The sequence below is a fragment of the Quercus suber genome, unplaced genomic scaffold, assembly GCF_002906115.3.
Source record: "Quercus suber isolate HL8 unplaced genomic scaffold, Cork oak 2.0 scaffold_464, whole genome shotgun sequence".
Taxonomy (NCBI): domain Eukaryota; kingdom Viridiplantae; phylum Streptophyta; class Magnoliopsida; order Fagales; family Fagaceae; genus Quercus; species Quercus suber.
Window position 1 is genome coordinate 554046 of NW_027069915.1, and position 72089 is coordinate 626134.

The 72089-nt window shown below is 36.3% G+C and overlaps 5 protein-coding genes across 6 annotated transcripts; 3 read left to right on the top strand and 2 right to left on the bottom strand.

The window, feature by feature from the left end:
- Positions 1-11650: 11650 nt before the first annotated feature.
- LOC111983216 (disease resistance RPP13-like protein 4) lies at positions 11651-12361 on the top strand. The gene has a single exon (XM_024014885.2). The coding sequence runs from the start codon at positions 11651-11653 to the stop codon at positions 12359-12361; it is 711 nt and encodes a 236-aa protein (XP_023870653.2).
- A 5449-nt stretch (positions 12362-17810) lies between these two features.
- LOC111983210 (putative disease resistance protein At4g19050) lies at positions 17811-25519 on the top strand. Its single transcript, XM_024014879.2, has 2 exons — positions 17811-17919; positions 19378-25519. Exon 2 carries the CDS (start codon positions 19380-19382, stop codon positions 25158-25160), a length of 5781 nt encoding a protein of 1926 aa, XP_023870647.2. The 5' UTR covers positions 17811-17919; positions 19378-19379; the 3' UTR covers positions 25161-25519.
- Positions 25520-27031: 1512 nt separating this feature from the next.
- LOC136062887 (putative disease resistance protein At4g19050) lies at positions 27032-29013 on the top strand. Its single transcript, XM_065762575.1, has one exon. It carries the CDS (start codon positions 27121-27123, stop codon positions 28639-28641), a length of 1521 nt encoding a protein of 506 aa, XP_065618647.1. The 5' UTR covers positions 27032-27120; the 3' UTR covers positions 28642-29013.
- A 1321-nt stretch (positions 29014-30334) lies between these two features.
- Positions 30335-32753, bottom strand: LOC111983221 (RING-H2 finger protein ATL22). Its single transcript, XM_024014890.2, is given in 4 exon segments — positions 30335-30814; positions 31835-32107; positions 32110-32224; positions 32226-32753. Coding segments are annotated over 4 exon segments (807 nt in total). The 5' UTR covers positions 32484-32753; the 3' UTR covers positions 30335-30653.
- Positions 32754-34859: 2106 nt separating this feature from the next.
- LOC111983218 (deSI-like protein At4g17486) lies at positions 34860-41604 on the bottom strand. 2 transcript variants are annotated; one of them, XM_065762572.1, is made up of 5 exons: positions 41569-41604; positions 41179-41449; positions 37027-37314; positions 36581-36667; positions 34860-35360 (listed from the first exon to the last, which is right to left on the bottom strand). In XM_065762572.1, exons 2-5 carry the CDS (start codon positions 41342-41344, stop codon positions 35218-35220), a joined length of 684 nt encoding a protein of 227 aa, XP_065618644.1. In that variant the 5' UTR covers positions 41345-41449; positions 41569-41604; the 3' UTR covers positions 34860-35217. The 2 variants fall into 2 exon arrangements, with proteins under 2 accessions (XP_065618644.1, XP_065618646.1); XM_065762574.1 differs by lacking the exon at positions 41569-41604 and having other exon boundaries at positions 36581-36661; positions 41179-41527.
- Positions 41605-72089: the final 30485 nt, after the last annotated feature.

Consider the following 72089-nt stretch of genomic DNA (forward strand, 5'->3'; position numbering starts at 1 on the left):
GTCAAGAATAATTAATTCATAGTAAACTTAACTAGAGTTAACAAACTTAGTTCTGAATCCCACAAACTCCTCTAATATAGATTTGTTCTAACATGAACCTCTAGTTCACACTTTGATCTTTAATACACTTGATATCTGAAGCTTGGATCACAACTTGATTCCACTAGCACTAATGGTATAAGTGTGATTTTCAATAGATGCTTGAAAGACTAGAAAGCACAGAACCTCTCAAATCTCAAAAGAGTAGCTCTCCAAGACTTGAAAAATGTACTTTAGGGTTTTATTTATATACCTAGTGAATTTGGATAGAAACCCTAAACGTTTGATGGGGTAGCTGTTGGGCTTTATTTAAAATTTTACAGAAATGCATCTCGACCAATCAAAGCTCAGTCTCGATCAATCAAGCCTGTCAGTTTTTGTTTTCTTGAACTAGCAGCTAGTATGTTCTTGAATTCTAACTTACAGCACTTTGAGCAATATCTAATATGACCTATATGTAGATAGTATAATCTATACCTAGACAAGTTATGTTCACAGTTTGCCAATTGTTCTAAATATTTAGAACCTAACACTTCCAAATTGAAGAAAAGTGAAAGGCTTGTATTCTCTAGTACCATGTGTATATCATTACAAAAAAAGGCATACAAACTAACACAACAAATATGTGTCTCACGTTGTATGCATAATTCCAAACAGATCGAGTGAAGAACACAAACAGAAAATTATAATATATATATATATATATTTAAGTGCGTACAAAGGGACATAAAATTTTTTTTTCAAAAAATTAGGGGGTGTTTGGTATATGCACTTAAAAACTGAAAATTATTATTTGAAAACATGTGTAAAAATACGTGTAGGTGAAAAAGTGTGTAAAAATACATATAATGTTGTTTAAAAACTGAAAATTGTTGTTTGAAAACATATACCAAACACCCCCTAAGTTTTAGTTGAATGCATAATTGATAATTCCAAACCTCAACTACCAAGTAAAGAATAGAAACAAACATCTTTCCCTCGCACAAAAGAGTGATACCTTGCAAGTTTTGAAGAGAAAATAAAAGCAAGAGATTGAACTTTGCTTTCATATAAGAAAGTAATCAACTAATTACGATAAAGCCAGGGAACTCGATTTGCCAAGTAAAGAATATATGTATAGTTTTCGAGAAGCACAAAGAGACTTGCCTTGCAAATTTAAAAATAAATAAATATAAGCGAGGCATGTATGGGAAAGTCATAAATCAAGAAGATAAAGCGAGGAACGAACTCGGAACGCCATGTAACGAATACTCTACCAGCAGATAATTCACCTTCACGCTTAGAGAGTGATCTTTGTCTTATTACAAATAGAAGAAGTAATGCAGATCATTAGCTCATGCCTAATTTATAATCGAGAACCTAAAACTATGCAAGAACTCCAAATGTCAACTAAAGAGTAAAGAATACGTACATTACCAGACAGCGAACCTTTGCAAAAGAAAGACTTGTTTGCTTGCAAATTGATGAAAAGTAAAGGCGGTGGCTTATAGCTATCTAGTAGGAAAGCAATAAATTAAAGATAACAAGCCAGAAGAATACAAAGTTCTAGGAAGTATAATCGACAACTATAAATCTTTAAAATAAAATTAAAGGAATTATTTTTTAATAAAAATACCATATATATATATATATATATATTTTTTTTCTCTAATGATACTATGAGACACACACACAAAAATGTGCCTAACTTATCCTACACGCCACAATTTTTGAAGTATCTATAATACAATTTATTTGTCTCACTTTTATAACCTATTTTATATTTTATCAATCACAATTTGTCATGTATTAATAAAATAACCAAAGTTTAAAATGAAAAAAAAAAATTAAGATAAAATATTTGAGTCTTGTATTTTGGCTATCATAAGACCATAACAAACATGAATAATTTTTTTTTAAATGCCACTCTTATGTCATATTTTACCAGATGGCAAAAACTTGTTTTACACTGTGTTAAAACAACCATGTCATATATTCTTGTTTTAAAAGACAACCAATCAGAAAACATATTTAATTTTCTCTTCATTTTGAAATAGACTCGAAACACAAATTACAATACTTTGAGCATTCACATCAGTCTTCTTAAATATTTAGTCAAACTAACCCGAAAAATATTACTTTTTTTAGTTTAGCTATCTATTTGTTTCATTCATATACATCAATTTCAATACTATATCACAATTTCAATTATATATTATTTTCTTTTAATTCACAATTTTAACCTCAAAGCCCACAACCACCCGATACAACCACCACAACCACCCGATACAATCACATCACTTAGCACAACCACATTCAGTCGTCGCACATAACCAGCAAACAATAACCAGATCAAGAGTATTAAGCCAAAATAAATTTTATTTTGAGCATATCCAAATCCATCCAAAGGTTATTCTTGACAGAGCAATTGGTTTTCTGCAGGAGTATTATAGGCTAGTAGCTGCTTAGTGATTTGTTCTGTCTATTTTTTTGATGTAGAACAGATCACCATGGTCTTTTTGGACTCTCATGTGCGCCTGAAATCATCGCGCTAGGCAAAAAGACACTAATAGAAATCATGGGCCTCGAAGTCAGAATCGCATGAAATTTGGTAAGTTAAAGCGAAACGGCCTTCTAAGTAATATTCGTAGCGTTGCTAAATGTTATCCCCTGAAAATGGCAAATTCTTTCATTTAGGCCCCGAAAACTACAATTTTGCCATTTATAGTAATTTTTGTTTCCTTAATAACTTTTTGCTCAAAAGTCAAAAAACTACAATTTATCAGCTGAATTCCAGTTTTTTTCTCCTTGTGAATTTAGGGAAACCCTTCATGGATTCGAGGTTTACTACCAGAAGCTAATAGTTTAGTTTATGTTCCATCAAGAGAGCATCGTGTGTGCTTTCTTCAGGCTTCCGTGACATCATTTTGCTACAGTATTTTTCTTCTACACAATGTTTGTATTCTGTATAATGTTGTTCCTGCACAGTGTTGTTTTCTGCATATTTGGTTGTTTTTTGTATAGTGTTTCTTTTTCTGCACAATGTGTTTTTTGTACAGTGTTGTATCTGCACACTGTTTTTTTTTCTACATATTTCGTTGTTTTCTACAGAATAGGTCTAGTTTCCCCTGTATTGATGTTCCAGGGATCTTATGTAATATTTTCTCATACTTTATCTAATAAAATTTCTCTCTTCTATCTAAAAAAAAGAGACTATTGAGCCACCAACTAGCCATCGCACGCCATAAATATTAAAAAAAAAAAAAAAAAAAAAAAAAACCCCCCCCCTTAGAACTTTGATCTCCTTCAAACTAGACCAGCCACCGTCGAAAACCACCACCAACACCTGGCAAATAAAAAAAATAACACAAACCCAACAACCACAACACCCGTTGCATAAATTAAACTGAAAATCAACACAAATCTCACACTCACTACACAAATCAAACCAATCCCATCATCTACCACACCTACCACCCAAATCAGTATAAATATCAACACAAAACCTGCAAAAATTAACTTTCATGATGAAGCCAAATTTGTTAGTCGATATGTTCGTCTAGACGGAATCTGATGAGAATGAATTTGAGACCTACAACAAAATAACAATGGATGTTCCTCCCTCTAAGGTCACCAATGTGGTGCCTATCAATGAGCCTCCAATGATAAAACAAGACATTGAGAGAGAGAGAAATAATAAGAACTTAGAGTATATTTCAGTTTCTATGGATGTGAATGTGTGTATGTGTGTACCTGTCCGTACCTTTGCGTAGGTTCTGAGGTGATTTATATAGATCTCTAACTTCTCTAACTGTTGGAGGCCTTTAATGGTGGTCTTAATGCCTCTTGTAATGCATCTGATGGCTTTATAAGGTGATTAATTATCTTGCCAACAGTTATGTACACATGTGGGTCCATTGGTAACGACTCATGCATTAAATGCGTATTTATGGCGCTTTGGTCATCCAACGACGCCTACTTTGATCATCTAACTTGCTTTGGTCGACCAAAGGCTTTTCTGGACTATAGGAATTTATTGATTCATCATTTCATAAACCCAAATCCATGATTCATGATAGCTTCGACTACCACGAGATGGAGGTTAGGTGGAGAGAGAGAGAGAGAGAGAGTTTGGTGAGGGGAAGGAGAAAGGGATAGAGGTGACCATTTTGAGAATTAAAAAACATTTTGTAGGACTAGTGATGAAACTATCTCGCCACATGTGGTGATCACTACTGATTGCTACAAATTTTTAGTTAGGTTATTAAGTTTGATGCATGGACTTTAGTGGATTTTAGCTATATTTTTAACCTTAGACCACTTTGTTGAGGCTGATGTGAATGCTCTTACATTTATTCGTGTTTGCTAACCTATAACTATAAACTCAACATGCCTTCTTTATAAAGAATAAGTATTTAATTTATTCATACAAAACAATGGAGCACGTTATTTTTTATAATCTTTTATTGATAATCGAAACAATGGACCACATCATGTTATAGGTTGCTTCAGGTGCATAACATATATCTAACAAAGAGTAGAATTTACATATGATATTTCTCACGTTGTTTTGGAATATTGAACAATATCTTTTGCATTTCACTTGAAATGGAAAGAAAACATTTCACAATTAATATTTTATTTCCTAAATCCAAAAGTGTAAAAACTGTTATATTGTTTTTTGAAAAAAAAAAAAAAATAATGTGACTCTAGATACATTTAATTTGAGCCATAAAATATATCAATTTAATTGAATTTTTTTTTCCTTCATGTTTTTTGGAAAATTATTCAAGAGACAGGAATGTCGATCCTTTTTTTAAGCTGTACTCCATTAAAACTTAAAAATATAAACAGCAAAGTATATTATGCCAAAAAAAAGAAAAAGTATATTATGCAAAACAACTTACCCCTGCAAATTAAAAAAAGTAAATTCCAGACAGGTAAGAAAGTAGGAAAGTATATTTCAAATGCCAAGGATACTTCACTAGCAGATTCCTCACCTTTGAACTGGGAAATTTCAGATTTGCCGTAATGAGGTTAAAGTAAATTAAATGGAAGAAGACTTAGGGAACTTCAAATGTCAAGTAAAGAATAAATATACTATAGCTGCTCACCTTTGCAAAAAGTGATAAGCCTTAACACATATAGAAAAAGAAATAAAACAACTAGCATCAAGTACAATTAAGAAGATAAAGGCAGGCATGAACTCCAAATGCCAAGTAAAGAATACTACACCAGTTCGCCAAATAAAAAGAGTATACAAAAGTTCTCTAGCAAATGGATATTTGCCTTACACGTGTTAAGAAAAAAAAACAAAAATATGCCTTACACGTGTTAAGAAAAAAATAAATATTTGCCTTACACGTGAGTTTTGAAAGTTTGTTCTCTTCCTATATATTTTATGCTTGCAAAATTTAAAGAAGATAAAAGATCAATAACTATATCAACAATGACATATTTAAATTTTTTTGGTACAAAATCATGCATAAAAATAACTTTATTGATCGAATCAGGGACGGAACCAGGATTCATACCTAGGGGGGCCAAAGCTTAAAACCAAAAAAAATTATGAAAATAAAAACTAACATCTATTTCATATTTAACAAAACGCTACATACAAGATAAGTATTTCTTAAACATTGCATATTATAAAACACGTCAACAAAATATAACACACAAAATAAGTATTTTTTATTTTGTGCGCGATTTTTGTTTAGTCCATATTTATTTATTTATTTTGTTTTTGTAGTTAAAAGGGCATGAATTTTATTTATTTCTTTCTTTTCTTGTAGGTCAATATCTAAATATTTTAGAGGAGGAGAGACAAATATATATATATATATATATATTTAAGGGCAAATCTTAATTTTTTGTATACCAATTTTTTTTAAGCTTATATGCATATATTAGTTTTTCTTTTTTTTTTGGGGGGGAAAAAAAAAAAAATCATGTGAGAGTTGATGAATCTCAAGAGCCTTAATGGATCACTATTCGATCCAGGGACAGACCTACACTAGGGCAGAGGGGGGTCATGCCCCCCCCCCCCCCCCCAAAAAAAAAAGAAAAACTAATATATGCATATAAGCTTAAAAAAAATTGGTATACAAAAAATTAAGATTTGCCCTTAAATATATATATATATATATATATTTGTCTCTCCTCCTCTAAAATATTTAGNAATTATATAGATAAATAAAATATGCTTAAAAATATGTATTAATTAATTAATTAATTATGGTATCAACATGTTATGTCTTAAGTTTCCAAGAGAATTGTTTCTATATTAAAAAATAAAAAATAAAAAATAAAATTAATTTCCAAGAATTTATGAGTCACGTACCTTGTGTGTATATGCGTCCGTACTTCATAAAATGAAACTGGAATTTTGGTTCATGTGATGGTTTAAGGGTGGACCTTAAGGCCAAATGTAATCCACAAGAACCACAATTCACAACAAAATTTAGATTGTAGATTATTATTATTTTTGTCTAGACTCACTACTAATATTTGTTCAAATATTACTTAGTTTAAATTTTATTTTTTCTATTTTAACATAAAAATTTACATTTTTCTATTTTACATAATCATTTCTATAAAACACACCTATCAGATTATTTATTGTACACGTCTTTTTATTTAAATAATATTTTTTTATTCATTTATTATTATTATTTTAGCTTTATTTGTTCTCACATTCTCTCTCATCTCTCAGCTCTCTTCTCTCCTCACCGCCACAAAACTTCCATGGTTGGACCTCCATGGTCATGGCCGAAGCTCACATGACCACCACAAAGGCGAACCTCCATGGCTAGACCTCCATTTCCTTCATTTGTTGCTACCATTACTTCTTCTTGTGCTACTGCTGTAGCCGTTGCTTCTTCTTTTGCTACTATTGTAGCAGCTGCTTCTTCTTCTTCTTTTTCTTTGATGATTCACATAAATTTATATATGGGTTTGATGATATGGTTTTGTATATGAGTTTGATGGGTTTGAGATCTAGATTTAGGAAAACGATATGGGTTGATGAGTTTGAGGTCTAAATCTAAGATTTGCTGTATGGAGGAGGTAGAGATGGAAGAGAGTCAGGGGAGAAGAAAGGGAGAGTCTAACGGAGAAGAAAGAGAATTTAATGTGAGAGTGATGTGAGAAGTTAGAGAAAAAGTATGAAAAACATAAAATACAAAACTACAATAATTGTGTATATTTACACTGTTACTGTAGCAAAAATGAAAAGCTGCAATATTTTACACAGGAAGTTTTTGAAGGAAAATGTGTAAATTTGATAACTTTTTCTATTATACAGGATAAACTTATTGATGTGAATGCTCTTAGATTATATATTGTTGGAAAATTCCATGACAAATTTGATGTATTTTTTTATCATGTTAAAGAAAGATTGTATTGTAAAATTTGTGTGGGAACTTCTTGTGTATTGGGTAGAAGTCAAGTGGAGTTGGAAATCAAAATTGTGAGATCAAGAAATTCACTCAAGCATAAGCTGTCTAGCAAATCTATTTGGTGAATTGGATTTTTGAAAAGAAATTGCAGATTATTTCGCCAAACATCGAAAGACATTGGCTCAATCGAATTCCTCAGAACCTAAGAGAAATTTGTTACAAATTTCTCTATAGTGCCAACTCTTTTCCCACCTATGTAAGCCTCATTTCCCACAAGTTTTGACAACTAAAAATTCTCAATTGAAGTATTAGAGAGCTTAGATAAACCCTAGTTCATATACCCATTTCTCTCTACCTTCTCCCTCTCTACATAGCTAGATATCTTAATGAGGAGATTTATACCACTATTTCCTTAACTAATTCCTGAGTTGCGTGATTTAACTGGTAATTGTGATTGGAAAATCATTGGAGCACCCCACAATTAGTCTTGATGGCCTAAAGATGCAACTAGTGCTTGGTTATAAATCTGAAAGCTAAGATAGGGAAAGGACTTCGTGAAGTCAATAGCTAACTAGAACTTTGAAGGCTTAAGTACAAGTTTGTTGCAATACTTGGAGGGTTTGTGAGTCAAATTTTACTGCAATTATTTATCTTAGTTGATTGGTTCGGTGGCCTTGCCACAAAGAGGTTTTTATGTCTAGTATTCGGGTTTTTCTTTTTGATAACACATTAATGTGTTATCTTATGGTTGATTTTCTGGAGGTTGCCTACTTACTTGCTTTGTTATGGTTATATTGTTAACCATGTTATGTTTATCATCCATGCTTAATTCAATTGGCTAATCACTTATATTTGGGTGAATTGATAGCTTAGCCTAAAAATTGATTAAGTTGTAAATTTAAAATTCAAGGGTCTAAATAATTTCCTAGGATTGATTAGGTGATTCTCAACATCACTCCTTCAACGACTATTAATAGATTGTCATCTACGCTTCATTGCGAAATTGTTGTAAAAATGTTGTGTATGTAGCTTATTCATATATTATTTTTAGAGAATACATTCAATAAGAACTTGGTATAAATCCTTTATTTTACACTATCCAATAGAAACATGTCATATCAGCATTTCACGAATAAACCAAATAGACATACCACACACAATCACTTCCTCCTAATATACCCTCTCTGTTCCTCTATCTTTCTCACTGGGTCAAACCTTCATGGTTGAGCCATTAACTTTTATCACAACCACCCAACACCGCGAAGTGGCTCCTAAACCGATGCCGTCATCTCTCTTTACTCTTTATATATATATATATATAGTGGCAAAGTTAGAAACTTTTCTCAAGGAGGGCCAAGCAAAATGTATCATTGTATTCTAGTAGTTTTAACTCTCTATATAAATGCGTATTGTTAGGTTATAGATTGACCCTAGTTAATTAATTCAATTATCCAAGTTAATTAATTATGTCAAATTACATGCAACAAATCACCAAATAAACTATTTTGCAGCGAAAAATAAATAATATGGCAATTTGTTGAAGAGTGGAGAAAACCTTTCGCAAGGTAAAAACCCACAAAGTGAATTTTAAGTCACCAATCCCAAGAATCCACTAATCAAGAACAAGCAATTATAAGTATAAAGAATCTTACCTCTACCTTGGACTATCCTAAAATATCAACCTACAATTGAACCTTTGCCCCAATTCTCAATTGAACTTGATCTTGTAGAGACTTTTTTTCATTTTTGCACAAATCTCTAATTTGTGACTAACTCTTTTGCACGGATCCCAGTACGTGACTAATTCCATGGCAACCTTTTGATTATTCTAGTTGATTTGCAACAGCTTCACATAGAAACACCAATAAAATCTTCAATGTTGGTGCTAGAGACTTTAGTTGGTTACAAAACCCAACTGCGTACAAGAAATGTAGCAATATCTCTTTCTTTTGTAGGAGGATGCCAGGGTTTCAAAAAGAAAACCTTATGAAACTTTCTAGGGTTAGGGATTTTCTTTCTCCATCTCTTTATTTAAATAGGAGCTTAATGAGCCTTTTAAAAGGGCTCTCCTATTCCTATTAGGCTTACACAAATTTTGGGCTCTCCTAATCTTATTAGGATTATACAAACCCATAAACAAATAGCTTTTTAGAATAAAACGTTGTTGCTATATTTTGACATCCATTAGCTCGATAGATAAAAAAAAAAAAAAAAAAAAAAAAAAAAAAAAAAAAAAAACAACAACAACAACAACAACAACAACAACAACTATCAAAACCTTTAAATACCGTATAAAATTTTGTTTAAAAAAAAATGTCAATAAAAAAGTACAATTTTGTTTTCTCCGCTAATGGCTAAATATAACGATGAGAAGTGAAAACGTATGTGTGCAGAAGCCTGCCCAACTTAACATAGACCCGACACGCGACGATTTTTTAAGCATTCGTACTTCGAAAATTTGGCTATTTTCTTTATAATGACAGACATGAATATTTTGCAAGAGAGAATTCCCCCTTCAACCCTTTTAAAAGGACCACTCTTATGCTAATGTCATACTATATTATATGATAAACTACTCTTCTAGTCACTCACGTCCATGAGAATGGCACCACAAGCAGAGAGTTGGAAACCCACAAAATAGATAGTCAGACAAAACAAGTTGCTTGGCCACACTTTTTCATTCTCGATAATATCCTTCCAAAACTCTGTGTTTCATCTCCATCAATCCAATCATGTCTGCCTCTAATGACATGCAAAAAAATCCTGGGGAAACCTGGATCCTTTCACAAGCGAATCCCCCTGTACAACCCACACCAGAAACTAGCACCAACCCTAACACCACTAACAGCAACGGCAGAAACAATGAGGTCAGCAAGAAGAACAACGTTGATAACAGTCCACAACCTGCTGTACAAGAAAGGATGCGTTTTCAACTCAACAAGTTACAAATGAACCTCACCCAAAGTGAAAAAAACGTAGATGCTCTTGCGAAATTTCACGAAAGTCCGGGTCATAATGACCTAAAAAGTCACCTAGAGAGGCTCAAAGATTCAGTTAAGGCATTTCCCAACAGTGAGGATTCTGGAAAAAAGGGAAGCATCCACTAGTAAAAAACCTCCAGCTGTCAGGCTTGCTGAAATCAACAAGGAGATTATGAATTTAACGAAGCATCTATCATCGCCAGAAATAGCGTTTAAGGCAGTAAGTTCGAGTAGTACTCATTTACAGTCAAGCACCGGGTCTAATGGCCGCAGTGCAGTCCATGAGTTGGTTAACGTACACCAGCGTGAATGCTTCAAAGATAGCTCATTTTACAAAGAAATTCAGGAGATTTTTGACGGGCTTGATGAAGACAGGAAGTTCCTTTTGTCTTGCTTTACAGTTTTCCCAGAAAATGCAGAGGTGAAGAGGAGGATCTTTGTATACTGGGGGGTGGGAGAGGAGTTGTGGAACGATTCAGTTTTTGAAGATGATGAAACGCCTGAGAATATCGTTGATGGAATTCTTTAAGAATTCCAAGAGAAGGGCTTAATTGAGCCTGCGATTAAAAAGCGAAAACTGCATGTTAAAAGCTATAAAATGAATCCTCTTGTGCGTTCAGCTGTGACTATGCTTTCCCAAGAAGCTGGTAATTTGTTTGATTATGATGATAAGGGGGATGTGCTTCCCCAGAGATGTCGGACTTCTGAAGGAGTGGAGGTGAATGTCAGATTCCCAAGCTGTAAGAGGATGTGTTTGCTAAAAGACGAGGAGGAGGATCAAGAGCAGACGCAGAAGGATTTATTAGAGAAAAAACCTTCTATACCAGAGGAAAGTCAGTCAACATCGAGTTTGAATTCAGAAGGTACAGATCTAGGAAAACTCGTTACATTATTCAATGTTAATGAGCCTTTTCCTGATCTCGAATTGGCGTGGTTGATGAAGAAGAAAGTTATAAATGAGCAGAAGAAGAAAGGTATATATGCGGAGCAGATTAAAGAGCCGACTGCGGTGGACTGGTTATCGAAGATGAAAGAAGCCAAAGTTGTTTGTCTGGGAAGCTGACCGGGATCAGTTAAACCTCATATTGAAGTCGAGAGCATTGAATTCTTAGAAGGGTTGAAGAATAGCACAGGTTTAAGGTTTCTTAGCCTCCAAGGAGTCTCAAGAATCACAAAGATTCCAGAATTCATAGGTAACCATAGCAATTTGTTGATCTTGGATCTCAAGGAGTGTCACAATGTGAGGTGCTTTCAATGGAGATAGGCAAACTCACGAACCTCAGGTACTTGGATCTTTCTGACTGTTATGTGCTAGCTCGCCTGCCCAAGGAGCTTTCCGCACTCGTACAACTTCGAGTCCTTAAGGGATTTGTCATTAGTAATCCACAAAGAAAAGGCTCGGCTACTTTAGATGATTTGAAGGAATTGAAGAAGTTGAGGGAACTGACCATCAATGCAAATAGTAAGGACTTCCCTACAGATGAGGATCTAAGTGCTCTCCAACAGATTGGAGGAGGAGGAATACTCCGAAAGCTAACAATAGCATGGGTGGCAACGCTAGCAAATCAGCAAGGAGAAGCTCAGATTGGAGGAGATGCTAGCTGCTGGAAAATTTTCAAATCAGCTCCAAAGCAACACAACCCAAAAACAGTGACGGAGGAACTTCCAAAGCAACTTGAGAAGCTGGATCTTCAGTGTTTCCCCAATTCTACATCGACGTGGCTGACACCTGATTCTTTGCCACTCCTAGAAAAACTCTACATTAGAGGAGGAAACCTCGCAACTTTAGACAGAAGCAAGTGGTTGAAGGTTCAAGCTTTACATTTGAACTACTTGCGTGAATTGAAGATGAATTGGAGAGAACTGATAGATTCCTTCTCAGATTTGGTTTACTTGGAGAAAGTCAAATGCCCTGGGATCACACTCTGCCCTTGCGACGAGCATGGAGTGTGGATGAAGAAATAAGGATCCTGATCAAATCGAACAAAAGTAGCTGTGAGAGGGATTGCAATTGGTTGTTGTTCTCTACTGGCCTCACGTTATTATTAAATAGTACTATTCTAGTGTGTTGATTGCTTTTTTTATTTTATTTTTCTTGAGAGAGAATATCGATCGCTATTTAATTTGAATTTCTGTTTTGTTTTTGGTTGGTAGTAAAATTTTAATTTGAATTCCAAATCTATGATTCTATATCTTTTCTGAATTCTGTACTTTATTAATGGATTTTTACTAAATAAATGACAATATCTCCTTATATAATAATAATACTCCTTGCATGTTTGTTCCATCGAAGTCAATATTATTTCATATGACCTTCTCATATTTCTTCGTAAAACGCTATTGATATACTTCTGGTGCACGTTGAGTACCACTAAATGGAATTAAAACATTAAAGATCAAACTTTTGCTAGTATTGCTCATGAATTATAAGTAGGAGAGACAAGATTTTCAAAGTGTGGGAGAGGGCCTAGCAGTAACCTTTGCAGCTTCATTGGTAAGGATTGAAATCTGTTCATTCTTGTATGATACGTACGGCTTCTACTTGGTCCCTGTTTTGTTTGGATTTTCGAGATCCAAACTACAGAGAAGGGTTACATGTTGGACTTGATCAAGTTCATGGAATTTTAATAGAAAAGACACTCAGAAAGCTACTACTATATGTCATCCAATTGGAATTCTGGCAAATACCAGAACAATGTCCAGTAGTATATCATAACCCTACGCAGAACATAGGAAATATATTTGTGTAATATGCAATATCACTCTCATATTCATGTAGGATTCATGTATTTGAGCCAACACACATATTAGAGGAGTGTCAGGGTGGATTGATGCATTTTGGGGCATTAGATGTAAACTAAATTAAGGTTTATATATATGTGACTTTTTTGTAAAAAAGAATTAAATATTATTTAAATTCTATTATCTTGTTTTAGATGCAAAATTACTAATGTAGGAGGGTGAGGTCTGAGGAAAAAAACATCACTAGGCAGGCTGACCCGAGGAAAAGGTGGGCTAAACTTCTCATCAGCTTCAGCCCATCACGTTGGGAAAAACCCAAATATTGAAACCGAAGAAGCGGCCCGTCCGAGGATCAAGCACTCCTTAGAAGAGACTGTGTTTAGGCCACTTGGACTAGAAGACTGAAGATCGAAGAAAGAAGTAGAGACAAACAAGTAAAAAAGATGAGGAGCTTCCAGGTAAGTTACTCATCACCTCCGCATTCAATACACTGCACCAACTTAGCTAGTCGCATTAAAGGCAGAATGACCTTTGAATAGTACCCTCATAGCTTGCAGCACGTTTTACAACCTCCAACAAAGCCCTGATAGGAGAAGTATCCAAATGAAGAGTAGTGATTGTACAAGTGGAGGGCTAGGATATACTTCAAGTATTTATATAAGAAAAGGTGACTACTCCAAATGGGGGGGACAGAGAAATTATAAAAAAGCATACATCGTGTAACCACAAAATTTATGACCAAGACTTGGACATTATATGAATTAGTGATCCTCATACTAACTCGAGGAAGAACAAATTCAAAAATTTATTTCTTTCTCTCTAGCAACCTCTCGTAATCTTACTAATCTAAACAAAACCAATAAGGCTCGAAAATGTTGACCCTGATAATCCACCTCTATAAATTAATTGTATTGGGCTGTCAAACATTAAATTTCTTTCCAATTGGGTGGGTAGTTGATTTCGGTTCCCCTACAACTAATTTACTGCGTAGAATTTTTTTTTTTAAAAGTCTATAGATACAAAGAACCCCCCACAAGAATAATGCTTGGCCCCCCCTCCTTCAACACATCAACCAAATTTGGATTCCCAAAATCTTAATTTTTCACCATTTTTCTTTTTCCATTCCTTCTGTCAACACTCCAACCATATCTCATATACTTTATTAACTTCTTCTAACTTTTAGTTTTAGTTCAATTTTGAAGATTCTTTCTTTTTTTTTTTCCAAAAAAGAAAAAAGATTCATTCATTTTTTTTTCTAAAAGGATAAAACTTACATATAATATATTAAATTCCCCAATTAACTCAACTATATTAAACACAATTGTTCTTGAAAATGAAAATAATGTTTGTGTTTTATTGGTCATGGTAAATAGGTGGTTGAGTTTTCTAAGGTTGAATTTAATCAATCATTTAATTGGATTTATTTTGTGACCAATTTGCTTGTAATTTAGCACTTAGTAACCCTGTATTTAAGTGGGAAAATTGTAAGGGTAGTGTGTGAGAAGATGTGAAGAAAAGCTCAAGAGTGTGCAAGAAAAACAGAGGTTCGCGGCTAGGGCTTGCGGGTGGATCGCGACTGGCAAGCCGCCAAAAACTGGCACGTGAGAGGCACATTGAGAAGCTGAAGGGTCGCGCCAGCTGTCACGCTACAGGACAAAAGTCCCAGGCTGGCCAGGCCGTTACGTCGCAACTTGAACTCGCGACTTGGACAAGCCGCGAGACCAAATCGCCAATTTGCCTTGTTTGGCAAAAACTGACGTTTTGCATTCCCTTCTCACCCTACTATATATACACCCTTATACCCATCATATTGAGAGAGCTTCCAGAGAGAATTTTGTGAGAGAAAACCCTAGAGAAAAACAAGATTGCCTCATCCCCAATCTTCATCAAAGAGACTCTACAAATTCCTCTACTCTCTTCCTCTCCATTGTCGTACCCTTGAGAGGTTATTTACCAAACCCTTATCTCACCACACCCACGTCTGTGAGAAGGTCCATTTGGTGCTTAGGGAAGCAATTTGGGAAGGAACCAATATATATTGGTTAATGCTATGATCAAATAGCGGAATTCGGTAAGTTAGAAAAAAAAAAAGGTTCGGTGCAACCTCGTTGGAGCAGGAAGCTTGGAGGGCTTAGGTACCTGGGTAGATTAGGCTTGGAGGGTCTATTGCTGTTCATGTATCCCAACTACATTTTCTAGTGGATTATTGACCGCTTGAAGGGCGGCGGAGAGATTTTACGCCGAGGGCTTCGGTTTCCTCTTCGATAACACATTGAGTGTTGTCCTTGTGTTTGCATTTCTCTTCCCTTTATCTTTACCATTTAATTACTGCTGTGTGTGTGATTATTTATAGTTTAGATTGTTTCTCAATTCCGGTATAAGCTATTTATCATTTTCCGCACATACGTTGTTTGTTATATAGCTTGAATTGGTATTTTTGTATTGGGGGGTCTAAACGTTCAAGGGTGTTTCATACCCATATTGAACTTTCAAGTTTCATTAGGAAATGTAATGTACTACACTTAAAAATGTACCGTATTTAAGTTTTTCCCTTTCCCAAAACTCTACAATATGCCCTTCCATTTTTTAGAGATAGTTTCAACTTATGATATCCGCTCCTAATTATTACTTTTTATCATCAGATTAAAATACCAATTGGTTTTTTTTTTTAGGCAAAGATCGAACCTCAGATCTCTTCACTTTGTCATTTAGCTTGTTAGTATTTTAAGTGCTAGTAAGTATTTTAAGTGCTTTAATGGGGTTTGATTGTTTGGTAGGATTTTAGATGGGTTTGCAATTTCTTGATGATAATTCAAGTTTATTTTGATGCATTTCTACTAACTTTTGTTAGTTAAAAACTTCATTTTGATTTTCAATGCTTGCGAAGATGTGATATTTTAGCAGATGTACATGGTACATTGCATTAAGGGGCGGAGGTACATTATGGGTTGACCCCCCCAAATTTTTTTAGAACCCCTCTAATAGCTAATTGGTAAATTTAGATTTCACCCCATTTTTTTAATAGCCGCCCCCACAAGAATAATGCTTAGCCATATCTCATATACTTTTATTAACTTCTTCTAACTTTTAGTTTTAGTTCAATTTTGAAGATTCATTCTTTCTTTTTTTTTTCCAAAAAAGAAAAAAGATTCATTCATTTTTTTTTTCTAAAAGGATAAAACTTACATATAATATATTAAATTCCCCAATTAACTCAACTATATTAAACACAATTGTTCTTGAAAATGAAAATAATGTTTGTATTTTATTGGCCATGGTAAATAGGTGGTTGAGTTTCATTAGGAAATGTAATGTACTACACTTAAAAATGTACCGTATTTAAGTTTTTCCCTTTCCCAAAACTCTACAATATGCCCTTCCATTTTTTAGAGATAGTTTCAACTTATGACATTCGCTCTTAATTATTACTCTTTACCATCAGATTAAAATACCAATTGCTTTTTTTTTTTTAGGCAAAGATCAAACATCAGATCTCTTCACTTAGTCATTTAGCTTGTTAGTATTTTAAGTGCTAATAAGAATTACACTAATAAATAATAATAATAATAATAATGCACGAAGATGCATATGTACGTAATAGTTTGAATTTTTCTTGAATTACAAATTAATATGATAGTTTTACCTCGACCCCTCAAACATAAATTCCTGGCTTCGTCCCTGATTGCATTGTAATCTTGTGATGGACTCCACACCTCACAAAACTAAGTGCAATCTTGCTCCTGCTTCGTAGAATCAACATTTGTTAGGATTCAGGGGAGCAAAAAATAAAACAAAATTTGGAGAATGAGATCTTCCCAAGCTAGCCAAAGCATTATCACATCTGTTAGCTTCTCTAAACGCATGGTTGATTTGCAAGTAAGGACTTCTATACAGGAGAGATCTACAATCATCCATCAAATGCAGCAATTTAGGGTGCACTTTGATCACTTTCAATTTGTTGTTGCTATGTGAAGTCGAACTACTACTGGAAAATGGAAATAACCCCCATATAGATCAATGCTTTGGCAGTAATGGAGTTGTCGAGGTTGTGATGGAAAAACAAAAAACAAAAAATAAAGGAATTTATGAGATTCTACTAATCTAAAGCCATTATGAGGCCATTGATTAACGCGTGTCATCTAAAGAAGATATTGCTACCACCTGTGCTCACATCTTGTTAAAAATCTATGATTTTAGATAATTTTTTCAAAAAATGAAAAATGTTAAAATCATATTGCTCTGACTATTGGAAAATTACGCAGGTAAACCAAACCTTGTTGAGATTTGATTATTTATTAAATCTGAGATAAAATATATAATTTTTTTTTATAACTTTCATAACTCATACCAAATATGTGACAAAAAGAGAAACATTAATACTAATATATTTTCAAAAATACTATTTTTGTTGAAGTTAAAAAGATAGAAAAAAACCAAAAACATAAACTTTTTAACCAAATTACCTCCAGCATGGCTCCCCCAGAATTCAATATGAATAAAACTTTTGCAGCTTTAAATTAAAAAAATATATATAGAAAGAAAAAGAAAAAAATCACTTTAAAGTTTAAAGCAATTATTGAAAGGGTAATTTCGTAAACACAACTCGCAAGTAGTTGACTTGGGAAAGACTGAAGACTTTTAAACCAAAAGCCAGCGAGATACCAAACAAGACTTTTGATCAGTCATGCTTGAGAGTTGAGAGAGCTCAGACTCAGAGAGTTGAACTTGAAGGAGCTGTTTTGCTTTGCTTTGCTTTGCAACCCAGAAAAAAAACGTACCAGGTTTTTCGTTTACTTTCCTTTTATTATTTACCATGCTTCTGATCCTAAGTAATTTATCATGCCGTTTTGGTTTAGATAATGTAGAATAATGTCTAAAATTAGAAAATGTGTTTGTCTGTGCATCTTAACTTATCTTAACGATCTCTCTCTCTCTCACTCAGAGGATCTGTTTCTGTGGAGATATTGAGAGCTTTTTTATTTTGTGTCTCAAATCTTAGCTTGAGAATAAAATACGGGTTTCTAATTTTTTTTTTTTTTAATATTGTTTTCATTATTCTAGCCAATGATTTTATAGTGCTACGTAACAAAATAATTTTTCCACCACTTTGCTCTATCTATGATTCTATGTACCCATTAGTGATATATTTTACAGAATTATAGATTCCACAATCCACTAGGGAAGTTGATATTTTAGTTTTATATATATATATATATATATATTAGTAAGTAGTTGATCTCAAGGAAGTACTTACAAGAGCTAAAGTCATTGTAGCAGAGTGGTTAAGGCAGAGGACACTAAAAAGGGTGTGATTGAGTTTGAGGTTTCAATTCATATTTCATAGCACACCTGTTGAAGGAACTTTTTTTGGTAAGAAGCACGGACATTCCAAAATCCTTAGCATGTCCATCTCGGACATGGACACGCCGGGGACACTATGCTTGTTCTCAATGTAATTTTAGATATGTTTTTAAAGATTTTGATGGTTGTTTTTTGTTTTAAAAACTTCAAATAAACAAAGAATATGTATAGAAATAAACAGTTAATGAAAATCTTTTATATATTAACTATTGGTAAAATGGGAGTAAAAATTAACCATTTAATGAAAATCTTTTATAAAGTGTTGTAAAAAACTTTCTTGGAGGAATAAAGTACTTTGATTTATATATATATATATATATATATTAGTAACTAGTAAGTAGTTGATCTCAAGGAAGTACTTACAAGAGCTAAAGTCATTGTAGCAGAGTGGTTAAGGCAGAGGACACTAAAAAGGGTGTGACTGAGTTTGAGGTTTCAATTCATATTTCATAGCACACCTGTTGAAGGAATTTTTTTGGTAAGAAGCACGGAAATTCCAGAATCCTTAGCATGTCCATCTCGGACATGGACACGCCGGGGACACTATGCTTGTTCTCAATGTAATTTTAGATATGTTTTTAAAGATTTTGATGGTTGTTATTTGTTTTAAAAACTTCAAATAAACAAAGAATATGTATAGAAATAAACAGTTAATGAAAATCTTTTATATATTAACTATTGGTAAAATGGGAGTAAAAATTAACCATTTAATGAAAATCTTTTATAAAGTGTTGTAAAAAACTTTCTTGGAGGAATAAAGTACTTTGTGCATGTGTGTATATCAATATGTGTGTGTTTGTGCAAGGTGGAATTTATCTTTTTGCTAAACTGATTCTTTTAATCTTATCAAAATTCTGACATTGAATTTTTCATATTAGCTATGGCCTTGAGAGAAGCGGAGAAAGATAACATACTTGAGCTGTTGAAGGATGACAATGTGACGACAATTGTTCTCATTGGGGATGCAGGAGTTGGGAAAACATGGATTGCAAGAAAGATAGCTGATTCAGCAGACAAGGAGGACCTATCTTATGTGACTCTTTGGGTATTTCTGAATCAACAAGATGATAAGAAGTCTCTCGACGAGAACATGTCTCTTCATGAGAACATTGCCCGTCAATTGTCTGTACTTACCACTATTGAGGAGTGGGAAGATAATGCCACTAAGGAGGAGGACCATAAAGAGGAGGACGTGAAAAGCTTGAAAGATAAGATATCTGCTAAGCTTAAAGAAATGAGATTGGATAGTAAGTTTCTTTTCCTGATTGTCGATGGTGTTCCTGACACAATGAATGAAAATGATATTATGTCAGCATTAACAAAAATTGGGCAATTGGATGAGCAGACTTTGTTTAAGGTTTTATTCACTAGAAGAAAAAAGCCAGTTGTGGAAGGAAATGAAGTGACTGAAACTAAGAGTGAGCTAATAAAAATAGTGATTGAGCCTTTGTCCAATGAAGAGGGATTAAGTCTGTTTAAGAAAAGAGTCACTGAAAACGTTTCAGGCATTGATGATTTTCAAACACATGCCTTAAGAATTGCCAAAAAGAGCAAGGGTCTACCAGCTGCGATTGTAGTAATAGCAGAAGCCTTAAATCGCATTGTAGAGCATGATTCTGGGGTTTGGACATTGGAAAGTGCTATGAAAGAAGCAGCGACATGTGAGGATGCACATAACAGTGCAAATCAACTGCTGCGCTGTGGGTATGAAATGTTGCCGAAGAGAGATAAGGCTTTGATTGATTGTTGTTGGTATAGCTTGCAGTTCTTTCTCAAGCATGGTGGAGTCCATTACAATGAGTTGATAGCTTGCTGGATATTGGAAGGATATTTTGGTCCTGTTGACCATGTTGAGAAGGTGTATGAAGAGGGACATCGTGTTTTAGTGGAGCTTATAGATCGCCATCTGCTGAAAATACGAGATGATAATGCCGTTGTCGTGGAAGGATTAGCACTTACAATCCTTGATTGTTGTCCTGATAGGAATGAAGGGAAATCAAGTTTGGGTTTGGCTAGAGTGTTTGAGGGTGGCCATTGGCAAGGTTTTGGGAGAATCACACATGCAGACGGTTTGATGAAAACAATGTGCAACCGTGACAAATGGGATAAAGTGTCCACACTACTAATTGATGGAAGTCGTCTCTCCAGGGAAGTCCTTGATACATTCTTTAAGCCAATGAAGGGAATTGAAGTTCTTGCACTTTTCAATCCCACAATCAAAACATTGCCGTCAAACTTGTCTGAAATGTACAAGCTTCATCTTCTTGTGCTCAGAGGATGTGATCTATTGGAGAACGTTGATAATATCAAAGGACTTGAATCATTAACGGTTCTAGAGATATCAGGTGCTACCTCCTTGAAGAAAATTCCAGATGATTTTTTTCATAAATTGCTTCAACTTCGAAGCCTGAAGCTCTCTGCAGTCCAGATCAAATCGCTGCCTTCTTCCATCTCTGAACTGAGTGAACTTAGGTGGCTCATGCTAAGGGGGTGTGCTAGCTTGGAAGAACTTCCAAGACTACAAAAACTTGAAAACCTCCTAGTGCTTGATCTTTCTGGTGCTATTGAATTGAAAAAATTGAAAGATAAGACGTTTAAAGCACATGCAAAACTTCGAATGCTTGATCTTTCCCAAACAAAGATTGACCGCTTGCCTTTTTTGAAAAATCTGGGAAATCTCACTCAACTCTCATTAAGATGTTGTGAATGCTTAACTAGACTGCCCAGCCTAAAATCAGTATCTCAGCTTGAAATTCTTGATCTTTCAGGTTCTTCTATGCTGAAGGAAAATCAAGATGAAATCTTTCCAAGTATGGATGGCCTCAAGACCCTCAATCTTTCTAATACCAGAATCAGGCATTTACCTTCCAATAATAACAGCCTCCCAAATCTCAAGTCGCTGAATCTTTCTGATGCTTCGATTTTAGACAAAATCGAAGATAATATCCTCAAACATCTGAGATACCTCCGTCATCTTGAACTCTCAAAAACCAACCTTCAAAAGTTACCCTCACTTTCTAACCTTTGTAACCTTGAAATTCTTAATCTTTCAGGTTGTAGTGCTTTGAAAGAAATTGTGGATGAATCCTTTCAGCACATGACTTGCCTTCAACAACTTAACCTCTCAGAAACTAAGATTGAACGTCTACCATCCCTTTCCAATCTTAGTAACCTCTGTCAACTCTTACTAAGAAACTGTGTCAATCTAAAAGAACTTCCACCTCTGGAATCTCTTTCGAAACTTGAGGAGCTTGATTTATGTGGTGCAAGGTCTTTGGAAGAAACTGAAGCTAAATTCTTGGAGAATATGGTTCACCTTCGGTTCCTCAACCTATCAGGAACTGCACTTAAGTTACCTCCCACGTCCAACCTCACCAACCTCACCAACCTCACTCAGCTTTTACTTCAACGTTGCAGACTGTCCGAATTATGTCCAAATTTGGAAAAATGTACACAGCTAGAGGTTTTGAATCTTTCTGAAACAGACATTCAGTCTCTACCATCACTTGAAAATTTTAGCAATCTCCGTGACCTTAACTTAAGAGATTGTTCAAGATTGGAGAAGCTACTGTGTCTGAAATCAGTTACTCATTTGGAAGTCCTTGATTTGTGGGGAACTAGAGTCAAGGAGTTTCCCTATGAGATCTCACAGCTGACTCACTTGAAGCGCCTTACTTTACCAGACTTAAAGGATGTTCAAACACTTGACTGGGGGAAGATAAAGAACTTACCGGAGGAGCTAAACTGGGATCAGTGTGGCATCTTCAAGTGCAGTCAAAATAGGCCTTGCATGTCATTGAGTGGCACTGAATTCTTCCAATATTTGAAGACAAATCCTGGGTTATGGGAGACATGCTTCAAAGAATTTCAGTTCTCTGTTTGTGCTCATGAAAAGGAAGGCCCAGCTAGGGACATTTGTTGGCACAGAGTTGACCCTAACTTCAGAGAAATCTACTTCCAGATTCTTTCTCTTCCTGAAGAACATGGCAAGTATCTGGAAATCGTTGGATTTGATATTTTTCCTTCCGGTGTTGAGGATGCCCTCCAAAAAGCTGAATATATCTCTTTGATCGATAACAAGTTTATCAAATCCTTATCAGACTTGGCTGCAGGTGTGGAGTCAATAAATGTTGGCAATGTCATGGCAATGAAAGGCTGTTGGCTAGAGAGGTCAACCGAAATGCAAACTATTTTTGGTGAAAAGGCAAAAGTCTTAATGGAGGAAAATCTTGAGACTCTGTGGGCGTCAAACCTTCCCATATTGAAGAGTGTCTCCAATGGAAACTTGCAACTTGGACACCTTAAAAAATTATATCTAGATTGTTGCCCAATGCTTGAAACTGTTTTTCATTCATCCCGGCTGCCAGAAAATCTTGAAGTCCTCCAAATTAAATTCTGTGATAAATTGAAGACTCTGTTTATGCCAAATCCATCAACAGATTGTAAACTGCGGAATTTACAGAAGCTGCACCTGGTGGAACTGCCCAATTTGACTAGTATTGGGGTGCTAAGGGGGTGTGCTAGCTTGGAAGAACTTCCAAGACTACAAAAACTTGAAAACCTCCTAGTGCTTGATCTTTCTGGTGCTATTGAATTGAAAAAATTGAAAGATAAGACGTTTAAAGCACATGCAAAACTTCGAATGCTTGATCTTTCCCAAACAAAGATTGACCGCTTGCCTTTTTTGAAAAATCTGGGAAATCTCACTCAACTCTCATTAAGATGTTGTGAATGCTTAACTAGACTGCCCAGCCTAAAATCAGTATCTCAGCTTGAAATTCTTGATCTTTCAGGTTCTTCTATGCTGAAGGAAAATCAAGATGAAATCTTTCCAAGTATGGATGGCCTCAAGACCCTCAATCTTTCTAATACCAGAATCAGGCATTTACCTTCCAATAATAACAGCCTCCCAAATCTCAAGTCGCTGAATCTTTCTGATGCTTCGATTTTAGACAAAATCGAAGATAATATCCTCAAACATCTGAGATACCTCCGTCATCTTGAACTCTCAAAAACCAACCTTCAAAAGTTACCCTCACTTTCTAACCTTTGTAACCTTGAAATTCTTAATCTTTCAGGTTGTAGTGCTTTGAAAGAAATTGTGGATGAATCCTTTCAGCACATGACTTGCCTTCAACAACTTAACCTCTCAGAAACTAAGATTGAACGTCTACCATCCCTTTCCAATCTTAGTAACCTCTGTCAACTCTTACTAAGAAACTGTGTCAATCTAAAAGAACTTCCACCTCTGGAATCTCTTTCGAAACTTGAGGAGCTTGATTTATGTGGTGCAAGGTCTTTGGAAGAAACTGAAGCTAAATTCTTGGAGAACATGGTTCACCTTCGGTTCCTCAACCTATCAGGAACTGAACTTAAGTTACCTCCCACGTCCAACCTCACCAACCTCACAAACCTCACTCAGCTTTTACTTCAACGTTGTAGACTGTCCGAATTATGTCCAAATTTGGAAAAATGTACGCAGCTAGAGGTTTTGAATCTTTCTGAGACAGACATTCAGTCTCTACCATCACTTGAAAATTTTAGCAATCTCCGTGACCTTAACTTAAGAGATTGTTCAAGCTTGGAGAAGCTACCATGTCTGAAATCAGTTACTCATTTGGAAGTCCTTGATTTATGGGGAACTAGAGTCAAGGAGTTTCCCTATGAGATCTCACAGTTGACTTATTTGAAGCGCCTTAATTTACCAGACTTAAAGGATGTTCAAACACTTGACTGGGGGAAGATAAAGAACTTACCAGAGGAGCTAAACTGGGATCAGTGTGGCATCTTCAAGTGCAGTCAAAATAGGCCTTGCATGTCATTGAGTGGCACTGAATTCTTCCAATATTTGAAGACAAATCCTGGGTTATGGGAGACATGCTTCAAAGAATTTCAGTTCTCTGTTTGTGCTCATGAAAAGGAAGGCACAGCTAGGGACATTTGTTGGCACAGAGTTGACCTTAACTTCAGAGAAATCTACTTCCAGATTCTTTCTCTTCCTGAAGAACATGGCAAGTATCTGGAAATTGTTGGATTTGATAGATTTCCTTCCGGTGTTGAGGATGCCCTCCAAAAAGCTGAGTATATCTCTTTGATCGATAACAAGTTTATCAAATCCTTATCAGACTTGGCTGCAGGTGTGGAGTCAATAAATGTTGGCAATGTCATGGCAATGAAAGGCTGTTGGCTAGAGAGGTCAACCGAAATGCAAACTATTTTTGGTGAAAAGGAAGTCTTAAGGGAGAAAAATCTTGAGACTCTGTGGGTGTCAAACCTTCCCATATTGAAGAGTGTCTCCAATGGAAACTTGCAACTTGGACACCTTAAAAAATTATATCTAGATTGTTGCCCAATGCTTGAAACTGTTTTTCATTCATCCCAGCTGCCAGAAAATCTTGAAGTCCTCCAAATTAAATTCTGTGATAAATTGAAGACTCTGTTTATGCCAAATCCATCAACAGATTGTAAACTGCGGAATTTACAGAAGCTGCACCTGGTGGAACTGCCCAATTTGACTAGTATTGGGGTGCTGGAGTTGAAGAGCGTTCAGGATATATTTCCATCTATAAAATTAATCAAAGTCAGGGAATGTCCAAATCTCGAAAATTTAGATAAGATTAAGGACTTCAAATCAAAGTCAGGGAATGCCTCAATTTGTTGAAAACTCTGGACCCATGAAGTCCAGGGATCACTAGATTGAAGGAGAGCTCTCATGGTTTAATTAACAAGGATAGCACTATTTACATTGTGCATCTTGAGCCATTTGTACACTCAGGTTTGTTATGGTTTCCCTGCATCTTTTTCATACAGGGAAACCACATTTTGATATTCCTGCCCAGCTTGCTTTTTCCCTGTTGTTCCGTGTTAATTTCTCTTATGCCTTTCTTCATGTATCCAAGTTTAAGGTTATTGTAAAAGTTGTCTATTTTAGAGTGCATTATTTTTCCTAGTCCATATAATGCTCTGTAAACATTGTTTGTTATTGACTTATGCGAATCACCTATGTTCTTTTCCTTCTAATTCTTTTGGTACAATGTTGAACTGTAAGGTACAATATTCAGCTTCTAGGTTGTAGTTGTTTGTATAGGACCTTTAATCTACTTGCCTTTCTGGTATTTTAAAACAACTTGATAAACTACTTGCTGGGAACAGAGTGATACTTTGCTTATGTCAGTATACAAAGTAAATTTCTAAATTCATGTTTAGTTTTGGGTGAGAGCATTTTGAAGCAGCAGAACCATGGTTAGCTACTCCTTAATTAGCTGAGACTGCAAACTAATTAGCAAGTTCTGAGTCCATGGTATGGTATAGGTCATGATCAAGCATCATGTAGCAACTAGGTCCAGAGAGATACTTACCACCAAGAAAAAAAAAAATTTAAATGAAGAAGAAGATCCACATAGCCAAAGCTCAAAAAGTATTTGCATCTATTTTGAACTTGTAATTACATGATCAAGCCATATGTCAAAGAGGATTTTGTATAGAAGATTTCACTCGGTTATAAGATTTGCCTTAAGTTCAGTTTCTATCTAAAAGAGGCAAAACCAAGAATCTGTTATCATGTTTGGGACTTGTCTCTTAATGAGTTAGTTTTTATTATCCCCGTGACTGGTTAGAATTGTTAACTGGTGGAATTGAATCAATTGATAGTTTACAAGAGTTTTACGGATGGTTAGTCAAATATGTCGGAAAATATGCTAATATTAGTGATTATAAAAAATGTTTGTTGATTTGCAAAATTTGGATGTTAGATATTAGTGATAAAGATGAAGATCTCTTGTTTTGGGTTTATTGGATTTTGAGTTATGTGATAATGCATCTACATCGTATTTCTATCTTCTAGATTTATTATTGAAATTTTCTCTTGCCCGTTGCCCATATATGTAGGCTATAGTTGAATTGCATAAATTTTTGGTGTTCTCTTTAGTACGTGGCCGTCTTTTTATTTTTGGGTTTGGTTTTCTCCGTTCCTATTATTTGTTTTGAAAATCTTCCTTAAGTCAATAATCACAATCAATATTGGTATTTGAGCTTCAGCTTTTACAACAATATAATATAACTCGTTCTCTTCTCTTAATTTTTTTTTTTAATTAATTTTTGTGTAATATTACTAATTCTCAAATATAATACTACCCAATGAGTATTATAAATAAACTATAAAAATATATTTTACAAAATATTTCCATATGAGTTTATGATGTACTCACATATCCGAAAAAATCTGTAACTAAATTGTTCACTTTATACTCCAATGCATATTACTTAGAGTAATAAGGACCCTTAAGACGTGGTAAGAAGAGACACAAACGCAGCTAGTCAAGACTCAAATCTTGAAGTAATAGTCACATGCGTGTTATTATGTCGAAATTATGTTGGAGAATTTGAGAAACATCACTTCTCATCTCAATCTTATGTCTGATTCATGCAATTAAACCATTTTGTTTGAGTTGCCAAACTTCTTTCTACTTTTTCAAAATTATTAGCTCTTAAAGCCATGCATTTTTTTTTTTTTTTAAACAAAAAAAAAGTTACCCTCACTTTCTAACCTTTGTAACCTTGAAATTCTTAATCTTTCAGGTTGTAGTGCTTTGAAAGAAATTGTGGATGAATCCTTTCAGCACATGACTTGCCTTCAACAACTTAACCTCTCAGAAACTAAGATTGAACGTCTACCATCCCTTTCCAATCTTAGTAACCTCTGTCAACTCTTACTAAGAAACTGTGTCAATCTAAAAGAACTTCCACCTCTGGAATCTCTTTCGAAACTTGAGGAGCTTGATTTATGTGGTGCAAGGTCTTTGGAAGAAACTGAAGCTAAATTCTTGGAGAATATGGTTCACCTTCGGTTCCTCAACCTATCAGGAACTGCACTTAAGTTACCTCCCACGTCCAACCTCACCAACCTCACCAACCTCACTCAGCTTTTACTTCAACGTTGCAGACTGTCCGAATTATGTCCAAATTTGGAAAAATGTACACAGCTAGAGGTTTTGAATCTTTCTGAAACAGACATTCAGTCTCTACCATCACTTGAAAATTTTAGCAATCTCCGTGACCTTAACTTAAGAGATTGTTCAAGATTGGAGAAGCTACTGTGTCTGAAATCAGTTACTCATTTGGAAGTCCTTGATTTGTGGGGAACTAGAGTCAAGGAGTTTCCCTATGAGATCTCACAGCTGACTCACTTGAAGCGCCTTACTTTACCAGACTTAAAGGATGTTCAAACACTTGACTGGGGGAAGATAAAGAACTTACCGGAGGAGCTAAACTGGGATCAGTGTGGCATCTTCAAGTGCAGTCAAAATAGGCCTTGCATGTCATTGAGTGGCACTGAATTCTTCCAATATTTGAAGACAAATCCTGGGTTATGGGAGACATGCTTCAAAGAATTTCAGTTCTCTGTTTGTGCTCATGAAAAGGAAGGCCCAGCTAGGGACATTTGTTGGCACAGAGTTGACCCTAACTTCAGAGAAATCTACTTCCAGATTCTTTCTCTTCCTGAAGAACATGGCAAGTATCTGGAAATCGTTGGATTTGATATTTTTCCTTCCGGTGTTGAGGATGCCCTCCAAAAAGCTGAATATATCTCTTTGATCGATAACAAGTTTATCAAATCCTTATCAGACTTGGCTGCAGGTGTGGAGTCAATAAATGTTGGCAATGTCATGGCAATGAAAGGCTGTTGGCTAGAGAGGTCAACCGAAATGCAAACTATTTTTGGTGAAAAGGCAAAAGTCTTAATGGAGGAAAATCTTGAGACTCTGTGGGCGTCAAACCTTCCCATATTGAAGAGTGTCTCCAATGGAAACTTGCAACTTGGACACCTTAAAAAATTATATCTAGATTGTTGCCCAATGCTTGAAACTGTTTTTCATTCATCCCGGCTGCCAGAAAATCTTGAAGTCCTCCAAATTAAATTCTGTGATAAATTGAAGACTCTGTTTATGCCAAATCCATCAACAGATTGTAAACTGCGGAATTTACAGAAGCTGCACCTGGTGGAACTGCCCAATTTGACTAGTATTGGGGTGCTAGAGTCGAAGAGCGTTCAGGATATATTTCCATCTATAAAATTAATCAAAGTCAGGGAATGCCCAAATCTCGAAAATTTAGATAAGATAAGGACTTCAAATCAAAGTTAGGGAATGCCCTAATTTGTTGAAAACTCTGGACCCATGAAGTCCAGGGATCACTAGATTGAAGGAGAGCACTCATGGTTTAATTAACAAGGATAGCACTATTTACATTGTGCATCTTGCGCCATTTGTACACTCAGGTTTGTTATGGTTTCCCTGCATCTTTTTCATACATGGAAACCACATTTTGATATTCCTGCCCAGCTTGCTTTTTCCCTGTTGTTCCGTGTTAATTTCTCTTATGCCTTTCTTCATGTATCCAAGTTTAAGGTTATTGTAAAAGTTGTCTTTTTTAGAGTGCATTATTTTTCCTAGTCCGTATAATGCTCTGTAAACATTGTTTGTTATTGACTTATGCAAATCACCTATGTTCTTTTCCTTCTAATTCTTTTGGTACAATGTTGAACTGTAAGGTACAATATTCAGCTTCTAGTTTGCAGTTGTTTGTATAGGACCATTAATGTACTTGCCTTTCTGGTATTTTAAAACAACTTGATAAACTACTTGCTGGGAACAGAGTGATACTTTGCTTATGTCAGTATACAAAGTAAGTTTCTAAATTCATGTTTAGTTTTGGGTGAGAGCATTTTGGAGCAGCAGAACCATGGTTCGCTACTCCTTAATTAGCTGAGACTGCAAACTAATTAGCAAGTTCTGAGTCCATGGTATGGTATAGGTCATGATCAAGCATCATGTAGCAACTAGGTCCAGAGAGCTACTTACCACCAAGAAAAAAAAAAAATTAAATGAAGAAGAAGATCCACATAGCCAAAGCTCAAAAAGTATTTGCATCTATTTTGAACTTGTAATTACATGATCAAGCCATATGTCAAAGAGGATTTTGTATAGAAGATTTCACTCGGTTATGAGATTTGCCTTAAGTTCAGTTTCTATCTAAAAGAGGCAAAACCAAGAATCTGTTATCATGTTTGGGACTTGTCTCTTAATGAGTTAGTTTTTATTATCCCCGTGACTGGTTAGAATTGTTAACTGGTGGAAGAATTGAATCAATTGATAGTTTACAAGAGTTTTACGGATGGTTAGTCAAATATGTCGGAAAATATGCTAATATTAGTGATTATAAAAAATGTTTGTTGATTTGCAAAATTTGGATGTTAGATATTAGTGATAAAGATGAAGATCTCTTGTTTTGGGTTTATTGGGATTTTGAGTTATGTGATAATGCATCTACATCGTATTTGTATCTTCTAGATTTATTATTGAAATTTTCTCTTGCCCGTTGCCCATATATGTAGGCTATCGTTGAATTGCGTAAATTTTTGGTGTTCTCTTTAGTACGTGGTCGTCTTTTTATTTTTGGGTTTGGTTTTCTCCGTTCCTATTATTTGTTTTGAAAATCTTCCTTAAGTCAATAATCACAATCAATATTGGTATTTGAGCTTCAGCTTTTACAACAATATAATATAACTCATTCTCTTCTCTTAATTTTTTTTTTTAATTAATTTTTGTGTAATATTACTAATTCTCAAATATAATACTACCCAATGAGTATTATAAATAAACTATAAAAATATATTTTACAAAATATTTCCATATGAGTTTATGATGTACTCACATATCCGAAAAAATCTGTAACTAAATTGTTCACTTTATACTCCAATGCATATTACTTAGAGTAATAAGGACCCTTAAGACGTGGTAAGAAGAGACACAAACGCAGCTAGTCAAGACTCAAATCTTGAAGTAATAGTCACATGCGTGTTATTATGTCGAAATTATGTTGGAGAATTTGAGAAACATCACTTCTCATCTCAATCTTATGTCTGATTCATGCAATTAAACCATTTTGTTTGAGTTGCCAAACTTCTTTCTACTTTTTCAAAATTATTAGCTCTTAAAGCTATACATTTTTTTTTTTTTTTAAAAAAACAAAAATTTATACAATCAAAGCTAATCCATACCAACTTCTTATATAAATACTTTTTTTTTTTTTTTTTTTTTGCCTCTAAAGGTGCTTCTGTACTTCGATGTCCTAAATAGTTCGTGCTTACTATTGATTACTTGCTTGGTTTCAAAATCTGGTTATAGTCTCCTAATTTCTCAACCACAGCTGAATACTTTTCTTCATCCTGGCAGTGTATTTTCTTCGAGTGATAGATCCTTATAATCGTCACTGTCGCCACCACCATCGCAAAAATGAAGATGCCGATACTGAAGACTGCAAAAATCAGACCACAATTAGTATAAACTTACTAGACCAATCTCTCTTTTATTATATGTATAAACTAACAAATACTACTAGTTGAGGCTTTTACCTCAAGCAGATGCATAAAAAACCCCAAAAATTAAGATTAGTTTGTATTATGATTTATATATAATATATATGATCAATTGATCATGTATTGAAAATGGGATATATTGGTTAGCTAGTGAAAAAGACCTCTCCTGTGTCTGTTTTCCTCTGTTTTGAACAAGATATTGATGCTAGCTACTCCAATTTTTCAATTCATACAATTTTAAAATATTAATGTTACAACAATTCTAAATGTGCAATCAAGGGCATGATAGCTAGTTATTTGACAAGGGCACATAGTGACAAGAAGGGAAGTTTCCTTTCAGTATTTCTACGAAAACCGGGTCAAAGTCTTTGTCAATTTGACCAACGTGAAGTAGAATTGAAATATAACTAATTAATACCTTTGAGAGTGCTTATCCTAATACATGATGGACACATAACACATTTATGTGAGTGACATGACATGCATGATTTCATTAGTTTTAGATCTTATTTTCCCACTATGATTCCATGTGAATGCTAGAAGATTAGACAGACAGAATAGTTACTTGGAATATGTGATAGGTTGGACTTTAGGGGGTAGAAGATTGCTAGTATTTTTTTTTTTTTTTCCTTCATTGGAAATGACAGAGCAAGTTTGGAAAAATTTAGTAGTACATAATTTTTTTCTGATATCTCAAAAACTCTCAAACTATTGTTTTATTATCCCCATAATGATTTTATTATTCTCTTTTTAGTAAAATGAAATTTTCTTTTCTTTTCTAAGAAACTAGTACATGACAATATGTCCTGGTACATACTTTACAAGTTTCATTACTAATCAAAATTGTTAAAATTAGAAATTGTCAAATATTATAGGACACAATCAAAATTTCTAAAAAATAAAAATAAATAATAAATAAAAATAAATAAAAAATAATGGGGACAAAGGACAAAGATTACCTATATCATGTGCCAAGTTAAAACATCCTGTTTTATCCTTCAATCCACAGTGGCCTCCGTTTGCTTCACAATCTTCTGATCCAGGCAAATCCCAAGATAATCCAAGACCAAAACTATTGTCAGCTAGGTAAGGACTATACTGAAAAGGAATTGCCACAGTTTTCACTGGCCTACAAGAATTTGGTATAGCCAAGGAAGGCTCTACAGTATAGACATGATATTTGGAGCCACTTAGGCAGGGGATCTCACTGAAGGAAGAAGAAACCAACCTAGAGAACAATTGAGGTATGTGTAGTTCTTAACAACATAGTAATAATGGAAAGGTGTAAGAGAGAGGTTGAGGTTAAGAAAGACTTCATGGACACAGTTTTTGGGGTCAAGAAGACTAAGACTTTTGGTGTGGATAAGAGATGGTTTTAACAACCAAGTCACCATTATAGGATGGGAAGGGAATGAAAGTGGTGTTGTCTTTGCATACAAGCTCAAAACCAGGGTGACCACAGTGTTGGAGTTGAAAGCCTTTTACTTGGAAAGGGAATTGAATCTTGGGAGCTCCATCGCCACACTGCATCATGGCACAAGTGTCTTCATAAGCGTTTATGCTTAGCAAGGTGGAAGAGAAGAGAATAAGGAAGAGAAAAGCATCCATTGCTTAACCAAAAAAAAAAAAATGGTATGCAGAAGACACAAGCTTGGGACAATGATAGTTGTTAGTTACTCTTTAATCTTATTCCTATGTGTTATATAACTTATATGGGAAGGTGTTTAAATGGAACAGCGAAAAGAGAGTGAAGCACACCCGAAATGACTCAGAGGCTGCGAAACCCAAAGGACAAGCAAACTTCAGCCACCTAGAAATAGTGTCTCTATTTTCTTTTTCTATACAGAACAAGTGGGGAGTTTTCACTTTAGAGAAAGCAAATATAGGTTTATTATTAAAAAAATTATGCAATTTTTTCCATCATAGAGTGTTTAAGGGGGTTCAACATTCAGTTGGAAAGTTTTAGGTAGTGGTTTTGGACCCAAAACTTTGAGGAAGCAGACAAGAAGATGCTTGAGAAGACTTTGGTACCCGGTCAATAACGCAACCTAACAATCTGACCTCTCTTATTACTTTAAAAAATTATAATAAACAACTAGGCCTCTCTTATTTTTCACGAGCTAATAAACTTTTACCCGTTTTTATATTAACTCACTTTTGACATTCATTTTTTTTTTACCACATCGTCTGAACCTTCTCTATTTCAAATCTTAGAAGTTGAAGCTTACGTTTTAATTTCAGTTTTATTTTCGGTGGACCCCTAAACTTTATGATCTTTCTGCATATCATTTTCTGTTTTGGACCCTAGCCTTTCCGGCCATACCTCGTTAAATAACGAATACTACTTCATTTTGCAGGCTCTAATGAGTCAACATCACTAACCAGTCATTGCCTTGCTGATTAAGTTATGTTGAATTTAGTCCTCTCCGTTAATCAGCTATCAATTTAACTAATCAAACACTCAAAGAAAACTTATTTTATTCAAGATTGTATTATACAACTACCAGCACTCAAATACCCTCTGGTCACGCAACATCGATTGTATTTTAATAAAGCAACACAATTCATGATTCTCCAAACTGATTGTATATTAATTGATGCACTATTTGTTTTGATTGAAAATTTTTTGTGAAAATAATTTTTTGTTTTTTCCAGTATTAATTAGTATTAGAAAAAAAAATAGATTAAAGGAAAATTGTCTTTAGTCAATGGAGAATCTTATTAAATATATGACTTATTTTTAAGAGATTATTGTGTTTGACATGTCTATAAATTTATTTCATTTATTAGTGAAATCTTGATGTGGTATATTGCTATTGGTGGGTGTAAAGTGGGGGATTTGCATAAGGTCCTTATTGAATGTATTCTCACAACAACAACAACCAAAAAAAAAAAAATTAGACTTTTATTTTTTATATCTACTACATGACCTCTACTCGGATTAAAAAAAAAAAAAAAATGAAGAATGAACTCTCTTATAACCTAACCAAACCAAACCAATGCATCTATGGGCTTCCATATCTTAGAAGATTGAAATCCTGATGAGGGCTTCATGACAAGGACTCAAGTGAAGCTATTGGCACTACTTATCAGAGGGTGATCCAAAGCAGTACAACCTTGCAGGCGGAGCTTCTTGGGCCATTACCCACTACGGGAGTGGCGACACCATGTGAGATGGACGAGTGAACTGAACCTATGAGCAAAAAGATCATGACAAACGAGGTGGGCTGACTACATATTCTAGCAATCAATTCCTATATGCCCAGCCATACGCCCATACCTGCCTAATGCCCTAGAGATTTTACCAATTTAATTAACTTATGATACCCCAAATTATGTGGAATGGGTTCCATAAATGAGAAAACGCTAGAAATTTTACCAATTTAGTTAACTTATGATACCCCAAATTATGTGAAGTGAGTTCCATAAATGGGCATTGTGCATTCGTGTTCAGTGACTTGAGTCCCACATTGGGTGTAACCCAACACATGAATTGTGATAGTTCGGATTGTGTGAACTAGATTGTGTTGTGATAAGGTGTCTTTACTCTTTAGTTCTATGTATGGGTGGTGTCTCCAAGTTCACAGCGTATCTGCCAAGTCCAGTTAGCCCACAGCCTGGATGTCATCGAATGGACAATTCCAACAAAATTTGGTTGTAACTTGACTAATTTTTTTGGAATATAAGCACATATATCATTAACATTTTCCTTAACTGGAACCCACATCTTGTCTTGAAGTAAAGAGAACGCAATTTTACAAACTTTTTTCTTTGATCATAAGACTCTAGAATCAAAGAAATGTGGGAAAGAGAGATAAATAAATAAATAAAAATTTGGCAAAAACATACTACTTTGTAAAATATTTCAGTCACATACCAAATATTCTCAGCAAAAAATTTAAAACTTAGACCTGTAAATTCGTACATAATAACAATAGGTAATTTTCTCTGTATTTCAATGTAAAAATAAAGGAAAACAAAAAATAAACAAAAACCTTAATAACATATTTCTGGGATCTGCAATACTCATTAAATTTGAGAGTATTTCTTTTGAGTTTAATAGCAAATACAAGAGCCCTTACATTTAAGAATTACTAACATGCTAATATGCGAACTTCTAATGCAGTTATAGGAATATCTGAAGCATAATCATAAATTTCAAAACAATACTGGCCACATACAACTTTTTGGCATCAATATTGTACCAGGAAACATATATTAAAATTTTAGAAAAATTTACTTGAAACATGTTCACTGATACAACTGTGCTCATACATTACTAGAACAACCAACAGACAGACCCAAGAGACAAAAGAATTATAACTGGAATTGGAGGAAAGAATCACATGAGCTCCCTTGCTAGCCTCACGGGTTTTTCCTTAAGAAAAGCCACATCGCCATTTGGTGTGGTCAGGAGATGATGATTTTGCTCCCCTTCACTCTCTACTGATGCAGATGATACAACCGATTCTGACCCATCATCATCTGTATTGACATAATATTTTTGATCAATGGAGAGAGAGAGACCTCAACACTAACACATGTAATAGGAAAATCAAAACTCTGAATTTAGTGCTTTCTGCTGAACAATTAAGCAGTCACTGTCAAGACATTCCTAGAACTTCTTAGACGGGGACTCCAGATAACTAATTATAGATGCAACTGCAGGGATTGGATGGTTCCAGCTTCTAACTTCTTAGTGCCTAAAAAATCATTTTCACTGGATATCCTAACAATCCAGAGTTCAAAATTTAAAGAAACAACACCCAAGCCTTACCCGTATGTTTTGGATCAACTATGGATCTAGTTAGCGACTTAGACTAGGTCACATTTATTCTATTTCGCCATTCTATTCTATTCTATCCGAAGTCATACTTTTTAGTACTTCATGCATTGACATACCTTTTTTTACTACTATTATTAATATTATTCTTGGTCTTCCTCTACCTTTTTTAATTCCCTCAACTTGAACAACTCACTCTTTCTTATTGGTGCAATAATTGCTCTCCTCTGAACACAATCGAACCATTTCAAGCGACTCTCCCTCATCTTTTCATCAACAGGGGTCACCCCAATTTTTCAATTTCCTCATTTCTAATCATATCTTTCCTTCTACACTTATCCATCTTAAAATTCTCATTTGAACTACACTTATTTTATAAATACGTTGTGCTTAACAGCCCAATATTCAGTACAATAGATCATAGCTAGTCTTATAGAAGTCTTTAAAATTTTCTTTAAATTTATAGATATTCTATGGTCAAACAATACTCTTGATGCACGTCTCCACTTCATCCACCTCTCTCTTATCCTAGGGTTCACATATTCTTCAATATCTTCATCTTTATGAATTATCGATCCATAACTTAACCATCTTTTTGTAACTTGATAAAGTTCAACCAATGCTAATTAAGCATGCAATCCTGGGGAATATCAATGATTTAACTAACCTTTTCACCTCATATTTTACACATTAAAAAAACATAAAGGATTAAAAAGAACATCTACCTTTCATTTCCATTTTTCGACAAAATGAACACATAACATATAGAAATATACGGTTAATCAATTACACACAGTGACTCTGTTATACCAGATTTTGTTTTTTTGGATACCCAATGACAGTAATATTCTTTCATGAAGAAAATACTTTCAAGCATCTGAGGTAATTAGTCTTGCAAAAATGGTTGTCTAAATAGACTTACCAGAATATACAGGATGATCGGGAAGATGTCTCACTGCTGTAACTTGGATGCTTTCAGGCAGAAGACAATTGCAGAAAGAACCTGAAACTTCAACCAGATATACAATCAGATTAAGGAAAAGCCAGTCATATGTTGGCCAAAATATCCATTTGCAGTACCAATAATTGTAAGCAGCTCTTATGCTCACACCCTTTGAAAACCCTACATAACCAATCTACCCAAAGGTGTGAAACTGCCAAAAATATATGTACCCTGGAGAGATCTGAAGTAGCTGATAATATAGAAATAATATAGTATGACATAATGGAAAAATAGTGATTGATCATGTGTTTAATCATATGACCAGGTAAATGTGGAACTATGTTCATACGCATAGTCTAGAAGCTATGGTGAACTTCAAGGTAGATTCTCAGTAATGTAAATACGTAGGCAGAGAGATCTCTTACCTAATCGGGCAAGCCGATTAACCCATCCTGGTATAGACTTTCCGGTTAGCTGCAGAGAAACTTCATCTGTGAAGTGGTTGCAGTTCTTGGCAATCAAATGATAGGTGTCCCCGTGATATTTTGCAGAAAGGTGCTCCATGAATGACCGGAACTCTGAACGAGACATATCAGTGCTGCCCAACAACACTGACCGTCTGAAGATGAAGCCAGGGCAACTTTTTGGTTCCACCTCAAACACCCCACTGGAAGAGTACTCATGTGCTCCAAAGCCATACTCCAAACCGTGCACTGTCCATCAAATTTCAGAGACAACTTTTTATGGTTGGCACACCATAGAATTGAAAATACAAAAGCTTCACACCTAGAATCCTCAACAACTACCCATATACAATATCATTTGATAATATCCTAAGATCAAAAACCCCTCATACATGAGTGATCTTATAGGATACCTGCCTGTAAGTCACAAATGGCAGAGAATTGATCAACTGAAGCAGGAATATACACTTTCCTAGAAAAGAGGTCATTTATATTATAACTACTACAGCTATTTAGTGCATGACATTTGTCAGGAAAAGATCCAACAATGAAATAAGTCCAAGCATAACCAGTTGAACGAAGTATTTTGGTAGAATGAAATACCATGTATGCATATGTGCCTATAATATCCCCAAAAAAAGAATTAGCGCATGGTACAAGTAAGTTTGTTGACATAATTATCCACTAAAGAACCACTGAAAAAAAACTGCACCAGTTAGACTCAAATCAAATGGGTTGATGCTCAACAACAGTAATTCATGCAAATTTTCAAAAAATTTAAAGTAGAAGATGCATATAATCTAACTCACTTTTGTTGTTGCAGATTTGAGTTTATCAATCTTGAATTTTTCATTTAATATCTATATAGACATGAATCGTGTATCTAGCCAGATGCAACCAATAAGTGACGTAGAACAAGTTTCCTTGGAATTTGTCGAAAAGTATGATCATAAAAAATCTACGCAAACGGCATGCAGTCATAATGTTCATTCCATTGACCCTTACTTTCATGCCTAGATTTAGTTCTTTTTTTTTTTAAATATTTAATTTCATTAATATTAGTCTTTCAGTGAATTAGTTGGAATATTATATTTTTTTTTACTTATATTTTTTTTTTTTAAAGAAAAGCTGTCAAGAAGAGTTCCCAAACTAGTTTAATCATAGTGGAATACAATATTTCTCTGATTCTAAAATTTTTGTTTGATTATAGATTTCTTATTCTTGAATATTAAAGAGGTTCATTAAGGTAGAACAAGAGCCTATTGCGTTTCTGTTTGCGTTAAGTGGTATCATAGCTGTTCAGCAATCTAGTACAGTGAACAATGAGGGCAAGTACAACTAGCATATCCATGAAGATCAAGGGAGTACAAGCCCTTTCAGCCAGGGATGGCAATGGGCAGGTTTTTTGGGTGATCCCATTCCCCGCCCAACCCCACTCAAAAGGCCCCATGCCCTATCCCACATCAAGTGGCAACAGGGTTTTCCATCCCTGGCACCCTGGCATGCAAGGATTTTTAAAAACCCATCCCACCATGTTGTGGCCTGCCCTACCCACCCTGCTGGTAAATGCAAATTTTCAAAAAACCACATTCATTTCTCTCTTTTCCACAAGAACAAGATATGATACTATCTCCAAGCACAAAAATTTGTAATAATAATAACAGAAAATTCAACTACTCCATCACCCAAAAATAAAGACCAAACATAGGAAACTAGGAGAGCATAGCAGTACAAATCAAATTCCCAAAATACAGAGCACCATGAACTAAGAGCACTAACCAATTGATTCAAATGGAGAAAATTAAAATCAAACTGACAAGAACAATGAGAACTTGGAGAAGAGAGGAGAAACCCTACCATTGTCATTGAAGTGAGGACATGGGGATTGGAAATTGGATTCTCACAATACTTTGAGGAGCGACAATCATGATTGTCATATTATTGAGTTGGTCATTATCGCTCTTCATTGGAAATGAAATAAGAAAAAAGATCTTGTGTGGAGGAACAGCAAATCAAAAACATGCAAGAAGGGAAGTTGTTGGAGATGATGTTGGTGTTTGTTGGGGTTAGGGAAGTCCTGTATTGAGAAGTGAGGAGTTAAGTGCCCCTCTCCTATCCCAACGTTAGTTTTTTTTTTTTTTTTTTTTTTTTTTTTAATTATCACCAACCCTTTTTTTTAGAGATAATTACAATATGATACTAATCACGCTACTTGAACCATTTCCCCTAAACACTTTGATTAGAATGGTTTGAAGCTAAAGAGCCAATCCTAGAATGTTGTTTCAGAACAATTTGAAAATACTGTAGTCAATTTGATCTTTACCATTAATTTATGTCCATAGTGAATTGACAATAAGAATTGAATTGACTGCAAATTTAAAATAACATAGACCAAATTGATTGTACCAAAATGTATGGACCAAATTGATGTTTTTGCTAAAAATAAATAACAAAAGTATAATTGACTGTTCCTCTCAACTTTGGTTAGATATTCTCTCTACCAAATAAAATGCCTGAGCATTTCAATTTGGGCCCAAGGTCCAGATGGTCCTAGGAGCCTGGTACCGTACATTAGCCCCCCCTTGATTTGTGCACGGTGCCCGAGGACGAATCAAGGAACCTAANCAAAAACATGCAAGAAGGGAAGTTGTTGGAGATGATGTTGGTGTTTGTTGGGGTTAGGGAAGTCCTGTATTGAGAAGTGAGGAGTTAAGTGCCCCTCTCCTATCCCAACGTTAGTTTTTTTTTTTTTTTTTTTTTTTTCAATGTAACATGAAGTCCCCTATAGTGTTGTCCAAAGTTCTATTGGATTCTCACCATTCTCTATTTTCTACAAGAAGGTTCCAAAGCATGCACTTGACTTAGTAAAATTGGTTAAAGTTGTTGGTCCGAGAGTAACAGCAATCAATAGAGCAGAACAACTTCATTCAGGTCAGGCAGAGATCAAAAATAAACTTAACAATGCTAGCCAATAACCTTAAGCTAGGACAAGATTAGCCTACTACATTTACATTTTACATTAAAAAATAACCTTAAATTACCCATGAATCCACCAAAAGACTAACTTAATAGAATATAATAAGCTAAAACAAATTTAGGAATGAAAACAAGAAACGATAGACAACATCTTATTTGCTAGATTTTTGATAATCACACTTGTAGGGAAATGCCTAGAACAGCCATTCTACATTAGTCCTAACACATGCTTTTAATCATAGCTGGCAAAAGTTGTGCATAGCAATGCAAACATGAAGCTTCAAGATTTATCCAAAGTTAACCAATTATAAAGCATGATATCTTCCACTCACCATTTGAAGCAGTTGTTTCTATTTCTAGTGCAATCATTTTGCAGAATACAGCTTTTTATAGCATATTCATAACTATTACAGCATAAGACAAGGAAACGTAATGGCAATAACATTGTGACCTTGTCATACAATCCCATAATTATCTATTTGCAATTTTTGCAGCATTGAAGTTTGAAATAACTAAGGCTATAAACAAGCCAAGTATTAAAAGTTCAGGCTTGTTCATTTGTTTTATTTTGAACACGAGCCGAACTTGAGCTTATTACCAAACAAGATTACATATTCAAGTTTGGTTCATTTCCTTGTTGAACAAGTTTGAGCTTGTTTACGAGCTACTTGATTAACTTCCCAAACAAAGTCAAAACTTGACAAAAATTTTGTTACCCTTCCAAAATCTATGAATTTTTACTACGAATAGATTGTTTATATTATCAACAAACTACAAATAGTAATTTGATATCATATGAACCTATTTACAAATTTACACAATTCAATCTCAAGTCTATATAAGTATATTTTTAGACAGGTATACATATGAAAATATAATATTATTATATACAGTTAAATCGATCATCATGTTACTATTATATACGGTTAAATCAATCATCATGTTCACCAGCCTGTTCACGAACACATTATAATGTATGAGCTTGGCTCGTTAATAGCCGATCCTAAAATTGGGCTAAACAAGCCTTTTTCTCAAGCTGAGCTCGAGCTGTTCATAATAAGTTTAATTCATTTACAGCTCACTTCAAATAAGTAAGAAGCTAAGCAACACAATGTAATGGGTTGGAAATTCATATACCTTCGATACCGGAATGGAAGATCCCGAGGCCGAACCAGTAAAGGTAGTTGTTAATGGGAGTGAGATCATAGACATTGAGGTACAAAAACGCCTGGTTTTTGGTTTCATCGCTCTCATCCTTTTCCCTGCTTGAGCTCGAGCTAGAGCTCAACGGGAACAGCCTCATTTTTTTGCCAAATTGCCACTCCCTCAACGCCCAATTTTTGCATACATATGTATACAATATTTACACACTCACAAGCTCATCATCTTCAACACCAATTCAAACACCCTATAAAACCAAACAACAACAACAACAAAAAGTTACAGAGTTAAGAGAAACCCTAAAGATGTATTTGGCTGCTGAGAAAGCAACGAAATTGTAGAAGAGAGAAGAGTGGAAGTTCTAACTCAATATCTGGCACGCCAATTTAAGAAGAAAGCTATAGTTTCTTTTTGGGGAAAAAAAAATAAACAAAAAAGGTATCAAAGGGTAAAAAAAAAAAAAAACCTAAACAAGTAGTGTTAAAAAAAAAAAAAAAAAATTTATGTGCTTTCGTCTAATGGTCTAACTTAAGGCCATGTCCAACCTTAGGGTGTGTTTGTTTGGAGGTGAAATAAGGTGGATGGAAAACTTTGGAGAAAAAATGAGAAGAAAAAATTTTTGGGGTGTGTTTAATTGGGTGGAGAGGAAGGAAAATAAATGGTGGGGCCCAGGTGTTTTTTTCCTAGGCTCGCTAAAACGTTTTCTCCCCAAATTGGAGAAAAAGTTTAAAGGAGAAAATGAGGCTACTTAATAAACAAAAATGTCCATGTGCAATTGCACATGGGCAATTCATCCAATTCCATCTTTCTTTCTTTTTTTTTTTAATTTTTTTTTTTGGGTGCTGTCTTAGGGACGTTGCCTCTATTTTTTTTTTTTCCTTTCCTGGGCTAGATGTTGCCTTCTTGTTCTTCTTCTTGTTGTTCTTCTTTTTTTTTTTCTTCTTTTTTTTTTCTTTGTTTAACTAGACATGATTTTTTTTTAGTTGATTTTTAATTTTTAATAAGTTGGGTAATTGTTTTTTCTGTCACTTTTTTGTTTTAATTGGCCATCATTTTTTAACAAGGATATATGAGTAAATTTATACAAACTCACTTTTTCTATCCCTTCACTTTTCCACTCCCAACCAAACAAAAATGAGAGAAATTAAAATCTTTTCTATCATCCCACTTTTCCATTCTTTCACAATTTTCTATCCTTTCGCTTTTCCACTCCTCCAACTAAACAAACCCTTAATGAGAGCAAGGAACTAGTGACTTATCATGGTAATGGAATCAAAGACCAAATAGTAGGTGTGGGCACCCAGAACAAGCTTATAGGAATAACTCACTCGTGGGCTCACAAAATATTTGAAATGTGGGCTTTGAGTTTCCTACCTTAGGTGATTCTTGTCAAGTGACCCAACTAAACCTCCCCAACCTCTATATTGTTTCCCTTTCCCCCTTATGACTTACTTTCTACTCTCAACTTTCTTTGGAACCCTCCAACAACCCCCTCTTCTTCTCCAGCTTCTCTTATTTATAGCATTATGATTAGTGGGGTGCTATGATTACTTTTGTAGTTGGTGATTTGAAGGGTCCAATGCTGTTATCCTTAGGTGGATGTTTGGTGAGAGTGGCTTTGGAACTAGTTCCTGTTGGAGGATGATGCTCGGCGGCGGTATCACTCAGGGCGTTACCGGGCATCCAAGGTACGATTTTACCGAGCAGTTGTACTTTGTTGGAAATGAGACTTGCCGGGCATGTTCCCCCGTCGTGGAGTAATGAACGAACATTTCAACAACCGACCAATAGGTTCTGGGCTAAACATGAGGTCATAGGGCATGCATCCGTGTCCTTAGTGGGCCTTAAGCCCAGCTTCTGATAGGGGAGTTAGTAACCACGGGCCATTCTGCGGAGTTTGGGCCCAAGGTCCAGATGGTCCTAGGAGCCTGGTACCGTACATTAGCCCCCCCTTGATTTGTGCACGGTGCCCGAGGACGAATCAAGGAACCTAAGATACAGTTTCTATCTGGGAAACCCAATCGGTATGCATTGGGTGGTTGAGAGGCTAATTAATGTGCCTTTAAAAGATGCGTCGTGCCTGATGGTTGGTTCTGCCGTCATCATCACCTGAAGGTTCACGAACCAAGGTGATGCGTATGCGATGGTTGTGATTGGACTTGTAGAGTTTCTCGCGCCTCATTTATTGGGTGGCATTTACTCTCTCCCCTCTGGCTTCTATAAATACTCCATTCTGAATCACTTCTCCACTTTTTCACTCTTCACTTTCTAAGTTTTCTCTTCTGCTATGCATCCGTCTGCGCACTTATTCATCTACCTAGAGTCTCTTCCCTCCCTTTAGCCCAAAGTAAGTTCTCTACCTCCTTCTGTTACTTCAGTTTCTTTCTTCAAATTTTCTTCCTTCACATTTATAGTTTTAAGATGGGTTACGCTTACCTTTTGAATATTGAGGCGTCCTTAGCCACTTTTAGGCAAAACTTCAGTATCCCCAATGATGTGGAAGTGGCGTACTGCCACGAGAGTGAATTTGCTCTACACAGAGGGGCCAATACTGATTTCTTCCCTTTAATGTCGATCCTGGAGGGTGGGGTTAGGTTTCCCGTGGACCCGCTTCTACTTAATACCCTTAGATACTATCGGCTGTGCCCCAACCAACTTCCTCCCAACTTTTACTAGGTAGTTAGTTATGTCAGTAGGTTAAATCAAGTGTTCGGTTTACAATTAGACCACCACGACATAAACCACATGTACAGTTTGTGTGGGAATAAGAACTCTAACTACTACTTAAAGGTTAGAGATATGAGGGTATGTCTCATTTCATGCCTACCTAACTCTAATAGGAATTCTGCTTGGGAGTTCATCCGGGTGCGCGGCAATTGGTTTGCTGGTGAAATCCCCTGCCCCCTTTCACAATGCGAAGTGGGTTCGTACCACTCTCTAACTTGTTTGTAATCTTTTCTTACTGCTATTTTACTTATATGAATATTGACTTACAGTAGTTTTGTTTACAGAAGGTAAACTATGTACCCCAGATATTAGGGTTGTTCACGTCAGGGATCTAAACTTCATACTTAGTTTCAAAATTTTTGTTCATATGGACGGGCAGCTTCGAGCTTTTCCAGACCAACCCAACCGTTTAATGCTTTTTAACCTTAGTTTTCTCTTTTTCTTTTGCACTTACCTTTCATTTTCCTGGTATTGCCTAGTCACCGGGTTGTGGTGACCGAACAATTTTCTTACTTTTCGTCCTTTAACTTTGACATTAAGTTTATCTTTCCTAAGGTTACCGGGTTATGGAAAAGAAGATAATTTACTAAATTTTATTCGTCCTTTATTTGTTTTAAATGTTTTATTACTTGGTTATGAAGGCCAAGTGTCCTATAATTTATTGTTTTATTGGTATGATCATTTTTGTTTGCCCCTTACTCATCATCAAAACTAGCTAGGTATCCCAAGCGGTCGTCATTTCACCTAATGTAGTGGTTGGAAAAGGCTCGAGGAAATTTCTTAAATATAAAAGCAACTCCTTACCTGGTGTGAAGCTGATCAGCCACGAAGGCTTCTACTGCCGGAAGTTTTGTTAGAACGTTGTTAGGAACACTTAGCGGTGAAGATTAAGCCCGGAGCACATCCTTGGTTTATTTTAGATTGAAGTTTCCACTTGTCCGGTGATGAATATAGAACCAGGGACAGGTTTCTGTCCTTAGGAAATTTTAGGCTAAGGTTTCTACCTGCCGTTAATGAAGATCGAATTGGGGACAGGTTTCTGTCCTTAGGCAATCTTAGACTAAGGTTTCCACCTGTCTGGTGATGAATATAGAACCGGGGACAGGTTTCTGTCCTTAGGAAATTTTTAGGCTAAGGGTTTCATTTGTCCGGTGATGAATATAGAACCAGGGACACGTTTCAGTCCTTAGGAAATTTTAGATTAAGGTTTCTACCTGCCCGGTGATGAAGATCAAACCGGGGACAAGTTTCTATCCTTAGGCAATCTTAGACTAAGGTTTCCACATGTCCAGTGATGAATATAGAACCGGGGACAGGTTTCTATCCTTAGGAAATTTTTAGGCTAAGGTTTTCACCTATCCGATGATGAATATAGAACCGGGGACAGGTTTCTGTCCTTAGGAAATTTAGATTAAGGTTTCTACCTGCCCGGTGATGAAGATCGAACCAGGGACAGGTTTCTATCCTTAGGCAATTTTAGATTAAGGTTTCCACCTGTTCGGTAATGAATATAGGACCGGGGACAGGTTTATGTCCTTAGGAAATTTTGAACTAAGGTTTCTACCTACCCGGTGATGAAGATTGAACTAGGGACAGGTTTCTGCCCTTAGGATAGAACAAGCCCCTTTATCCTTTATGGTTCTCTGCGTATATGTTAGCTGGTGATAATAATGATGGGATTAAATGGACCTGCACAAATAGCTACCGTCATACTAATTAGTGAAATGTACATACATAATTACATTTAATTGGCATCCCGGTATACACTCAATCAGTGATAAAACTTTTTTAAGTTATGAACATTCCACGGTCAAGGAAGTGGCCTTTCGCCCAAATCTTCCAAGTGATATGCTCCTGTGCCTACAATTGCGGTTATCCTATAAGGGCCCTCCTAGGACTGGGCCAATTTCCCGGCATTGGTGTCCTGCATATTTCTTACTGCTTTTCATAGAACTAGGTCCTTGGCGTTGAATCCCCTAGTCTTTACGTCCTTGTTGTAGTGTTGAGCCAACTTCTATTGGTATCGGCTAACCGTATAGTTGCAGATTCTTGGTATTCTTCCAATAAATCTAATTGCTGTACCAGCAGTTTTTCATTCCGAGCAGGGACAAATTCGGTAACCTGTGCACTGCATAGATTGATCTCGGCTGGTATTACGGCTTTTGCCCTGTATGTGAGAAAGAATGGAGTTTCTCCCGTAGACCTTCTCGGCGTTGTCCGATACGCCCACAAAAGGTTCGGTAGCTCCTCGGCCCACCTCCCTTTTGCACCATCTAGCATTTTCTTCAATCCATTTATAATCACTTTGTTAGTGGTTTCGGCTTGGCCATTGCTCTATGGATATGCTAGGGTGGAGTACCTATTTTTGATGTCGAGATCACTGTAGAATTCATGAAAAGCCTTGCTATCAAACTGCAGTCCATTGTCAGATATTAGTGAGTCCGGCACCCCAAACCTCGTGACTATATTCTTCCACACAAACTTTTTGGCGTCCATGCCCCGAATATTAGCTAAAGCCTCTGCTTCTGCCCACTTGGTGAAATAATCAATAGCCACTAATACAAACCTCCTATTGCCCTTTACACGGGGGAATGGGCTGAGAATATCCAGCCCCCATTGTGCAAAGGGCTATGGACTACTCACTGAATTCAGAAGACCTGTTGGTTGATGGATCAAAAGGGCATGCTTTTGGCACTGTTCACAGTTATGTACATACTCGGCAGCGTCTTTTTGATTTTGAGGCCACCAAAATCCTTGAGTCATTACTCGGTGCGCTAACGAACTTCCCCTTACATGACTGCCACAGACTCCGTCATGCAGCTCAACCAAGAGCTTACCCACCTTCTCAAGATGCAAACACAGAAGATATGGGCCCCCGAAAGACCTTCGGTATAACTTGCAATCTGCTGACAACCAGTACCAAGTAGCCATTCGGCAAACCTTGTTAGCGTCACTTTAGTCATCTGGAACTCGATCTTCGGCTAAGAACACAATGATTGGGTCCATCCAACATGTACGGGCCTTTGAAATCATGGCCACCCCAACCCCGGCATTATCAACACTAGTTGTCGCATTAATACTCGATTCTTCAGTGAATTAGGGTGTTGATTCTGTGCCCAGGATACTTAGGCCACCTTTGCTGTACAAAACTTGTTCACAACTTGCTTTATCACCTATAAACAAGCTTTCATTCGGGAATCCCGGGCCTCGAAACTGCCACGCACTTGGTTCACGACCAGCCGGGAATCTGAATAAATTTCAACATCGTGAGCACCCAAACCTAAGACGGTTCTCAATCCAACAAGCAAGGCCTCGTACTCGGCTTCATTGTTGGAGGCTCTACACCCCAATCTAAAAAGGTGCTCCAATCGTACTCCTTTTGGAATAATAATGACAATCTCGGCTCTAGCCCCCATAACGCTTGATGCATCATCCACAAATACCCACCATGGGCGACGTTCTACATGGCAGACCATTTCCCCCTCGTTCTTTGGCGAAAACTTTGCAACAAAGTCAGCAAGAATTTGGCCCTTCACCGAACTCCTTGGCTTGTATCTTATATCAAAGGACCCAAGCCGGGTCCCCCATTTAGCTATCCGGCTTGTGAAATCTAATCTCTTCAATAATGACTACAGGGGATGCTCGATCAAAACGTAGATAGTATAAGCCTGAAAATATTGGGGCAACTTCCTTGTAACATGCATTAATGCCAGTACCAACTTCTCTAGGGGCAAGTACATTGTCTCAGCATCAACCATGGTCTTGCTAATGTAATACATGGGCTGCTGTATCCATCAGTCCCTTAAAAGCACAGCATTCACAGCATGGTTAGACACCGAGAGATACATAAACAAGTCCTTCCTGGGTTTTGGGGCTACTAACATGGGTGCCTGCGTTAAGTATCCCTTCAAGTCTTGGAAAGCCTTTTCACACTCCTCATTACATTGGAATCCCTTCCATTTCTTTAGCAGTTGGTAGAATGGACGGCAGTGATCAACGAATTTAGAAATGAATAGATTAAGGGGTAGCCAACATCTCGGTCAAGATCTGTACCTCCTTTGGATTGCTCGGCAGCTTAAGACGCTGTACTACATCAATATGATCGGGGTCTACCTCGATCCCATGGAAGGAGATCAAATAACCTAGAAACTTGCTAGCCCCCATTCTGAAGGCACACTTATCCGCATTTAGGCGCAGTTTGTGTTGCCGAAGCACCTCAAACACCCCCTGCAAATCCTCTAAATGCCGTGCTTCCTATTTGCTTTTCACCACCATGTCGTTGATGTACACCTCAATTGTTCACCCGATCTTGTCCTAAAACATTCTAGTCATCATTTGTTGATATGTTGCCCAAACATTCTTTAATCCGAAGGGCATCACGGTGTAATCATAATTTGCATTCGGTGAGATGAATTCCATCTTTTCCTGGACCTTGGTAGCCAAGGCGATCTGATGATAACCCTGAAAGGCATCCAGAAAACTCATCCTCAGGTGCCCATAGGTTGCGTCTACCAATTGATCTATTTTTGACATAGGAAATGGGTCCTTTGGACATGCTCGGTTCAAGTCCACGAATCTATGCAAACTCTCCATTTTTCACTCTTCTTTTTTACCACCATGGTATTTGCCAACCATTCAGGGAAGAAAATTTCCCTTATCGCCCCGGCCTCCTTTAACTTCTCGACCTCCTGCCTTACCACCTCCACGTGTTCCCTAGCCGACCTTCTCGGCCTCTGCTTCTTTGGTGGAAACAATAGGTCTACATTAAGCTTGTGAACAATGAACTCAGGATCAACTCCGGGCACTCATATGGGCTCTATGCGAACACATCTACATTCTGTATAAAAAATAGCAATGTTTCTACCTTGTCCTTGTCCTCCATGCTTGCTCCTACTTGAAAATACTGGTCAGAGTCTGGCAGTATCCTCACTCTAATTAACTCCTCGACATAACTAGCCTCTGTTCCTACTCGGGGACCCTATAATTGCTATTAAGAGGCTTCCTCGTCAGTTTCTTTTTGCTTCCCCTCACTACTGCAACACCCTGCTCGGTGGGGAATTTGACCTTCACATGTAAGGCGGACGAAACAGCCCCCATTCTGTGGATCCACGGCCTATTGAGAATCACCGTGTATGGTGAAAACGTATTGACTACTATGAATGTTACCACCATTTCTTTACCCTCCATGTTCATGGAAAGGGAAATTTGTCCCTCAGGGATCACCACCCTACCATCAAATCCAACCAACGACGTGTTGTACTTTGACAAATCCTGATTCTTTAACTCGAGCCCTTTGAATAGGTCTGGATACATCACATTAGCCCCGCTCCCCTGGTCTATCATCACCCTTTTCACCATGAAAATGCTTACTCGGGCCTTGACAACCAATGCGTCGTCATGTGGCTGAATCGTTCCTTCTAAGTCATCTTCATCAAAAGCCAAAATCTCCCAAACAAACTTTGCTTTCTTTTCCGGGGGTCTCTTGTCCGGGTGATCTTCTACGGGCATAACAGTCAACACCTCCTTTTTGGTCATGGCCATACCCCTTGGGGCGGCATGGGTCACTTCAATCACTCCCAACAGTGGTAGGAGAGGGTTTCCCCTCTGCTGATTACCATGTTGGGTGCCTCGGTTGCTGAGTTTACTACGAACTCCTTCAAATGTCCTGCTTTTACCAACTGCCCTAGATGGTCTTTCAATACCTGGCATTGCTCGATGGTATGCCATTTATCTTTGTGATAGGTGCAGTACGAATTCTGATTTCTCTGAGAGGGATCACNATCTCTCTCTCTCTCTCTCTCTCTCTCTCTCTCACACACACACACACACACACACACACACACACACAATTGCATTCATATCCTTAACAAACCCCTTCAAACTCAAAAGTAAGGAATGCCAATTGAGTTTGCACCAAAGAAAAGATAAGTGGGCTACACATGCACAAATACATTGACAACAAATGCTAAAAACAAAAATCACACAATCATTATTATTTTCTTTTGTTCAATTGCAGTGGATATATGGCACCAGAGTATGCAATGGAAGGATTATATTCTACCAAATCAGATGTCTTTAGCTATGGTGTCTTAATACTAGAGGTAATTAGTGGCAAGAGAAACAATCACTATCATGTTGCAAGTCCATGCCTAAATTTAATAGGACATGTAAGTAAACTATATTATCATTTTGTTTTGAATTAATGAACTTCACCGTAGAAGTATCAAGTATGATACTGTTAAATTTTCAGGTTTGGGACTTATGGATGGAAGGCAAAGCCTTGGACATAGTCGACTCATCATTGGGTCAAGCATATCCTGCTCATGAAGTTTCAAGATGTATTCAAATTGGGCTTTTATGTGTGCAAGAACAAGCGACAGATCGACCAACCATGGTAGAAATTGTATCCATGCTGGGAAATGAAAAAACTCCTCTTGCACCGAACAAGCCAGCATTTATCAATAGAAGAAATATAAATTATGGTCAAGACTCATCAAATTCTGTAAGAGCACCTAGTTCAATCAATGATGTAACCATTTCTGTGCTTGAAGCTCGTTGAAGTATGTCCTTATTACTTATACTACAATTTCATATTTGGAGAAATATAGTGCATATGGTACTCTATAGAACACTATAGTGACGTGCTACCGACAAACTTGTTGGCAGACGTTCAAGTTTTCTGTAGTTTGAAAGAACACTTACTATGTTATAATCTCTTCGTTATGGCTCAAGGTGAAAAACTCTAAAATGATCTCACGTGGAGAACACTCTAGAGATAGGGTTTTCTAATTATTTAGGCTCAAGAAGGTTTGTTCTTAGCCAAACTTGATATGGTAACTTTTCTCCTCATGAGAATTTGATGAACAAGGGTTAGTTTTATATTATAAACCATTAGTGTAAATTGCCAAGCCTTCAAAGTCAATTATAGTCTGTTTCAATTTCACTTGAGCAAGCTGTCTAATGAGGGTTTAGCAAACACCTGGACACAACATAATTATGCCAACTTCAAATGGTTACATTTATTCATTTCAAATCCAAATTTAGTGAAATTTGTGTCAAATATAAAGTCCAAAATGTATTTCTTTTTTTTTATTTAGGAATCAAGCATATACTTTCCAATTAAACAAATTTCACTCAAAAATTAGTTATGAGGTAAAACATACAGATAAAATATATGAATTGAGTTTATTCTCGTCATCTTAGAGTAGCTTTTGACCTACATTTAACCCTAACACAATTAGTATAAATCCAAATCTAAAATGTTTTGGTGCCAATTTTCCAACACATCTATCAATCCCAATTTAAGGTTAATGAAGAAGAAGAATCAAAGTCTTAATAAAGACTAAGAAGATGAATCAAAGTCTTTCTAAAGACTTTAATTTTGTCAGTTAAAAAATTGACATTTTCTTAAATGTTAAAAGAAACTTGTGACAATTTTTGGACACATTAAATTTAAGGAATCATTCAACACATTATAGTTTATAATGTGGCCCTCTATGAGACGAAATTTCCTTCTTTAATTAACATGAGGAGGATATCGGAGTCAGCCGCCCAACACCTTGTAATTTTTCAAAATTTATGATATTATGAGGTTTCGTCAAAAACCAGGATTTTGGACTAATTCAAAGTCTCAATTCAGTCGTTGTGCTGACTCCGATATCCTCCTCATGAATAATTGTCAAACCAATTACTTTTCCACGTTACCATGCAGAATACTTGTAAGAGCGCTCCGCTCTTACAATTAAGCAGTCAGCAGTCAAGTTGGAGAATAAGCCAATAATAATCCAAACCATATATAATGCCTAAATCTGGGGGAAGTACTAAATGGATCGACTCAATTCTTGGATTGTCTCATCTGTGGGATTAACAGAGGGAATCCACAATTCACATGAGACAATATGGTGGACTAAACGAACACCAAATTCCGAAGAGCAACCGAGTAATATTCATTAAAATCATTCTCAATGGTTTTCCTATACAGTAGTCAAAATAAAATTTTGTTATTGTATATCTTCAAAATAAAGAACATGGAGAGTCCTCCAAATAAATACTTTATTCAATTTTGAAAAGTAGGCATGAATGTTTTGAAGAGTGGAAGAAAAAAAAAAAAAAAAAAAAAACTAATGAAAAAAGAATAAAGAAAGTTGTTCAAAGTTGACTCACCATAAGTTGTTCACAAACACCAATTCCTTCATGGAAACAAGAGATCTCAATTTGACTCCTGTATTACATTTGGAAAACTACAACCTCAATAACAATAAAAAAAAAAGTTCTACACAATGCCTATGGTTTTGGTAGTTTTGAGCATGTATTGATTGGCATATAGGAACATTATAGTTGTAATGTAAATGTTTCTGGAAAGCTTCTAAAATGTACAAACTGCATGCATAAATGTTCCTACTTAATATTCAGTGGATTAAGAATAAAGAGTCTACCAATTTTACACCTGATTGTCTATAGTTTTTTTTATCTTTATTTTTTTAATTTATACTACTGCGTAACCATTATCCAACTTCTTGAAATGGTATAAATTAAATAACCAAAACAAAACAGGATATAATCAATGTTCATCACATATATACAACCAATGTTTTGAGTGAGAATGAAAATAAAAATAATAATCTCTAACTTTTTCGTATATATTGTGTCAAAATAATATATACTACTGTTAAGTGATAGATGTAAAAAGCTAATATAATTAAAGTAATATATTAAATAAAAGAAGAAAATTTACATTGATGTACAAAGTAGATAGATACATGGTATCAGCCTAGCTACCATGTTATGGTTGGTAGAAGTAGAACTGCGATCCCCATGACTAATTTTCAACCAATTACTATCTTGCTATTACTTTTCCTCGTTGCCATGTAGAAATTTTCAAAGGTCCTATCTTGCGACTCCTATCCACTGCTTTCTTGGCAGTTGCCTAGTAACATCTTATTAATTACAAAGGTCCCATCTATTCAAAGCTTTAAAGGGAGCATGCAGCCTTGCAAATCTTTATTTATAGCCTCATCGATCACCCTCACGTTTTTTGCTTAATACTGCACGCCAGAACCAAAAGTGCGTACAACATCGATCACCCTCACGTAGTTGTTAATTGTTATAGCTTTTTTTTTCTTTTCTTTTCTTTTCTTTTTATTTATTTATTTATTTATTTTATGGGAAGAAACACACTTCATTTAAATAGTAGAAAACCGGATTACATCATGGGCACACGTGTGCTCAATAAAGCTAGGGCATTCGTCTAGCCATGCATTATAATCCACCACATGCAATGCATGTTGGGCAAGTAAATGGGCAAGGGCGTTCTCCTGCCTTTTAACATGTGACACTTCTGCAGCTCTAAACGTCTGAAGGTCCTGTATAATATCGTAGAAAATGTTTTGGATCGAGGAAGGAATGTCACCAATGCCTTTGACTGCTCTGCTCACAATATGAGACACCTTCGAAAGTTGCTTCCCTTATCCCCACATCCTTCGCAAATTGGACAAACACTTCCATTGCCTTTGCCTCCGCTTTTACCGCTCCGGTAAGACCTATCCTTTTCTTACTCAAAGCAGCAACGTCCAAACCTGCACAGTCACGGATGATCACGCCAAAACCAACCTCCCTGCTCTTGGTGAAGACTGCCGCATCGCAGTTCACCTTGTATTGGCCTTGCTTCGGACCTGTCCATCTCACCACCTCTCGAATCTGAGCTTCCTGCTTGCTCCGTACCTCATTCGCCACTTGGAACTCCTCTAGTAATTAAATAGCATGAGCACTTAATCACTGCCTCACCAGTTTTTCGTTTCCCACCGTGCTTTGCTTCATTTCTGTTCCTCCAAATCCCCCAGCATATCATCATGACCCTCTCCATAAGATCCGGGAAAGCATCCCTCCACTTCAGCAATCGATCCACGACTTCAATAAACTTCCATGACTATGAGATGGTAAAAGGTAAGACAAGCTTACTGTGAGACCACACTGCTAGCGCTTGTTTGCAAAACCAGAGGAGATGGGTCGTTGATTCAATCATATTGCCACACTCCTCGCACAATCCCTCTTGAGTGACCTTCCTTTTCCATAAATTTTCCTTTGTGGCCAAGATGTTCCTACACACCTTCCATGTGAAGTGCTTCACCTTATTGGGGACATTCATACTCCATATACCTCTCCAAATTTTCCGAGCCACAGACTGTTCTGAGCTTGTCGCTTGGCCACCTCCTTCCTGCGTTGTTTGAGCTAGACGGTAAGCACTACGCACAGAAAACTTACCATTTCTTGAACCCATCTAGATGAGTCTATCCCTTGCTCCATGTGCACTCAAAGGTATACTAAGTATGGCCTCCACGTCTTGGGGTATAAACCACTGTTTAATGAGGTCCACTTTCCACTCCTTGGTCGCATTATTAATAAGAGTGGACACTCTCGACTCACATGGTAAGTCACACTCTGGGGAAATGACCATGTGTGTGTGCGGATTGGGGATCCACCTATCTTGCCAGATATTTATTTTCTCTCCATCACACACCTGCCACCTCACTCCCTTTTTTATCAAGTTCTGCACAGCCATTATGCTTCTCCAACCGTAAGATGGATGTCTACCCATTTCTGCATCAATAAAGTCACACCCCGAAAAATACTTTGCCTTATAGACTTTGTAGAATAGAGAGGAAGACTTGATCTGTAGTCGCCAACCCTGCTTCGCTAACAAAGCAAGGTTAAATTTCTCCAGGTCCTTAAATCTCATACCACCTTGATCTTTCTGGAGGCACATCTTCTCCCAACTCATCCATGCCATTCTTCTTTCATCTTTCTTTTAACCCCACCAAAATTGCCTCACCATACCTGTAAGCTCCTAACACAAAGCCTTAGGTAGCTGAAAGTAGCTCATAGTATACAACGGCACTGCTTGCACTACCGCTTTAATTAAAATTTCCTTCCTGGCATTAGAGAGCAACTTCTCCTTCCACCTAGCCAGCTTGTTTGCTACCCGTTCCTTCAGTTGGGCAAAAGAGTTCTTTTTTGATCTACCCACTAAGGAAGGGAGACCCAAATAAGACTCGTGTAGCTTAATGAGCTGGGCACCAAACATGGTTTTGATTGACTCTTTTGTGGCATTATCAGTGTTCCGGCTGAAGAAGAGGGAAGTTTTACTCCGATTTAATTGTTGACCTGAAGAGGCTTCATAAACTTGTAAGATTCTTTGGATTTCCTGGCATTCCCTGATGGTGGCCCAGTTGAAAATCAAACTGTCATCTGCGAAGAACAAGTGTGACACTTTCGGTCCCCTTGCTAATGCCGCCAGCCCTTTCAGAGTTCTGGTTTGGATTGCCTTATGGAACAAAGTCGACAGTCCTTCTACCACTAGGATGAAAAGATAAGGCGACAATGGGTCGCCTTGACGCAGCCCCTTGGTTGGCCTAATTGCACCACATGGAACCCCATTAACTTGAATAGCATAGGTGATCGGCGACACACACCTCATGACTAGCTGAATCCACCGCTCATGAAAGCCAAGTTTCTGCATGATTAATTGGTGGCATTTCCACTCCACTCGGTTGTATGCTTTGCTCATATCTAGCTTTAGTGCCATCTCCCTATACTTCCCTTTCCTTTTCCTGTGAATATGATTCATGATCTCATAGGCCACTAAAACGTTGTCAGTGATAAGCCTTTCGGAGACAAAAGCACTTTAATTTTCCCCAACTACCTCTCTGAGCACCCCTTTTAGACTGTTGGCAACCGTTTTTTAGGCAAGTTTGTAAGCAACATAGCATAAGCTAATTGGTCTATAATCTGTAACTGTCTTAGGGTTCTTCGTTTTCAAAATTAACACTACATGAGTTTCATGAAATTTTGGCGGAGCTGCTCCATTATTAAGAAAATTTAAAATAGTTTGAATAACAACAGGACTAACTTTAGGCCAAAAGTGCTGATAGAACAAAGGAGGCATACTGTCCGGCCCCGGAAGTTTCAACGGGTGCATTTGTTTAAGAGCTTTCTCCACCTCAGGTGCTCTAAATTCCTGCAGTAGCACAGCATTCATCCTGGTCGTCACCTTGTTATGTATAGCATCAAGTAGTTCCCTACTAACCGTAGGCCTTGAAGATGTGAACAGGTTCTCATAGTATTCAACAAAAGTTATGCTAATGAGCTCCTCACCCTCCTGCCAAACACCCTCCATGGACATAACTTTCTAGATTGTGTTGCATTGGTGCCTGTTAGAGGCCTTCGTGTGAAAAAAGGAAGTATTCTTGTCACCTGCCTTCAGCCAGCAATTCTTGGACCGTTGGTTCCACATATCCTCCTCAATCAACAGTATTTTGTTAAGCTCCAACTTCGTCTCATGAACTTCCTCCATGTCTACCCCTGGCCCACCATTATTCTCTAAGACTTGTAGTTTTTTCCTCAGAGTTGAGATCTTCTTCCCCACATGGCCAAAAGTTGTCTTATTCCAAAAGTTGTTATAGCTTTTGTAGCAATTAATAGTGCACTTTTTTCGAAACGACATAAGACCAGCCCAACCAATCCCAGCATATCCTACCTATTAATTCTAAGGTTTGATGCTGATGCTGATTCAAAAAATGCTTAAGCTCGAGGGGACAACGTAAGTGAGCATACAATAAATAATCTTTTTGTTTTGGCTACTTTGATTGCTTCTGTGACCTTCCAAGTAGGAGTTAACCCTCTTGGTGGGGTTTGGCAAGAAAACTCACCCCAAGATCTTGCTCCTTCTCCTACTCCTCATCGTGCTGCTACTACTACTACCTATATATATGGATACACATAAACCTGGAAAGTCCATTTTGGCTAATAATAGGTATTCCTATGGCTTTTATATTGTTTGCAACACTGCAGTATTTTCTGCGTCGAGTTGCATGATTGGATCTCTGGTTGAAGCATTAGGAAAATTTAAAGTATTGGTGCGGGTTGCCCTATTTTTTATGGGAACCACCTACTGTGCTTCAGTCATGGCTGTTCTGCCAAATCAAGGACCTCTTAATACTTGCTTATTTTTATTTGCATTTGTGATGCCCCAATTTGATTGATTGTGTGATATGTGTGGGTCTGTGATGAGTCCCCCATCGGTATTTACTGAGTAGATCTGGGCTTTATTAACAATTACAAAGAGCCTCAATTATGACTAGTCCTTTTGAGGTATAGCGCAGATGTGACTAGCGTTTTTCCTTAGATCGTTATAGCATTTTACTTCGCACTTCTTGTACCGTTTTTAGTTTTGTTTGCAAGAGATATTTGGAAGAAAATTAAGGCAGCATGGGATGAACTTTGGTGACACCATTGCTTGCCTCTCTGTCACCGTCATCTGCTCGCTCTTCTCAGCTTTAAATGAATGGAGTTTGAACTCACTCCATTCAAAAAAAAAATTGTTTGTTTGACATTTATTTATTTGGCAAATGAGCTAAAGGTTTATCCCTGGGGCTTGGTTATAAAAGTGAGTTTGGGCTTGATTGCAATGTTATATTATTTTGGTTGGGCTGGAATTTGAGCTAAAAGCTTTGTTATAACTTATAATAAGGCCATCCATATCCTTAGGCTTCGTTAAAACTTGAAAATGAGTTTGGGCTTGATTGCAATTTTTATTATTTTTGTACTATTACTAGTGCTTCCTTTCCCTACTTTGGGCTTGATTGCCATCTATAATGTTTTATTTGCAACATTATTTTATTATTTTAAAAGTATTATTAGTGGAATATTGACATGGCAAAATCTAAACCCTTAAATCATAAAAGAGTAGTTAAGATTTAAAGAAATCTATTAGTAGAGTACCCTAAAAAATTTATAGGATCTGAATCATACATTATAAGGTTGTTTTTTTCTCCATATGTTTTGACTGTCTCAAATGATAACATTGTTTCAAAATCTGACCATATAGAAGAAGTCTTACATCTCATTCTTTTTGGAGTACTTGAAACAGTATCACCATACACATCATTTTCTTCATTCATTGAATCCATATATAAAATGTAAAGGGAAACAAAATCAATAACAATAAAAATTAAAAAAAAAAAAAAAAAAAAAAAACTAAGCATTTTGAACCATTTTGAAACCTGACCACTCAAATAATGTGGCATAAAGAATTATAGTTTAAACAATGTTGCTTGTGCTGTGTTACAACTTATAAGTTCTTAATCTTACAAATAAATAATTATAGGTTAAAGAGAAAATGCCAAACAACATGTCAGTTAAACTTCAAAGACAAACCACTTGTCAGTTAAATTTGCAAAGAGCAATTTATATATCTTATCAAACTCTTTAACACAAGAAGACTTTTGATATAAAGTACACAATTGAGTATCTTTGAAATAAAAACATGTAATGAGTCCACACGATTTGGCCTCTAATTGGCAGTGATATTATATATCATATTAAATGAAAACTCTTGACCCAATTGAGATTAGCATAAAGTCAGAGACAAATTGTGTAAAAATGAATGATGGGTGTCCCCTGCATGTGATGCCTTTATGAAAATTTCCTTCCTTTCAGACTAGGACCAATTTAACTTTCCAAATCTTTGACAATCTATGTTTCTTTAGGGCCCTAGGCACAAAAAAGTATTAGGACTTGTGCTATATAGATTATAGACAACCAATCTCATACCATAAATTTCCAGATAAAAAGGTTGATTGAAATCAATGTTGAGCAAGATAAGTAACTTTGCAAAAATGGGCAAACCTAAAGAGTTGGAGAAAGTTTTAAGAATGAGAGTCACAAGAAAAAAAGGACCAGCAAGAAGGTTGTACTTGCTTCATTAATATGTGGGGTTTCATGACTTAAAACTCTCAATAAAAATCCATGCCACCATGAAAGATTATACTATTTTCTAATGGCAAGTATATACTTTGATGAAAGTTTATAATGCTCTTGGATGAGAATTTGCTAATTGGTTCAATACCAATACAAAACTTTTGGATGGATTATTGGCGTCCACCAACTCAACCCAATTCTTTTTTTTTTTTTTTTTTNTCTAATAAAGAAATTTAAATCAACTAATAAAGATTTTTAAACTTATGCTTATCCCTTCAAAGTATTTGCAATGTAAAAATTTGCTTTCAATGTTACTCCACCATTTTTTTTTTTTTTTTGGATCATCTTATTCTTATCCCACCTATTGCCAAAATAAATTTAACAAAATAACTTTAAATTTTTATAACAATCCAATCTATTCAATTTTAAAGAATACTGTATTAGATAAGTTTAACCCGAACACAAAGTTTGGATTAATACATAACTCTCTCTTTTCTTATCTAATAAAGAAATTTAAAATCACTATTCTATATAAAACCAATCACAGAGTTTAGATTAATATATAACTCTCGCTTTTCTTTTCTTATCTAATAAAGAAATTTAAATCAACTAATAAAGATTTTTTTTTTTTTGACTGAAATGATAGAACTAATAAAGAAATTTAAACTAACTACGTTCTACTAATAACTGCTAAACAAAAAAAAAATATATATATATATATATATATATTCAGTATAAAACTGTTATTGTTATAAATTATTCCCTTTACATATTAATAACCTAAAAATACTTATTTTATCGGTCCTACTCTCATCTTTATTAGATAATAAAGATTGTGCCCAAATCTTTGTATGAAGCTATGACTTATGGGCTATTGGAATGTTGGTAATAATGTTTTCATTGCCATAAAACAACCAAGGTGTGACATTTATGTGTTATGTGGAATATCCTACATTTGTAAGAGCATCCACACTAGATGTGGGATATGTGCCAAATGTTAAATATTTGGCACATATCCCACACCAAACCCAATATTAGCCTATTTAGTAGATGTGGCATATATTATTTTTTTTGCAACATTGAACAGTACCGTGGCAAATTTGCCACGGTACGGAATGCATGTGGCAAATTTTTTTTTCTTTTAATGTGTAGATTGTGTTGATGAGTTGTAATAAATATTATTTTAATGTGTAGTAAATATTATTTTAATGTATAGAATTGAATTATAAAACATCTGATAAATGGGATGTTGTAAAATGATGTGGTAAAATAATAAAGTAAGCCTTTGGTGTGGTAAAATGACATAATTTTTAGAACATCTGCTACGGATGCTCTAATCAAAGAATATGTTTTTTTAAAAAACTATTTGTAATAGTTATTTAACTGATTATCCCATGCATCACATAGATTAGCGACAAGTTTTTATTTAAAAATCGTTCAAGACAAAAAAAAAAAAAAAAAAAAAAAAAAAAAAAAGACATTCCAGTATTCCACATGGTTCTTTCCTTGCTTTTTAAGTTTTAGAATAAAATAACCTCACTAGTAAGTTCTGCCTCTCTTCCCCAAAAAAGAAAGCCCACTTTACTTGTCTCTCACTGACCCTCTCTCTCTCTCTCTCTCTCTCTCTCTCTCTCTCTCTCACTTCACGATCAGAACCCAGGCCAACCTCAATCTCTCTTACTTCACTTATTATCCCTCCAAACAAGCAGATCTAGAAAATCCTCTAATCTATTTCAAGCCATCTCGTCGGTCTCTCCCCAAACAAACAGATCCGGCAAAAAGTGGTAACTTTGGCTTTTGAGTCTTGACAACCATTGCATTTTTTAAAAAAAAAAATTTAGGAAAGAAACCGGCAAACCCGTGCATGGTTCCGGCAACCGGACGGTTTGATCGCGGTTGGAACGATTTCATGCAAAAATAAAGCTCCAACTTGGTAGTCATTAGAATTGGGTTGAGTTAAAAGTTTGTTCATAGGATAATAAGACCTTACAGTGCTCTCTAGCCTTGGGCTTGTAGAAGCAGGTGTGTGTCTCGCATTATATTGTGAGAGTTAGCTTGACCTTCCTTTGGTAAGGTCATCAGTGGGTGGGTTTTGTGAGATGAAAGTCAGGGCTTTGGTGAGGCTTAACTGAAAGGCGAGTGTCGTTTTTTAGGATCTCATGGCGGAGGAATTAGAAGCGTTATGGAAGAAGCTGTCTTTTACAGAGGAAGAGGCAGACGGGTTGAACTTGGGAGTGGTAGCACAAAAGCGGCATTAGAACGAGGGAAATACTGTGCCATTTTGAAGGTACTTACACATCGAAGTGTTAGTTTGGACGCTTTGCGGAAGAACCTGAGAATGATGTGGAAGTTAAAGAAGGAAATTGCATCTGTCAGAAGTTGAGGAGGACCTTTTCTTGTGGAATTCAGAGATGAGAAAGACAAGAGAAAAGTAATGGATATGAGTCCGTGGAGCTATGAGAAACAGCTGGTAATCATTCAGATTTTGATGCGGAACTGGCTCCTACGGAGATCGAGCTGAAATGGTGTCCCTTTTGGATTCAAATATTCAACCTGCCATTAAAGAGTAGAACAAGAGAAACAGGGTATGCAATAGGTTCAAAGCTCGGAGAGGTCTTGGATGTGGATGTTCCTGACTCAGGAGTACACTTGGGAAAATGCTTGAGGGTCAGAGTCCGATTGGATGTGACAAAACGGCTGTTGAGGGGCAAGCGGGTATCCATAGAAGGTGGGGAAAGCCTGTGGGTCAATTTCAAATACGAAAGGCTCCCAAACTTTTGTTACAGTTGAGGTTTACTCAGTCATGGACTAAAAGATTGCCAGAACAGCTCAGAAATGGTGTTTCAAAATAATGGGGAGCTTCAGTATGGAGCATGGTTGAGAGGTGAGCCAATGAGAAGAGGCAACAGAGATTTTCTCAGCCCGGGTATGGACGGTGGTGTTGATGGAAGGGGGGCTGCTGGAGGTAGAAGGGAGGGGGAGAATTCTCACCCTACTGTGACAGAAGGCGCTGACGTGGATGGGTGCTCTCAGGTGCATAGGCTCGTAGGTAGGGTGACGTCAGTCCTATAAAGGAAAAAACAAAAGTGGTATCCTCAAGGCATATGACGGAAGAAGTGCACGAAGGAGGCAAAGTTAATCTGCAGGAAGGGAAAGCAAAAGATATGGTAGAACAAATTAATGAAAAGGCTCCTGATGTGAAAGTAGCAGCGGATGAAGGATCCATAGCCCGAGGCTTTTGAAGATATGCAGTGGAGAAAGGTCCACGGCAAGTGAAAGATCCTATTTTCAAATTTGAAAATAAGTCTGGGCAGAGTTTGAAGGGGCACGTGACAAGCACGGAAGTAGCTGGTGGGTCTCAAAGTCCAGTTGCACTAGTGTACGATGCAAAAGTGGGTTGGACCTCGGATGTGTTGGGCCCAAATAGCAAGCATTGGAAGCGTCTGGCAAGGGAATCAAAGGGCCAGGTTGAAAATAATGGTCTCAGCCCAGAGAGTAAAAAAAAGAAGTGGACAAACTCCTCTACAAGAGCTGGACCCGAATGTGCTCGATCAAAAAAAGGAAAGTGACGAACCAGAGGAAGCTTAGATCCGAGAATGACAAAGAGATGGGTGGCAGAGAGGCGGTGGCTGCGGCGCAGCCCCGCCGAGCCCAATGAACGTGATAGCCTGGAACTGCCGAGGTATGGGGTCTACCTTGGCAGTTCGAACCCTCACCGACGAGGTGAGGAAACGTGAACCCCTGCTGGTCTTTTCTTGTCCACACAAAGGCCAGAGTAGGCAGAATAAGAGGAATTCAGGCAAAGTTGAATTACACGCAAGGCATTGTAGTCCTAGTGATGGCAGGAGTGGTGGCCTTGCTCTTTTATGGAAGGAAGGGCGGATGTGCGTTTTAAGAGTTGCTCCAACGCTCATATAGATGTTGTTGTTCGTGAGAGTCCTTCATCTCTGGTTGGAGAGCCACGGGTTTTTATGGCCAACTGGAACCCGAGAAGAAGTATATCTTGTGGCAATTATTGGAAGTTTTACGAGATCAATGTGAATGCCATGGATTGTCTTCGGTGACTTTAATGAGATTGTATTCTCTCATGAGAAATCGAGGGGTTCGGAAAGAGATAGCAAGCAGATGGAAAACTTCAGGGACTGCTTAGATAAGTGTGGTCTTTTTGACTTGGGTTATGTGGGGCAGCATTTCACTTGGTGTAATGGGAGTATGGTGGTCAGAGAACCAAACTCAGGCTTGACAGAATGGTAGCTAATGTAGAGTGGTTGAGGCTGTATCCTGAAGCTTGTGTGCACCACTTCTCTCTGTCTAAGTCTGACCACTGCATGCTGGTGCTTGCCCTGAAACGTGATCAGCCAAGGAAGCCAACAAAAAAAAGGTTCATGTTTGAGGCTATGTGGACAAGGGAAGCGGGTTGTAGAGAAATTATAGAGACTGTCTGGGATCCCCTCAGCTGTAGTATGGGGCTAACAATCACAGATAAATTGAGGCAATGCCAGGATCAATGCAGGATTGGAATTGGAGAGTCTTTGGGCATGTGAATAAGGTGTTGAGGCAGAAACAATCATTGCTTCAACAGCTCGTTGCCTCGAAACTAGGAAGTGAGAAGGCAGAGGAGATTAGGAAGCTAAGGGTAGAAATTAATGAGTCCTTACTCAGGGAGGAGATAATGTGGAATCAGAGGTCTAGAGCCCTCTGGATTAAGTGGGGAGACCGGAATACAAAATTCTTCCATGCCACAACTAGTCAAAGGCAAAAGACGGAACAGAATTGTGGGGTTGCTTGATAGGGATGGGGGTGTGGCAGGAGGATCAGGGGAAGATTGTGGGATTAATCCTGGAGTACTTTGCTACTATATTCAAGTCTGATTCTCCAAGTTCCTTTGAAGCCAGCTTGAGTGCTATCAATCCTCGGGTTACACCTGAGATGAACGGTGTGCTTCTAGCTGAATTCAAGGCAGATGAGGTGACGCGAGCAATCAATCAGATGCACCCAACAAAGTCTCCAGGTCCTGACGGTATGTCCCCAATTTTCTACCAACATTATTGGATTTAGTTGGGCCTGATGTTATAAATTGTGTTCTGAATGTATTAAATGTTGGTGTTCTGCCTAGTGGTTTGAACGAAACTTATATTTGTCTCATTCCTAAAGTCAAAAATCCCCAAAAAATCACTGAATTTAGACCAATAAGCCTGTGCAATGTTCTCTATAAAATTATTGCGAAGGTTTTAGCTAATAGGCTGAAAAAAGTTTAGATGCAGTGATTGATGAATCCCAAAGTGCTTTTGTCCCGGGGAGGCTTATTACGGATAATGTCCTCGTAGCTTTTGAAACAATGCACTGCATTGACCAAAGAAGGAAGGGAAAGGAGCCTTATGGCTATAAAGCTCGATATGAGCAAAGCCTATGATAGGGTAGAATGGGGTCTATTTGGAAGCTATGTTGAGAAGATTGGGGTTTCATGATAGGTGGGTATCTCTTATGATGATGTGTGTGACCTGGGTGACATACTCGGTTTTGCTCAATGGTGAACCTAGGGGTAGAATCATCCCTTCTAGAGGGCTTAGACAAGGCGACCCAATTTCCCCATATCTCTTCCTTCTTTGTGCGGAGGGGTTGTCGGCTATGTTGAAAAAGGAAGAGTCACTCGGGCACATAAAAGGGGTTGCGGTGTGTAGGGGTGCTCCAAGAATCTCACACCTTCTTTTTGCGGATGATAGTATTGTATTTTGTAGGCCTTTTTGAGGGAAGCTAGTCGGGTTATGAAGGTGCTTGGGGATTATGAAGGCGATTCGGGGCAAAGACTCAATAAGGAGAAAACTTCCCTATTTTTTAGTAAGAATACAAGTAGGAAGTCCAAGACCAAGTGAAGTCCTTGTTTGGAGCTCAAATCATAAAACATCATGAGAGGTATCTCGGGTTGCCGCCTCTTGTGGGAAAGGGGAAAAGGAAGGTGTTTAGCTGCATTAAAGACATGGTGGGCAGGAAAATTGCGGGGTGAAAGGAAAACTTCTTTCCCATGCGGGGAGGGAGGTTCTCATTAAAGCCATGGCCCAAGCCACCCCTACGTGTACTATGAGTTGTTTCAAACTCCCGGTGACTTTATGTAATGAGCTAAATTCCATGGCTAGCAAATTTTGGTGGGGGCAGTATATATATATATATTTTTTTTTTGTTTAGCAGTTATTAGTAGAACGTAGTTAGTTTAAATTTCTTTATTAGTTCTATCATTTCAGTCAAAAAAAAAAAAATCTTTATTAGTTGATTTAAATTTCTTTATTAGATAAGAAAAGAAAAGCGAGAGTTATATATTAATCTAAACTCTGTGATTGGTTTTATATAGAATAGTGATTTTAAATTTCTTTATTAGATAAGAAAAGAGAGAGTTATGTATTAATCCAAACTTTGTGTTCGGGTTAAACTTATCTAATACAGTATTCTTTAAAATTGAATAGATTGGATTGTTATAAAAATTTAAAGTTATTTTGTTAAATTTATTTTGGCAATAGGTGGGATAAGAATAAGATGATCCAAAAAAAAAAAAAAAATGGTGGAGTAACATTGAAAGCAAATTTTTACATTGCAAATACTTTGAAGGGATAAGCATAAGTTTAAAAATCTTTATTAGTTGATTTAAATTTCTTTATTAGATAAGAAAAGAAAAGCAAGAGTTATATATTAATCTAAACTCTGTGATTAGTTTTATATAGAATAGTGATTTTAAATTTCTTTATTAGATAAGAAAAGAGAGAGTTATATATTAATCCAAACTTTGTATTCAGGTTAAACTTATCTAATACAGTATTCTTTAAAATTGGATAGATTGGATTGTTATGAAAATTTAAAGTTATTTTGTTAAATTTATTTTGGTAATAGGTGGGATGAAAATAAGATGATCCAAAAAAAAAAGGTGGAGTAACATTGAAAGCAAATTTTTACATTGCAAATACTTTGAAGGGATAAGCATAAGTTTAAACGTGATAACTGATAAGCTTAAGTTTAATTTTTTTTTTTCTCATTTCAAGTTGTAAGCGTGCCGTGATAGACATCTTCTTGCTTCTGCCACTACTACCATCCACCATTTAGCAAACAAAAAATTGTGCCGTATATTATTTCTCCTCAAATATAAATATAGATATTGTATAGATATAGATATAGTTTTATTTAAAAAATAATAATTGTAGGGACTGGATTTGGGACACTTCTACAGGTTGAGAGAATGGACCCAAGCCCAGCTTGCCCTTCAATGAATTTGTAGAGTGTGAGCTCAAGAACTAGGCCCTAGTAAAGGGTACAGCTGCCCTGCATGGTTTCATGTGGATTTATCAACTTAAATATGGATTGGGATGCACAATGATACTCCTCGGACTGATCTTTCGAAGCTTAATGTTCTTATTATTTCTTTCAAGGTTGATTACAAAGGTCCAGAGGGCACGGGTCATTACAGAACTCCTTAATGCTCATTTTTTCGTCCCCCTTTCAGGAGAGACTCCCTACGTTATATACCTCTCTAAACTGATCCTAACCCTCCATTTGTTGATCAGTCAGGCCACCATTTGAGAGCTTGTCCCATCAGCCGCATCCCTACTCCTCCAGTGGGTTGCAGCACCCAAGCCGGCACTGTTCAGGAGTCCTGTCCTCATTAATGCGGCCAGGACGTTAGTTGAGGGCATTCAATGCAGAGGTGATAGCTCGCCTAAGGCTTGCTCCTTCGCCGTGCTCCCGTTGCCGACGCGTGGCACTGGACCCTCTCCTCCTCGGATATTCAAGAAGTCCCCTTTGGTGGGGTGTTGCTCGTGTTCTTCCGAGGTCTCGGACGCCTAAGGATGGGGCCATCCTCGGATATGTTCCTCGGGGGTCGGTCCTCGCGCTTTCGTCCTCGGACCCCTCATGCATTCTCGGCGTGGGCCTTTGGGCCTGGCTTGGAGTGGGCCAAGGCTACCTGATTTTCTGGCCCCACAATAATAATGATGTGGCAAGTTTTGTACCCCTTTGTTGAATGTTGATTGTAGATTTTCTAACCAAACCTAACATTTACAAATCAAATGGCAGAGAACCAAAGTCTGATTTATGGATTCAACAACACATCAAACCATAACAAAACCAATTACAACAAAACTTAAATCTCACCATAAAACCATAACAGAACCAACCCAAAAAAACCAGAAATTAAACATGCATAACAGAATGAACAACACATATTCATTACAAAGCAAACAAAAAATCAAAATTAAATTGCTGCAAAACCATAACAGAACAAAAGGGCCTAAAACAAAATTGGAGCAGAAAATTAGTAATTCTATAAGACCCAAAATTGTAAGCAATCTTTTTTGTAATTTTCATAATCTATAAAATAGCTTGACTTGAATACCAAAAGAGACAAACAAAATCATATGAAATCAACATGTTCTCCAGAACCAAATAGGATTACAAAAATGTACCAAGCTTTAGAGGTCAAGACTTGAGCTAGCAAAGGCTATGAACAGAGAGAGCGAGACTGAGAGAAGAGGGATGCTCTGCGTTTAAGCCAAAGAGAAAGGAATGAGGGGCAGCGTGAAGAGAGAAGAGTAAACTTGCGTGCTGAGTTTGTGTTTGTGTCTATCGGGTTTTGTTTATTTTTAAAGATAAGTATTGAGTTTTATCCAAAGAAAAAAAGAAGAGATAAGTATTGGGTTTTGAAAATAGTGTTTTTAATTTAATTTTTTATTTTTTAAATATTGTGTTGTGTTGATATGGAAAATTGTGGTGCCAGCAGAGGCTTCGGTTATATATATATATATATATATATAGATTAGTTTATTAAACATTTTGAGATATTATCTATCTCTATATATAAAAAGCGCGAATGCTTAAACAGTAATGTTGTACAGTGCTTTGGTTTGTTCAACCCATGCGCACTGTTCATCAAGCCTTTTTTTTTTTTTTTCTTCGCCTGTGTTGTTTGTGCTTTTTTGTCTTTTCCTTTAAATATTTATTATTTATATGTGCATATACAGTTACATCAACTTAACAAATTCTTACAGTGCTTTTTTTTTTTTTTTTTTCTATAGTACACCAGTTTTGCTTGTACTCTTTTTTGTCTTTTCTTTTAAAAATTTATATGTGCATATACAGTTACATTGACACAACACATTCTTATAATATTTTCACAATTATTGAGGTATCCATTTTTTTAAGGTCAAAATAAAATAATAAAATAAGAAACTGAGAATTACTACATCTAAAACTCAAAATACGTGAAGAAAATTTTTGGATGTTAAAATTTAGTGGGAGTATTTTAGAGACTACAAAATAAATATTTTAAGAAATCATAAGCTTTCATTAGGGTTTAACTGAGAGAATAACAATAGACATATTTGCTATTTTTCCAAATATTAAGGTAAAATTGCTTGATTTTTAAAGTTTAAGGAGTAATGCTATATCCACAACATTTTTACAATAATTTCACAACAAATTTTATGTGGCAAGGTATTTTTATGGATAAAAAGTGATATCAGTAGTGAGCTCAGTTTAAAACAATAACAATTTTGTCATTCAAAATTTGTTGTATTAAATATGTTTGGATATAGCATTCTCCTTAAACTTTAAAATCAAGCAATTTTACCTTAATATTTGGAAAAATAGCAAATATGTCTTATTGTTATTCTCTCAGTTAAACCCTAATGAAAGCTTATGATTCTTAAAATATTTATTTTGTAGTCTCTAAAATACTCCCACTAAATTTTACATTCCAAAAATTTTCTTCACGTATTTTGAGTTTTAGATGTAGTAATTCTCAGTTTCTTATTTTATTATTTTATTTTGACCTTAAAAAATGGATACCTCAATAATTGTGAAAATATTATAAGAATGTGTTGTGTCAATGTAACTGTATATGCACATATAAATTTTAAAGAAAGACAAAAAGAGTACAAGCAAAACTGGTGTACTATAGAAAAAAAAAAAAAAAAAAGCACTGTAAGAATTTGTTAAGTTGATGTAACTGTATATGCACATATAAATAATAATATTTAAAGGAAAAGACAAAAAAGCACAAACAACACAGGCGAAGAAAAAAAAAAAAAAGGCTTGATGAACAGTGCGCATGGGTTGAACAAACCAAAGCACTGTACAACATTACTGTTTAAGCATTCGCGCTTTTTATATATAGAGATAGATAATATCTCAAAATGTTTAATAAACTAATCTATATTATATATAATATATATATAACCGAAGCCTCTGCTGGCACCACAATTTTCCATATCAACACAACACAATATTTAAAAAATAAAAAATTAATTAAAAACACTATTTTCAAAACCCATACTTATCTCTTCTTTTTTTCTTTGGATAAAACTCAATACTTATCTTTAAAAATAAACAAAACCGATAGACACAAACACAAACTCAGCACGCAAGTTTACTCTTCTCTCTTCACGCTGCCCTCATTCCTTTCTCTTTGGCTTAAACGCAGAGCATCCTCTTCTCTCAGTCTCGCTCTCTCTGTTCATAGCCTTTGCTAGCTCAAGTCTTGACCTCTAAAGCTTGGTACATTTTTGTAATCCTATTTGGTTCTGGAGAACATGTTGATTTCATATGATTTTGTTTGTCTCTTTTGGTATTCAAGTCAAGCTATTTTATAGATTATGAAAATACAAAAAAGATTGCTTACAATTTTGGGTCTTATAGAATTACTAATTTTCTGCTCCAATTTTGTTTTAGGCCCTTTTGTTCTGTTATGGTTTTGCAGCAATTTAATTTTGATTTTTTGTTTGCTTTGTAATGAATATGTGTTGTTCATTCTGTTATGCATGTTTAATTTCTGGTTTTTTTGGGTTGGTTCTGTTATGGTTTTATGGTGAGATTTAAGTTTTGTTGTAATTGGTTTTGTTATGGTTTGATGTGTTGTTGAATCCATAAATCAGACTTTGGTTCTCTGCCATTTGATTTGTAAATGTTAGGTTTGGTTAGAAAATCTACAATCAACATTCAACAAAGGGGTACAAAACTTGCCACATCATTATTATTGTGGGGCCAGAAAATCAGGTAGCCTTGGCCCACTCCAAGCCAGGCCCAAAGGCCCACGCCGAGAATGCATGAGGGGTCCGAGGACGAAAGCGCGAGGACCGACCCCCGAGGAACATATCCGAGGATGGCCCCATCCTTAGGCGTCCGAGACCTCGGAAGAACACGAGCAACACCCCACCAAAGGGGACTTCTTGAATATCCGAGGAGGAGAGGGTCCAGTGCCACGCGTCGGCAACGGGAGCACGGCGAAGGAGCAAGCCTTAGGCGAGCTATCACCTCTGCATTGAATGCCCTCAACTAACGTCCTGGCCGCATTAATGAGGACAGGACTCCTGAACAGTGCCGGCTTGGGTGCTGCAACCCACTGGAGGAGTAGGGATGCGGCTGATGGGACAAGCTCTCAAATGGTGGCCTGACTGATCAACAAATGGAGGGTTAGGATCAGTTTAGAGAGGTTATATACGTAGGGAGTCTCTCCTGAAAGGGGACGAAAAAATGAGCATTAAGGAGTTCTGTAATGACCCGTGCCCTCTGGACCTTTGTAATCAACCTTGAAAGAAATAATAAGAACATTAAGCTTCGAAAGATCAGTCCGAGGAGTATCATTGTGCATCCCAATCCATATTTAAGTTGATAAATCCACATGAAACCATGCAGGGCAGCTGTACCCTTTACTAGGGCCTAGTTCTTGAGCTCACACTCTACAATTCATTGAAGGGCAAGCTGGGCTTGGGTCCATTCTCTCAACCTGTAGAAGTGTCCCAAATCCAGTCCCTACAATTATTATTTTTTAAATAAAACTATATCTATATCTATACAATATCTATATTTATATTTGAGGAGAAATAATATACGGCACAATTTTTTGTTTGCTAAATGGTGGATGGTAGTAGTGGCAGAAGCAAGAAGATGTCTATCACGGCACGCTTACAACTTGAAATGAGAAAAAAAAAAATTAAACTTAAGCTTATCAGTTATCACGTTTAAACTTATGCTTATCCCTTCAAAGTATTTGCAATGTAAAAATTTGCTTTCAATGTTACTCCACCTTTTTTTTTTGGATCATCTTATTTTCATCCCACCTATTACCAAAATAAATTTAACAAAATAACTTTAAATTTCATAACAATCCAATCTATCCAATTTTAAAGAATACTGTATTAGATAAGTTTAACCTGAATACAAAGTTTGGATTAATATATAACTCTCTCTTTTCTTATCTAATAAAGAAATTTAAAATCACTATTCTATATAAAACTAATCACAGAGTTTAGATTAATATATAACTCTTGCTTTTCTTTTCTTATCTAATAAAGAAATTTAAATCAACTAATAAAGATTTTTAAACTTATGCTTATCCCTTCAAAGTATTTGCAATGTAAAATTTGCTTTCAATGTTACTCCACCATTTTTTTTTTTTTTTTGGATCATCTTATTCTTATCCCACCTATTGCCAAAATAAATTTAACAAAATAACTTTAAATTTTTATAACAATCCAATCTATTCAATTTTAAAGAATACTGTATTAGATAAGTTTTAACCCGAACACAAAGTTTGGATTAATACATAACTCTCTCTTTTCTTATCTAATAAAGAAATTTAAAATCACTATTCTATATAAAACCAATCACAGAGTTTTAGATTAATATATAACTCTCGCTTTTCTTTTCTTATCTAATAAAGAAATTTAAATCAACTAATAAAGATTTTTTTTTTTTTGACTGAAATGATAGAACTAATAAAGAAATTTAAACTAACTACGTTCTACTAATAACTGCTAAACAAAAAAAAATATATATATATATATATATAAATCAGGAAGTTCTACTGGTGGGTAGCATTAGGAAGTCGAGCGGGGAGCTTGTAGTCCTTTTGTACGAACTTCAATTCTTTCATAGTGAATTCAGGTTTGCCTTGAGGATCGGTGGGTCAAATCCTCCCCAGGTTTTTACCGTGTGGTTTCCTGGGTGATCATATCTTGTGTTATTTATTTTCCGCTGCATTATATCTTGATATGATTGTTTGGATTGTTTTAACCTAGAATTGCTTAATTTGACTAAGTAACAACTTGGCTAATTAATCTAGGCTACGCAATCTGTGTGTTTTAAGGGGTCTAAAAAACCGTTCACCTTTGAAACTTAAAAAATGATTAAAATACCCTCGAAATCTATAGATTGACCAAAATACCCCAAAAACTTATAAAAGACCAAAATATCCCCAAAACCTAAAAATTTAGCAAAATACCACCTAAACCTAAAAAATGATTGAAATATCCTTAAAACCTAAAAATGATCAAAATAAACCCAAAAACCTAAAAATTGACCAAAAATACCTCCTAAACCTAAAAAATGACCGAAATATCCTCCAAAACCTAAAAACTAATCAAAATACC

Excerpts from the sequence above, each read along its gene's own strand:
- LOC111983216 (XM_024014885.2), top strand. The coding sequence starts at position 11,651 with ATGGAGATAGGCAAACTCACGAACCTCAGGTACTTGGATCTTTCTGAC.
- LOC111983210 (XM_024014879.2), top strand. The coding sequence starts at position 19,380 with ATGGCCTTGAGAGAAGCGGAGAAAGATAACATACTTGAGCTGTTGAAG.
- LOC136062887 (XM_065762575.1), top strand. The coding sequence starts at position 27,121 with ATGACTTGCCTTCAACAACTTAACCTCTCAGAAACTAAGATTGAACGT.
- LOC111983218 (XM_065762572.1), bottom strand. The coding sequence starts at position 41,344 with ATGAGGCTGTTCCCGTTGAGCTCTAGCTCGAGCTCAAGCAGGGAAAAG. Across the intron at positions 36,668-37,026 it reads TAATCGGCTTGCCCGATTAG|TTTCAGGTTCTTTCTGCAAT; the intron begins GTAAGAGATCTC and ends ATCTGGTTGAAG. Across the intron at positions 35,361-36,580 it reads CGATCATCCTGTATATTCTG|ATGATGATGGGTCAGAATCG; the intron begins GTAAGTCTATTT and ends ATGTCAATACAG.